Genomic DNA, 72089 nt, shown 5'->3' with positions numbered 1-72089 from the left:
CAATGGTGTGATCACTCACCTAGAGCCAGACATCCTGGAATGTGAAGTCAAGTGGGCCTTAGAAAGCATCACTATGAACAAAGCTAGTGGAGGTGATGGAATTCCAGTGGAGCTATTTCAAATCCTGAAAGATGATGCTGTCAAAGTGCTGCACTCAATATGCCAGCAAACTTGGAAAACTCAGCAGTGGCCACAAGACTGGAAAAGGTCAGTTTTCATTCCAATCCCAAAGAAACGCAATGCCAAAGAATGCTCAAACTACCACACAATTGCACTCATCTCACATGCTAGTAAAGGAATGCTCAAAATTCTCCAAGCCAGACTTCAGCAATACATGAACCATGACTCCCTGATGTTCAAGCTGGCTTTAGAAAAGGCAGAGGAACCAGAGATCAAATTGCCAACATCCGCTGGATTGTGGAAAAAGCAAGATAGTTCCAGAAAAACATCTATTTCTGCTTTATTGACTATGCCAAAGCCTTTGACTGTGTGGATCACAATAAACTGTGGAAAATTCTGAAAGAGATGGGAATACCAGACCACCTGACCTGACCTGCCTCTTGAGAAACCTGTATGCAGGTCAGGAAGCGACAGTTAGAACTGGACATGGAACAACAGACTGGTTCCAAACAGGAAAAGGAGTACGTCAAGGCTGTATATTGTCAGCCTGCTTATTTAACTTATATGCAGAGTACCTCATGAGAAACGCTGCGCTGGAGGAAGCACAAGCTGGAATCAAGATTGCCGGGAGAAATCTCAATAATCTCAGATATGCAGATGACACCACCCCTATGGCAGAAAGTGAAGAGGAACTAAAGAGCCTCTTGATGAAAGTGAAAGAACAGAGTGAAAAAGTTGGCTTAAAGCTCAACATTCAGAAAATGAAGATCATGGCATCTGGTCCCATCACTTCATGGTAAATAGATGGGGAAACCAGTGGAAACAGGGTCAGACTTTATTTTTCTAGGCTCCAAAATCACTGCAGATGGTGACTGCAGCCATGAAATTAAAAGACGCTTACTCTTTGGAAGGAAAGTTATGAACAACCTAGATAGCATATTCAAAAGCAGAGACACTACTTTGCCAACAAAGGTCCATCTAGTCAAGGCTATGGTTTTTCCTGTGGTCATGTATGGATGTGAGAGTTGGACGGTGAAGAAAGCTGAGCACCGAAGAATTGATGCTTTTGAACTGTGGTGTTGGAGAAGACTCTTGAGGGTCCCTTGGACTGCAAGGAGATCCAACCAGTCCATTCTAAAGGAGATCAGCCCTGGGATTTCTTTGGAAGGAATGATGCTAAAGCTGAAACTCCAGTACTTTGGCCACCTCATGCGAAGAGTTGACTCATTGGAAAAGACTCTGATGCTGGGAGGGATTGGGGTCAGAAGGACAAGGGGACGACAGAGGATGAGATGGCTGGATGGCATCACTGACTCGATGGACGTGAGTCTGAGTGAACTCTGGGAGTTGGTGATGGACAGGAAGGCCTGGCGTGCTGCGATTCATGCGGTTGCAAAGAGTCGGACATGACTGAGCGACTGAACTGAACTGAACTGAACTGAAGGTAAATTTGTTCAGAAGAGATAATGGACATGTTCAAACAGTTTCTGATATAAACAGATTTTTATATCAATTTCAGAAAGCATATTGCTATGAGATGCAAACTTATCTCATAGATAACTCAACTAGAGAACTAAGTAAGAAAGAAAAATTTGAGAGTTACAAAGGCAAGGAAGCAGTCAGAAAAAAAAAAAAGAGAGAAATAATTTTAAAATAAAGAGCACTAGTGCTAAAAGTTTTGTTTCACTGTGATGTAGATTAGACCATAATCTGTTTCTATTACACTACCACAAATAAAACACAGTAAACATAGAAGTAGTATTATTAGAAGAGGAGAAGAAATGTGTGTCTCTAGTCTTTCTAATCTTATTTGGGCTACCAAAATTGGGTGGGAGAGGTAAGTCAGGTAAGTTAAATGTTGATGGATGAGAATGAAATCACATAGCCTTCAGAGAAGTCATACAGAGCATCTGGAAGAAGCTACAAGGTCTTTCAGTTTCACAAAATATAAATAAGTCTTAGGCAGGATCTCATCACAAAATGAGGATTTATGGTAATAAATTAACCTGTCTCAGCTTCTCTTTTGTCACTAATGGAATCATGATCACCATGTCACTCAGAAACAGAAAGTCAATCATCCATGATTCTTCTCTCCCCTTTATCTCACATTCTGTCACATGGCACTCTTCATCTCATTTCCACCACCACTGGATTTGGTCACTGGGTACCTCACATCCCAGATCACTGCCAACAGCCTCCACCCGATCTTACTCTTCAGTCACCACATCTGTTCATTCATTAGTTAAACAAACGTTTATATTGATAGTGCCTAGAGCAGTAACTGCTAGGGGTTCCACAGTACACAAGTCAGCCGCCACGGTGCTTATGTTCTAATAAGAGATACCAGCAAATCAATTTTATGGTATTTTTGCCTTTAAAGACTCCTAAGAACAATCCCAGATCTTATCCTGTGTTATGGACTGAATTGTGTCCCCTCTGAAATTCCTACAGTGGAACCCTAACCCCCAGTATGACTGCATTTGGAGACACTGCCTTTAAGGAGGTAACTGGGGTTAAGTGAGGCTATAAGGGTGGGGTCTTGATCAGACAGGACTAAGGTCCTTATAAGAAGAAGAAGAAGGAATTCCCTGGCGCAACAGTGTTTAGGCCTCAACGTTTTCATGGCTGGGAGCCCCGGGTTTGATCTCTGGTTGGGGAACTAAGATCCTGCAAGCTCCGCAGTACGGCCAAAAAAGAAACAAACAAACAAAACAAAGAGGAAGAGAGAGCAGAGATACCTCTCTCCCCACACACACAGTCAAAAGGCCACACGAAGGCATAGCAAGAAGGCAGCTGTCTGCAGCCAAGGAGAGAGGCCTCCACAGAAACAGCCTTGAGGGCACTTTAATCTAGCACTTTCAGTCACAAGATCTATGAGAAAATAAATTTCTGTTGTTTAGGCCATCCAGCTTCTGGTCCTCTGTTACAAGGCAGCCCAAGCTGACTAAGTCATTACTCGCATTCTCACCAAACAGGCCCTGTTCTCTACCTACCAGGCCTCAGCGTCAGGGAAGTAAAATTCTCTACATGCACTCACAAAATAACTCATCAGGAGTAAGAGTCACAGCACAGACAGAACTTGCACCATACCCTGAGCAAAAACAAAACAACAAACAAACAAAAACTCACTGAGTCCAAGTGATGCGTCAAACTTAGGATTTATTAGATATAGCTTACTAACTGCCAAGTTTACCTTTCCAGTTACTGTATCAATTCTTTGGTCAGTTTTTGAGTATCTGAGGTGGCTGCTAAGTCACTTCAGACGGCAGCCCACCAGGCTCCCCCGTCCCTGGGATTTTCCAGGCAAGAACAGTATAATATCAATTCTTTGGTCAGTTTTTTAGTATCTGAGGCTACTAATTTACGTAAAGATTTTGGTCTTTGCCAGAACGGACACCTGTGTCTTTCCTTTCTGCTCAGCCACCAAAATAGCTACTCATTTTTACAAACATTAGGTCTTAAATGAGGTTTGAGGAATTTTTTTTTCTCTCATCCAGCAGAGGTGACTCACCACATTTTAAAGAAGTTTTTCCTTTTAGTAATAAAGTTTTCACAAGTTCAAAAATACCTCTGAAAACTTAACAGAAAACTTCGAAGCTACTGGTTGTGACATGAATCAGCATATCTTAAAGTTTAGTGGTGGCATTATTCAGCAAAATAGGCCTAAATGAAACAGAATACTTAAGTAAATATTATAACTCTTAGGAAGCATTTCAGGGAGGCATTTTAAATTTATACTAAACTTTATATATATATACATGAAAATGATTATCCTCTTGTGAGAAATTTTTCTCTTGGTCAATAGTAAGTTTTTTCCAATTTTTGAAAGATGAATAAAACCTTTTAGGAAGAAGGAAGGAAAGAATATTTCAGAAGACAGAAGTTGGGCTCTCTAGGCAGATTCCTGCTATAACCTTGCCATGGGTGAAGCCCAAATGTGTACCACACAAAATAGCTCCCACTGCTTCAGATTTGGGCTTCCCAGGTGGCACACAGGTAAAGAATCCACCTGCCAAAGCAGGAGACGCAGGTTTGACCCCTGGGTCAGGAAGATCCCCCTGGAGGAGGAAATGGCAACCCACTCCAGTATGCTTGCCTGGAGAATCCCATGGACAGAGAGGCCTGGCAGGCTACAGTCTATGGGGTCACAAAGAGTCAGACATGACTGAGCGCGCACAGATGCTTTGGGTTTACCTGGCACAGAGACAATTAAGACTCTTGTATGCTTCACAGTTTACGTCTCCCTTGTATCATTAGTCACCGTTCAGATTCAAATGTACCCGAAACTCAGTGACTTCTCTGGGTACAGAGGCATGATGTGCCGTTCTGGTTTGGGTTTTGAGGCTGTTTATATGACGTGCTACACACTCACCCTGAAGGTAAAGTTTCAAAAAAGCAAGCAAAACAAAACCTTTATCTTATTCTGATTTAAAGGATAGGATATATTCACATGGGCCTCCCTGGTGGTTCAGATGATAAAGAATCCACCTGCGGTGTGGGAAATCTGGGTCTGATCCCTGGGTTGGGAAGATCCCCTGGAGGAGGGCATGGCAACCCAGTCCAGTATTCTTGCCTGAAGAATCCCCATGGACAGAGGAGCCTGGCAGGTGACAGTCCGTGGGGTCACAAAGAGTCAGACATAACTGAGTGACTAAGCACATATATTCACAGGAAATATTCAAATAATTTAGAAGAGTATAAAGAAAAATGCTTTTTTAAAAACCTCCAAAAAAATCCTACTGCTGTACACTGCTGTACAGATTTGAGGGACTGTCTTTCCAGATGCTTCTCAATCCATGTATATACACACACATATTCTAAAATTGTAATGGTCTGATACCCATGTTATTCTGTAAGCTGATGTTTTCACTTAAGAGGTAGGCTTTTCATGTCAGTGAATAATTGATACACATAGATATGTCATATTCTTTAGTGGCTGCATAATATTCCTATCCTTATATATGTCACAATGCATTCAAACAATCGCTTCCTTTGGTTGCTTCCAATATTTTTAGATTGTAAACTACAATGTAATGACTGTGTGATTCCACTTTTGTGTATTGGTCTGATTATTTCTTGTGGACAATTTCTTAGCAATGGACTCTGCTGAATCAAAAAATCATTTGCCTTTTGAGATTTGGATTTTTAAAATGAGTATGTTGCCAAACTGCCTTCAGAAAACTGTGCACCTCTTTTCTCTCATCAACATTGTACGAGAATGTCTGTTCCCCCATAGCCCTGCAAACACTGACTTTTGCCCATCTTTTCCAACTTTGACACTATGGTAGATACATCAGTTCTACTGCTGTGTAACAAATTAGCAAAAACTTAGCAACTTAAAACCCGTGCACTAGCTCACATTTTTCAGATCCTCTAACGTCTCTTCAAGGCTGCAACCAAGGCATGAGCCAGGACTGAGGTCTCATCTGAAGGGTCACTTGAGGAAAGACTTGCTTACAAGCTCACTTCCGTGGTTGTTGGCAGGAGTCAGGTCCTTTCTGGTTGTTGGACTGAGGGCCACAGTTTGCAACTGGCTGCTGCCCTCAGTTCCTTGCCACTTGTGCTTCTTCAACATGGCAACCTGCTTCATCAGAGTCATGAAGGGAGAAGGGCAGCTTGCCAGATGGAAATCAGAATCTTTTGTAACTGAATCACAGAAATGACATTCTCTCAATGTTAAGGTAGCTTATTGGTTTTCAGAAGGAAATTACTTAAGGGGATGAGATTACACAAAGTCATAAATACCAGAAGGCAGAGATCACTGGGGACATCTTGAAAAATGCCAACCACAGTCCACCCTCTGGTCCCCAGTGACTCACATCACTTCTACATGCAAAACACATTCATCCTCTTTTAAGGCCCTCAGTATATCCATCCCATTAGAGCATCTGCTCAGATCCAGGATTTCAGCATCTAAATCAGGTCCAGGTACAGATGAAGCTCCTTAGGTGTAGTTTTGTTCATGATATCTCCTGCAGCACAGTCTCTTTCAATTTGAGGGAACTGTGAAACTAAACACAAGTTTTCTTCTCCTTAGACATCCACCATGCAATGGTACTACAGCAAAGGAAAATAGCTACAGACATTCCCATTCAAACTGGGGGGAAATTAGAGGTACCAAGCCATCAGTTGTCCACAGCAATCCTGAAACACAGCTCAGAAAATCTGGAAGTTCCTGGACTAGTTTTCAAGTCTAGAATAATTCTCCGTGAGTCTAACTCCACCCTCTGGACTCTTGATTATACGCTCTGGGTCTCCATTTCTTTCTCAAGAAAAGTAGTGCAGTTTGCAACTGAGTAATTTTCTCAGCCTGCCTCTTGCCAGTAAAGTTTTGGAAGTTCCATACCTTCTTCACTACTCTCTTTGTCCCTTTCAGTCCAAAATGGCAGTTTGTGGTATATTATGTTCTCAAAAACTTTTTGAGCCTTCTGCAAATGTCACATGAATAAGTGTGAAATAATTTCAATGAGTACTATGAAATTTCATGGGGCCATAAATATACACAACATGAGGAGTGACCTGGTCAATGCTGGGCACAGCACCTAGGAGAAAATGATGTTTCACTTGAGACAGGAAGAATAAGTGGAAATTAACTAGGAAAAGCAACAAATGAATTTCATACACGGTGCAAAGGGTTTGTAAAAGCAGAAAGCATCAGTGATTAAGAAATGAGTGTGAACAGAGCAAGGAAACTAAGGGGTATCCCCAGCTCTCATCTCTCCCCTGGAGTCCACATCCATGTGTACCTGCCTATTTGATAACTTATCTGGATAATTTGTACTCTCAAAATCAATGTGTATAAAACAAAGCTACTAATCTCGAGTTGTCAAACTTAGCTCTTTTCCAATATTCCCCATTTCAATGAATGGCACCAATTGGAAGTGAGAAACCTAAGAGTCATTGTTAAGAATTCCTTCTTCTTCAAATCCCTCCACAAAATCTTAAGGACTCCATCACTAGTTATAGAATAGTACTCACCACAATCCAAGCATCCCATGCTCTCTCATGTCCCAAAGCCTTCCCTTTTGCTGGTCCTCATGCTTGGAAACTCCTCTCCACTCTCTTCCTTCTCTTCGTAGCAACATCCCACTCATCCTCCTAGACTGAACCTAAATATATAGTATTTGAAAGTGTTCCACTGCTTCAAATGCAGAAATAACCTTTCCCTTGTTGGTGATATCACTTTGTAAATCCTCAGCAAACTGTTACAGACTGAGTTCTCCGTGAAGTAGACTTTTAGATGAACATATAAGGAAGCGCTCTTGGAACGAATACCAGGGGAAGGAAAAGAAGGAAATGGGACTGAGTAGGGCGAGAACTAGGCTGAGATACAGTACCAGCAATCCTCAGCCAAGCTCGAGGAGTACTGTGGGGCTGGAATGGTCTTTCAAAACTGACCCAGGGTGGGACAAGGCCAGGACTGTGCAGCCCCAGGCTGATGAGTCACTGGATGTAGGTTGTTCCTGAATGGGGACATGACCTTTGCTGAGGAAGTTTTCCTCAGTCATTTACCCAAAATCTGACACCTAAGAGATGGCCCCTGGTAATACTCCTGTTAGAGTAGGCAGGTGGCTAGGTAGGAGCAGAGAAATGAGGGCAGGGGCCAGCTGGCAAGAAACCTTGCTTAAATAAACTGTCACTTTACTTTCTTAACCTTTCTTCTTCATCTTTGACTTCTCAATGAAGAACCTCAAATTCACTGGCGACATTCCAAGAGTTGGGGGAAAATTCTTTCATTACCAAAGCAGGACCTGGGAGGTACATCACAGCATCCAGTACAATCTTCATGCTTAAATCAGTTTACTGTAGTGATACTCTCCTGCATTAAAGCCATTTAAGAAAGGGTCCATCGTCTTCACTAGGCTCTGAGATTTTTAAGGAGAAGGAAATGGCAACCCACTCCAGTATTCTTGCCTAGAGAATCCCAGGGATGAGGGAGCCTTGGTGGGCTGCCATCTATGGGGTCGCACAGAGTTGGACACAACTGAAGTGATTTAGCAGCAGCAGCAGCATGCATTCAAACCAAAGAGCTGGGATTCAATAAACGTCCAGTGAAGAAATGATTAACAGGGGCTTCCCTGGGGGCTCAGTGGTGAAGAGTCTCCCTGCCAATGGAGGAGACATGGGGTTCAATCCCTAGTACGGGAAGATCCCACACGCCATGGAGCAACTGAGCCCATGGGCCACAACTATTGAGGCTGTGCTCTAGAGCCTGGGAGCAGCAACTACTGAAGCCTGCAAGCCTAGAGCCTGTTCCCTGCAACAAGAGAAGCTACCACAAAGAGAAGCCTGCGCACGGCAACTGGAGAGTAGCCCTCCTTCCCCAAAACTAGGGAAATGCCTGAGCAGCAATGTAGACCTGGCACAGCCAAAAAAGAAAAGATTGAGTTAATGATCCAGGGAAACTGATTAACTAAAGCCACAGACATCTAACTGATGAAAGAGTGCCAGGTTCTTCCTTTGCACCAGTATTTTTCAATCAGTTTTTCATTATCACTCCTCTAACGGCCTTTTTGGATACTTTCCTATGAAGTTTTAATGTCACATATATATTGTGTATCTTTGCATGTAGTGTATTAGATCTGTACTTTGTACACTAAAAAACAATTTTTTAGCCCCCAACGTCAACACTGAGAAATCCCCTGTGGGAACAATATTGCTCCACTGAGAATGTATGATTTACACTAGTAAATATAACTTCAAAGAGGATCAGATTACTTAAGTCAGCTCATCTTACAATAAAGATGCCTCATTACAAAATGGCTGTGGCATTCTGAGCATGAAATCAGAGCAAAAGGGGTTAAAAGGCCTAAAGGGATACCCATAGACATGGTCCAGTATACCATTCCCCACCATAAGATATGGTAACCCCACAACCCTATAGCCACAGGAGCCGCCATTATTTTGCCTAGCTTCTGTGCAAACTATAGCTTTTGTCATTTTTGTCAGTTAAATTTAATTACAAAGTATCTCAGGTATACAAGAAGTAGAGATAAGGAGCACTCTTGTACCCATAACCTAATTTAAGAGATAAAAACACTATATATTCATGTGTAACCTACACGTGTGTATGTGTCCAACTCCTTGTGACCCCATGGGCTGTGGCCCACCAGGCTTGTCTATGGAATTTTCCAGACAAGAATACTGGAGTGGGTTGCCATTTCCTCCTCCAGGGGATCTTCTGGACCCAGGAATCAAACCTGAGTCTCTGGCATCTCCTGCATTGGCAAGTAGATTCTTTACCAACTGTGGGACCTGGGAAGCTTTACTGAAATGTGAAAGTTTGTCCCCATTCCAAAGTCACATGTTAGAGCCCTAACCCCAACATGACTGTTACTTGGAATAAGGTTTCTAGGGAAGCAATTAAGGTTAAATGAAGTCATAAGGGTGGGGCCCTAATCTGACAGGATTAGTATCTTTATAAAACATCAGAGTTCACTGGCTCTCTCTCCACCATGCAAGGACACAGCAAGGAAGTGGCCATCTGGAAGCCAGGAAGAAAACCGGTCCCCTGAGCTTGAGAAATCTTCATTGTCTAAGCTACCTAGTTTATGGAATTTTGTTTTGGCAGTCTGAGCAAACAAACACAAACACACTAATCCCAAGAATTAATCACTGGGTATACGGAAAAGAGAGGAGAAACCAAGGGGTCAAGAACAGTTAACACTAGGTTCTACTACAAATCCAGCCACTCTGATTCTGTGGTACAACCCTTAGCCCTCTGAAGCACCCTTCTTCCCTTCTGTGAAATGAGAGGCTTTAGGCAGTACTTCTTCAGGTCTCTTAAAACTTCCAAACTAAGCTCTTTCCAGTGATAAGACTCTGGAGATGTGCAGAAATGGCACCTTGCAGGGGAAAAGAAAAACAGGCCATCAGCCTTGGCCCTCGGGTGGCTGAAGAAGAAAATGTATTTGGTGTGTGCCACACCTTTGCATCCTTCATCGACACTTTTGCCCATGGCACCGATCTTTCAGGCAAGGAAACCATCTGCCGTGTAACTGGTTGGATTAAGGTGGAGACTGACTGAGATGAGCCCTCTCCATATGCTGCCAAGTTGGCTGCCTAGGATGTAGCCCAGAGATGCAAGGAGCTGGGCATCACTGCCCTCCACATCAAACTCTGGGCCACAGGAGGAAACAGGACCAGGACTCCTGGACCAGGAGCCCAGTCAGCGCTCAGAGCGCTTGCCCACTCAGGGATGAAGACTGGGCGGATTGAGAATATTACCCCCATCCCCTCCGACAGCACCCGCAGGAAGAGGGGTCTCCATGGCCACCATCTGTGAAAAGGACTCCTCAGATTGTTGTTTTGTTAATAAATTGCCTTGATGTAAAAACAAAACCAAAAAAAACTCTCAAACTAAAAGTGTTACGTGCTGTGGGCTATGGCTCAGGCAATGACAGTGCCAGGATTCTATCCTCACGAAGTTCTTATGGGTATTCACAAAGCTATTCAGTTACCAGCGTATTCATGACAGAATTGCATTTAATGGCAAAAAACAAAAACAGCAACAAAAAAACTTGTAAATAACCTATCTAACAATAAACTATGTTAAATAAACTATATAGTAGAGCCAGATCACAGAATAAGTATTTATTGTGCAAACCTGTTTAAAAAAATTAACATCAAGTATATACCTCTGAGAAACCTTAAAATTATAGATTGGTAAAAACTTTGTTAAAAATACTATCAGTGAACATGGAGGACGCCACTCCTGTATGCAGCTGTTCCTTCCACGTAGGTCACTTTTCAAAAAACTGTAAACTGTTTTATTGAGGTATATCTGACATAAACTACAATATCTAAAGTACACATTTGGTAAGTTGTGACATACATAAACCCATAAAACCCATATGCCCATAAAACCAGAATAATAAAGATAACATATCCATCACTCCCCAAAGTCTCCTGGTGCCCCTTTGTAATCACTCCCTCCCACCACCCCGTGCTCTCACTCGCCTTCCCAAATCACCACTGATTTGCTGTCACTGTAGATCAGTTTGTACTTTCTAGTTTTATATAAATGAAATCATACATTACATACTCTTTTGGGCCTGGCTTCTTCCACTCGGTATATTTATGTTGAGATTCACCTATGCCGCTTCATGTATTTATTTCTGAGCGGTATTCCATTGTATGGGTCATTTTGACTCCCAATTAGCAGTCCTTATTTCCAACCCAGTTGCTTCAAGAAAAGAGGTTTCAGCAATGACATCTAACATTTCTTTTAACTTCACCATTTTCAAGGAATTAGGATATTCCAGGCCAGGCTTGATGATATCCCTTTTAGACAACGCTTGCTTTGCTTTGAATCTTTCAAAGCACTGATTCATTTAAATTTTACCTAAATTTCATTCTGCAGCAAGTTAACAAACCTAACATTGTGGGGCTACTAGTATGTTCCTGGTGAGTTTTATCAGCTGGGTTCTATCAAGTGACATGAATGCTGATGTCATTAAATATGTCACTAAAATGTCACTTTGCGTTTGTCATTAAATGCAAAACAGTAATTAGTGTATGAATCCATTCTTGTTCTTAAAATACTTTAAAAGACACAAAGCTATATGTGAAAAATTATTATCTGTATTACCATATACAGTAAACATTTTCAGGTCAAAGGAGAGTCACACACACAAAAAAAGGTGATAGGATTTTACATAATCAGTATTTGCCAGACTGCCACAGAACTGGAATATCCAGCTACTATTATTGTATAATAGCTTAATTCATAAGCCCTCACGTGTTCGCCTAGAATGGGCTTCTTAGGAAAGATATCCCTCATGTCTCTGGAACCAAAGCATAAATGTAAAATTGTAAACCTACTTTCATAAATATAAATGGAATTTGGAACCTTTTAGAGATAAAGTAGTTCCAATTACATCTTCCAAGTTTTTGGCCTTGTAATTTACACTATCTTTAACTACAGTCTTTAATTACAAGTCTGTATAAAGCTTGGCTAGAGTAACAATTTATTATTTACCAAGCTCCTTTTCACTCATTAATCACAATATGCGTTACAACACAGTTGCAAAGTAGGTCAAAATACTCCTAAATACATTTTTGGCATTCGGTACTTATTAATATTACTCCCCTTTCTATTCTTTGAGAAAGCCTGTATTTAGTTCACTTTAAGACACTTGCTAAAAATGCTAATTATCATTTAACGATAACACATTAAGTTTTCTCATAGGGAAATATAATGTCAAAACCCTAAGGCAGCCGTGAATATCATCTTTGTATTTTTAAGATCTGAAAATTCACTTCTTCCTAATGTTACCCAGATATGGTCAACGCAGCATACAAAAAAGATTTTTGGAAATTCTCTGTGATCTTCCACAAAAGCTTAAAATAGAACGCAACGAAGGAACTACTTCATCTACATGTAAAACACAATCCAATATGCCTCACATTACTTCGTATTAAACTGCAATAGGAAAATAATACTGCCCACGTGCCTTCCAATTTTTGAGTTCTGGCAAATGACAGGAACGAAAGCCAGGAGCGAAGGAGCGAAAACCACGCGAAAGCGCCCTTGGTCAGGCAGGCAAACTGTAGACACACAACATGGGTAAGTTGAGACAAACTTAACTTGTGAACGAAACCTAGGCCCCGAAAGAAGAGTGCCCGGCTTCGGACTTAACTGAGCCCAACTCTGGAAGCGTCTAGCTGGATCCGTGATCCAGTGAGTAGAATCCGCTTCCACCCCAACACTACTCCCAGAAAAAGAACGGAGAAAAGCAGACAGCTACTAGGGCGACTTAGACCTACACCCCGTGACCTGGTTCCTCAGTCAGTTCAGTCGCTCACTCGTGTCCGACTCTTTGTAACCCCATGGACTGCAGCACGCCAGGCCTCCCTGTCCATCACCAACTCCCGGAGTTTACTCAAACTCATGTCTTGAGTCGGTGATGCCATCCAACCATCTCATCCTCCGTCGTCCCCTTCTCCTCCCGCCTTCAATCTTTCCCAGCATCGGGGTCTTTTCTTATCAGTCAGTTCTTCGCATCAGGGGGCCGAATTATTGGAGTTTCAGCTTCAACATCATTCCTTCCAATGAACACCCAGGACTGGTCTCCTTTAGGATGGACTGACTGGTTAGATCACCTTGCAGTCCACGGGACTCTCAAGAGTCTTCTCCAACACCACAGTTCAAAAGCATCAATTCTCCGGCGCTCAGCTTTCCTCAGAGTCCAACTTGCACATCCTAGCTCTTTACCCTCTTGCACGCCCCGCTCCCCCGCCTCCCCGGCCCGCCGCGGCCCCCAGGCTTCCTCAAGAGCCCCTCCCCTAAACCCATTCAAAGCGCCACGTCTCCTAGCTCCTGGCCACCAGCCATTCCGCAGAGGCTTCCTCCAGTGAACCCCTCCCAACCTCCGGCCCAGAGTCACCGGTCCCCAGTGCTCGGCGCGCCTCCGGCAGACGCCGAGAAACGTCCCCGCCGACCGCCTCAGCTGCGCACTCCCTCCAACGGCTTCCGCCCCGCCCCGCCTCGCCCGCGCCCACGTGACACCTACGCCCCGCCCACTGGAGTCCACGTGACCCGCGACCCGCCCCGCCCCCCGTCGCCTCCCGCTGCGTGGATCGCGGCCGGAGCCGCCATTGTTCCGCCGAGGGAGGACGGCGGGCGCTCGGCACTGGCGCGGAGACGCCGCTTAGCGGCCGCCACTGGAGACACTCCCTCCCGCCGTCCCCCTCCTTTCTGGCGGCGGCGGAGTGAGGCTCTGACGAGGGGGGAACCGGGGAAGCACCCCGCCGTCCTCCTGGCAGCGGCCGCGGCCGATCCCCGGCTCCGGCGCGAGGGGCGGCCGCAATGCGCTCGGCCTGAGGCGGTCGGGCCCCGGCGCGTCCTCGCTTCCCTCGACTGTTCCACGGCGTCTCCGCGGCCCGGCGTCATCCCGTGAGTCCCCCCGCTCCCCCTGACGGGGAGGGAAGATGGCTACACGGAGCTGGCTGGACGAGCTGGCCCAGCAGGCCGAGGACGGCTCGGCCCGGCTGCAGGAAATGCTCTCGGTCGGCCTGGGCTTTCTGCGCACCGAGCTGGGCCTCGACCTGGGGCTGGAGCCGAAGCGCTACCCGGGCTGGGTGATCCTGGTGGGCACGGGCGCGCTCGGGCTGCTGCTGCTCTTCCTGCTCGGCTACGGCTGGGCCGCGGCTTGCGCCGGCGCCCGCAAGAAGCGGAGGAGCCCGCCCCGCAAGCGGGAGGAGGCGGCGGCGGCCGCGCCGGCCCCGGGCGCTGACGACCAAGGCGTGCTGAAGAATCTCAGGAGCGAGGAGCAAAGGAAGAAGAACCGGAAGAAATTGCCGGAGAAGCCCAAGGTGAGTGGGGGAGGAGCGGCGGGGTGGTCGGGGGTTGGGGGGCCAAACCCCAGCCGCCCCCGCCGGGAATCCGGCAAAGGGGACCGAGGGAGCATAGTCGAGAGCCGGGATGCAGCCTCCCAAGGCGGAGGCGGCGATCGGTGGACACGTTTCTTGGGGAATGGTGGAAATTCAGGAAGTATAGGACCCGGTGGGGCAGATCGGTTTGGAGGAAGGAAGTTAGACTGTCTTGGGGGTACGTTTAAATAAAAGCCGCCCGGAGGTCGAGACAGTTTGGGGACCCTTGACCGCCCGGATGACATGCCAAGCCGCCGCACCCGCCCCCCCCACCACCACCCCGAGGCCTACTTGGGTTAGGCTGCCTGTGTGTGCGGAGGCCGACGGGACCTTAGGGTGGCGTTGGGAAGTTGTGGCAAGACTGCGCCTGGAAGCCAAGAGCCTGCGTGCTTCAGGTCCCGCCGAGGTGGGAGGCGGTGGAGGAGATAACGGTGACCTAAAAACTCTGGGGCTTACTCGAGGATTAAAGGTACCCAGGTCTGGACACGCTTCCGTTTTAGTTAGGGCTCTAGAAGGGAAATGGTTGCCCACTCTGCTTCTGGCGCATGTGGCCGCTGGAGGCCGGAACAGGAGCCCGGCAAGAGGGAATCTGCCTTCTAACGTACTTTGGGGTACAGGGCACTCTGAGAGGGCGCCAAGGCAACTTCAGCGGAGCGGTGTGGGAGGTTTTGAAATAGGATAAAAAAGATGACAGAGCAGAATGGTGCCGGGCTGAGAAGAGGGATCAGGCGCCCATTTACCGGACCACGTGTGGAAAAGCAGAGAGCATCACGACCGTCTTATCGTGCCTTCGCCTTTTATTTCTGCAGCCTTGATTGCCATGTCCCCCATGGTTCTCCCATTAGAACTTTCATGGTTTTATTTTACTTCTTTAAAAATAGCGTATAGTTGACCAGAGTATGGAGGGTGTGCAAAATTGGAAACAACTCCTAACCTATTTTTGCAGCCACTGGTTTTAGCGCCTCACCTTTTCAGCACAATAAGGTTTTATGTGAAATGCCGTCTGGTTTTTTGCTGGACAGTGAGCGGTATGCATGTGAAAGTTAGTCGTGGAAACTAATACAGGAGACAGATTCAAAAATAATTCTAATATTTTGTGGACTGACAGGTGCTGTAGAGGTGTGAACAGTGTAAATGAGGTTTAGAGAGTGGGAGGGATTTGGAGGAATTTAGCAAAGTTATGGAGGAAGTCAGATTTGAATTCAAGCTAAAGTCATGAGAGTATGGTTGGTAACAATACAAAAGATGACACTGTATTAGAGCTGTGACAAGTCACAATTACTGCATTATTAGGTCTAGATTAGACCTGCTGGTTAAGAGGATGCAAGATATGTATAAGAACTAGAAACGGATACAACTTTGTTAGTATGACTACTGCCTTAGGTTAGGAGAAGAGAAAATAGAAGTGATTTGGAAGCTATGTAATTATATTTAAATTTGTAAAGAGTATCAATGTTTACCAGAAAGTAATGTTATGGTGGAAGCCTGGCTCCAAAATAGGAAAGAAGGTGATCTTGAAAAAAATCACATTCATTCATAAGCCTAGGACCGGTGTGGATGAAACAGGTTGTGAAAATTTCAAAGCCCTGTTTGCGCCTCTCGAATTTCAGACAGACTTGGGTCAACAGACGGGTGCTAATAAGAGCCCATTCGAAGTGCATCACAAGATGACCCATCCGAAGAAGAAACACAGACAGGCTCCTGTGGAACTTGTGCTGTGAAAAATACTCATCAAACTTAGTATTTGTGCTAGGGGGAATGAATAAATAAATCCATTATTAGCTTTGGAGAACAGAGAATGGGAAGGCTGACAGGGTGGCTCAGTGTTAATTGCGAAAGCAAATATGTTTGCCTACCTAACAGTAAAGATGTGTTGGAGAAGTTTATCAACATTTACAAAACTGTGGCTTTCAAAAGTTTTGACCACAACGAAAAGAAAACATTTTACAATACCCCCCCACACACTATTCTGTTGTTCTTTAATGATATTTGTGACTTACTAAATTAGTTTCACATTTGATTTGAGGGGTGACCTATAGAAAAATGCTGCTTTATAGGGTTAAGAAATCCAAGCTTCCATTTAGTTAGTTATTAGTTGGTTAGTATTCATATGCTTCAGCACTTTGCTAAGTTTCTGTTTGGGGAAAAGCAGGATACTGCTTGCAAATTGAAGGCAGTAAAAAAGGAAAACCATATTCTTGTGTCTTACAGTGAAAGGGATACAAAAGCAAAAGCTCAGTTTTCCCCAGGGAACTTCTTATTCCAGTTGTGGAAAAAAATCAGAAACTTAACAGTGCAACCTTAGTGAGGGCCCAGGTAGCCAGGAAAAACCTTTCATGGAATTTGACTTGAAATGGGGAGGAACTGGATATTGGGAAAGGCTGAAGAAATAGCAAAGGCTTGAGGGTAGAAGACTTTTAACTCTGTTGGCCTGGCAGGAATTGGAACTCTAAACTTGAGTGAGGCATTTAACCTTGCTTCCATTAGCTTGTCATGTTTATAAATTGAAGATCTTACTTGAGGTAAAACACTGCAGCATTCCTCAGACTATTCACCCTGACTACTTGCAGTAGTTATTTGAATGCTTGTTAAATCATGTAGATTCCTGAGTCCAACTACAGATACAAATTCAGAGTCTGTGGAGCTAGGTCCAGGGAATCTGCTTTTTTAACAAGCGCCCTTGCCTATTTGAAAATCGAGTGTAGTAGTGCCATAAGATTCAAAGTGTAAGAGAGATTTCTAGGTGCAGACATGTTAATCTTATAATCCATCTTTTATTACTACATCATTCTGATAAACATTTTGGATATGCTTAATTCTGATTCAAGTGGATTCAGGGATGTCAACTACAGTTATTTTGAAAGGACATTCTGAATTTATTTTTGTCCTTTTTAAGTTTTCTCTTAAATCATTCCAGATTTCACAACTCAAATTTTCAGTTTGTTCCAGTTGCCTGTTTTTATGTATAGAGTAGATGTCATTTAGCTTTTTAAAATCTTTTCATAAGCTTTTTTTTTTTAATTCTTGTATTGGTTTGCTTTTTATCCCCTAATACCTTGCCATAGGTTTTTGTGTTCATTCCCCTGTTAAAAGTGAAGGGGGTGACACTTTTCACTGGGCTTACCACTGTTTTCTTACATGTGTTTTTCTTGACACCTCATTCATCATGAGTATTAAGTAGACACTCAGTAAATATTTTTTTCTTGACTTAACCTGTACAGTGATTTAGATGGATGTAAACAGCAACCCACTCCAGTATTCTTGCCTGGGAAATACCATGGACAGAGGAGCCTGGTGGGCTACAGTCCATGGGGTCCCAAAGAGTTGGACACAACTTAGCAACTAAGCAACATCTCAAATAGCTGGTCTTTAGCAGTTATTGCTTTGTGTTTCAACTGGAAGCAGGTAACCAAGATCATCATCAAAGAAAATTCATTTTTCATAAAGATTTTCCATAGTACAATTGTTAATATCTATAAGCTCAATAAATAGTGTTTTGTCTTGTTTGCTACTGTATAACCGTGCAGTGGTTGGCACTTGACAAGTAGTTATTGAATGTATAATACAGTAAAATGTCCCACCAAAGTATTGTATGCAGCTTGCTTCTGTGTTTTATGCCTAGAAGACATCCATGTGAGCCACCTTTTTATTTTTACAGTGAAAAATGGCTGTGTTTGCCTCATATGGCATAAATTTTGTAAGGGCCATCTGTCTGCAGCTAGTAGCTTATTCTGACAGTAAGCTGTGTCTTTTGTAGTAGTTACTTCTTTTCCAGTTTCACTGCCACTGCCCTACTTTCAGGCTGTATTACCTTTTGCTTAGGTGATCCTAACAGCATCCTAACTGGTTCTCCTGCTTCCAGTCCCTTTGTTGCCAATCCTTTCTACCCACTCATGCCAGTTAAATCTTTTAAAGTGTTAGTCACTCAGTGATGTCTGACTCTTGGCGATCCTGTGGACTGTAGCCCACCAGACTCCTCAGACTCCTCCATGGAATTCTACAGGCAAGAATACTGGAGTGGGTAGCCATTCCCTTCTCCAGGGATTCTTTCCAACCCAGGGATCGAACCTGCATCACTTATGTCTCTCGAACTTGCAGGTGAATTCTTCACCACTAGCACCACCTAGGAAGCCCAACTCTAATCATGTGACTTTCGAGTTCACATCCTTTCAGTAATTCCCCAACACCTGTTGAATAAAATTCAGTGGCATGGCTCTCAAGCCTTTTCATGATCTAATCCCATCTTAGATTTTATCTCTTACCATTACCCATATGTGGAGAAGGAAATGGCAACCCACTGCAGTATTCCTGCCTGAAAAATTTCATGGACAGAGGAACCTGGCGGGCTGCAGTCCATGGGGTCATAAAGAGTCAGCCACAACTGAGCACATTACCCATAAGACATTACCATTAGCTAGATGTCAGTGTCTCTCTATTCATACTACCTTTTTCTATTCATATGATTTCTTCTAAAAGGCCCCCTTTTTCTGTATCTCTGCTAATTTCTACCTATCCTTAAATGGCCCAGCTACATTGCTCCCTCTGCTGTAAAGCTTTTCTCTAGCTCCCCAGTTAGAGTTAGTTTCTCTTTTATATATTTATTTTTTATGAGAGCTAAAACAGAGCATCGCCTGGGAATATGCTTGTAGAATGACTCAGATTTTTTTTGTAACTCTATGCATGTCCAAGAATGACAAGTATTGATTTGGGGGTTAGAAGTAACTTTTAGCTAGTAGGCAAATTTGTGGATATGGAATCTCCAAATAATGGCAATCAACTGTTTGTTTATATCTATAACTGAACTAATGGGTTTCCCTAGTGTGACTCACTGGTAAAGAATCCGACTACCCATGCAGGAGATGAAGGTTTAATCCCTGGGTCGGGAAGATCCCCTGGAGAAGGAAATGGCAACCTGCTCCAGTGTTCTTGCCTGGAAAACCCCATGGCCAGAGGAGCCTGGTGGGCTACAAACCATGGAGTCGCAAAGGAGCTGGACGTGACTGACTTGACTAAAACAACAATGACTGGACTGTTTGGCCTACCTCCAGAACCTCATGTCTAGATGTATACTTGATTTCTTCAGTAGGAAACCTGATGTTTATCTCAAAAACTTTTTAACATCTTCAGAACAGCACTCATAATACCCTGCCTTCTCCCAGTTGTCCCCATTACTGTAAATGGTAAATGACTCTGCCTTTCCTTCAGTTATTCAGGCCAAATATCTTAAGAATCATTCTTGATTCTTCCCTTTTCCTTATATCTTCATCTTGTTCACCTCATATCTGGTCCTTCAGCAAGTACCATCATTTTTATCTCCAAAATATATATTTAGTCCAGCTACTCTCATTCTGTTTCCACCGTAACTCACTCGCACAGCACTAGCTTCTGCCGGCTGCCTCCAGTCATTTCTCAACACCCTAGTAAAGAGGCTTTTTAAAAGCAAATCGCCATCTTGTCTAAAACTAACATTTTAGTAGTTTTTGCAATTAAAATCTAAACTTTTTTCCTGTACGGCTCAGCAGCTGCTTTTCTTTCTAAGCAAACTTGAGTCAGCTTCCTCTCATTTGCTACCTTCACAGTAATCCTTTGCACTTCCTCATGCTCTTTCAGAACCCAGTGCTGCAAACTTGACCCACTGTTCTAATCAGCCTTTAGATCTAACTTTGAAACTCACTCTCCTAGAAAATACTTTCCTAATCACCCTATTTGAAATAGGCATCCCCTTCTATTTTCTGTCTCAGTCTTTCGTGTTTCCTTTGTTATAGTTTGTAAATTGTTTATTAACTTCTCCATTTACTTTTGCTCCAGGTTTTCTTTTCTCTTATAAGCCATGCTATCAGATGGCAAACAGTGACTGGCATATTAGAGCCTTTGGTAACTGTTTGTTAAATTAAATGCTGAATGATCTAAAATGATATCTTACTGTTTAGCTGGATGGTCTAATCTGTTATTGAGCTAAATAAATTTGTCTTTTAAGATACTCTCAATAGGATTATGTCTTTTATTCATAGGTAGTGGTTTTGCCCTATTATCTCAGGTATTACTAAAGTTACGTGACATCTATAGGATTTTCTTTTTCCCTTTAAGTTGCTAATGTTTTAAGCCTTGAATACTCATTTAATTTAAAAATTCTGAGTGATAGTAAAACAAATATCCCTGATTTTACCAAAAAAAAAAAGAATCTTGAGATTCAGAGAGATTGACTTATTCAAGGTCATAGAGCAAAGGCATTTCAAAGGCAAAACAATATTCTGATTTCTAGCTTAAGAGCTCACTGTTATTATCATTATACCGCTCTGGTTTTGATAGCATGTTCCAGGATATTACACTGCATTCAGAGAACAAATCTAATTTTCTCAGTGAGTTACAACTTTATTGCTTTTAAATTTTACTTTTAAAAGTCAGAAGTTTTTGCTGAAAATTATAATGACCTTTACAGCAGCTCCAGAGTTTTGCCTTCATTTGTTTGGTCATATGACAGGACTTTTTCATCCTGTCATTTTCTTCTGCCAGAGGTGCTGCAGAGAAGACCTTTAATAGTTGTGACAGAAAAGACCTTTAACAGTTGTGTTCATCTCAGATACCAAGAGCAGCAGTAAACCCTCTGAGTACTTGTTTTTGTTGCACTTCAGCATTATTGGGTAATGTACTACATTTCAAGGTTGTGAAAGCCTTGAAAGCATTTTAAAATTAGTATTATTCAAACAAAATGAAGAGATGTGAGGAGTTGGTGTTGCTTGACAAGTTTTTTTTTTTGTTTGGGTGGAGGGGAGTTGGTAGTTAATTTGTGTTTGTTTGCTTTGGTTTTTTTGGCCATACCATGCAGCTTTTGGGATCTTCGTTCCCCAACCAGGGATTGAACCTGGGCCCTTGGCAGTGAAAGCATGGAGTCCTAACCCCTGGCTTGCCAGAGATTTCCTGACTAGTTTTTTGCTCTATTTTCTCTCCAACTGTGCTAGTAGTTTGGAGAGAAACTACTCTCAGATCATCTCAGAAACTACTTTCTCAGATCCATCTGAGAAAGAACTACATGGATATGTGTCCACTGTATCACCTGTAATCCTTATCTCAGTACCCATCTGATATAAAACCTTAAAAACCAATGCTGTATTTAGTGTTTCAAAAATTATCTCTAGCATAACTTGCCCATATGATTGGTATTACGTATCATTTATAAAAGTAGCTTTGAGCATCCTTGATGTTCTAGGGTCAACAAAAAGATGTTTTAGAATTCCTGAAGAGGGTTTAGTTTTGGCTAGCTGTTCAGAAGGCGCAGGATCTTTGTGTGCTCCCGTATTCACCTCTGCAACCCCATGGACTGTAGCCCGCCAGCCGCCGCTGTCCATGGGATTCTCCAAGCAAGAATACTGGAGTGGGTTGCCATTCTCTTCCAGGGGATCTTCCTGACCCAGGGACAGAACCACATCTCTTGCATTTCCTGCATTGGTAGGCACATTCTTCTGCAACACCTGGGAAGCCTGTGCAAGAATCTTTATCCTAAAGGAAATATCTCAAGATATATAGCAAGATTTTTACAAATTTGATTTTTAGGCCATATTTATAAGATTATTCTTCTAGCTTTTAAGAGTTTAAAATTGAGGTTGAATTTAAAAGCAAGTTGATAAATTACTGTGAGTGAAGCTGTGTACTGTAATGTTTAGCTTATGTAATTGATAGTGCACAGCATTTGACAGAAAGAAGCACACAGTTTGTGTTTTTAAATAAATGACAAGAAATTGTTCTACCTTGAATATGTAGCAGCACTCTTCCTAACTAAAACTAAGAAACTGACCAAGTCTTGTCCACTAAATGAGATAATGCATGTGATTGGCACAGGGCAAATGTTGTTGTTGTTTACTCGCTCAGTCATGTCCAACTCTTTGCGACCACATGGACTGCAGCAGGCCAGGCTTCCCTGTCCATCACCATCTCCCGGAATTTGATCAAACCCATGTCCATCGAGTTGGCGATGCCATCCAGCCATCTCATCCTCTGTCATCCCCTTCTCCTCCTGCCCTCAGTCTTTCCCAGCATCAGGGTCTTTTCCAGGGAGTCAGTTCTTCACTTCAGGTGGCCAAAGAATTGGAGCTAAAATTTAGCTTCAGCGTCAGTCCTTCCAATGAATATTCAGGATTTATTTCCTTTAGAATTGATTGGTTTGATCTCCTTGCAGTCCAGGGGACTCTCCAGAGTCTTCTCCAACACCACAGTTCAAAAGTATCAATTCTTCTACTCTTGGCCTTCTTTATGGTCCAACTCTCACATCCATACATGACAACTGGAAAAACCATAGCTTTAACTATACAGACCTTTGTCGGCAAAGTAATATCTCTGCTTTTTAATATGCTGTCTATGTTTGTCATAGCTTTTCTTCCAAGGAGCAGACGTCTTTAAATTTCATGGCTGCAGTCACCATCTGCAGTGATTTTGGAGCCCCCAAAAATAAAGTCTGTTGCTGTTTCCATTGTTTCCCCATCTATTTGCCATGAAGTGACAAGACATGGCAAATACTTGGAAGTTTCTAGGTCTGTCAGCTAAAGTTGTTATCTGTTGAGTTTCCATGATGTCTTGCCTTTTTTTTTTTAAATCATGGACATACTTGTGCTTCCCAGTATGCAAAGTATAATTTCTTGCTAAGCAAATTGAGACTGCAGTGAAGTAGTAACCTGTCCAGGGTGGTAGACATTGGGGATTCAACCGTGATCTCAGCTTTTCTTCAAAACACACACTGTTCTCCTTTTAGAGGTGGGGGATGGGAGGTGGGGAGCCAGGGCAGAGTATACCTTTTGTCTGGCTTTTTTTCTGAGCTATACCTGTCTTCCTTTGCTGGGGTCTAAGCTTTGTGAGGACAGGGATTGTGCCTCACTTGTCTCGTTTCAAGGCTTTAACAGCCCTGCTTATTACTCTGCTGGGTTCATTTAATGGATATTGAGTGAATGAACTCGAGTGAATATTGTGTAATCTTTTTTAGAATACAGACTATAAGCAGCTTTTTAAGAAAAAAGATAGTACAACATGTCTCTCAAGCAAGCCTGGACTATTTCTAGCCTGTGAGAGGCTATATTTACTCATCATTTGTATTCTGTTAACTTCCCAAAAGAATTTGTGTCTGCAGCATTGGGCCCATTGGATACATGTACAGTTTTTTAAGGCTCTTGACCACCAGAACTTAACATTCATTTTGAGCTTGCTAATATGAAAAATGACTTGAATGCTGGAACACAGGATGAGGATATGGGCCTTCGTAGCTTTGGAGAGGAAAGGATATTGAAGGAAAGAAACTGTTTCTTGAACATGTAAAGTTTCGCATGTTCTCTCAGTTACTTTAGCAAGAAACCTATACAAGACAAATTACATATTTTCTGCATATTTACAGATGACGAAGTTGAGGATTAAGTCAAGGAAAATGTTTAAAATCACAGTGATTAAATATAGAAGTTGGACCTTAATCCCAGGTTGTCCACTCCAAACCCCATAGACTTTTCATATTTCACTTTTTTTGGTAGTTAGTAGACTACCCTTTTAGTTTTGAAAGTTAAGTTTCCAAGTAATTTGAAGTCATGGGTTTTACATTTTGTGACTAAAAATAAAAATTTACATAATTAAGTGAAAATGAGTTCAGTTCAGTTCAGTCTCTCAGTCGTGTCCGACTCTTTGCGACCCCATGAATCGCAGCACGCCAGGCCTCCCTGTCCATCACCAACTCCCGGAGTTCACTCAGACTCACGTCCATCGAGTCAGTGATGCCATCTAGTCATCTCATCCTCTGTCGTCCCCTTCTCCTCCTGCCCCCAGTCCCTCCCACCATCAGAGTCTTCTCCAGTGAGTCAACTCTTCACATGAGGTAGCCAAAGTACTGGAGTTTCAGCTTTAGCATCAGTCCTTCCAAAGAACACCCAGGGCTGATCTCCTTCAGAATGGACTGGTTGGATCTCCTTGCAGTCCAAGGGACTCTCAAGAGTCTTCTCCAACACCACAGTTCAAAAGCTTCAATTCTTCAGCACTCAGCTTTCTTCACAGTCCAACTCTCACATCCATACATGACCACAGGAAAAACCATAGCCTTGACTAGACGGACCTTTGTTGGCAAAGTAATGTCTCTGCTTTTGAATATGCTATCTAGGTTGGCCATAACTTTCCTTCGAAGGAGTAATAGGAGTGTCAAATGTTAAACCTTATATATGCTTATTGTAGCATTAGATTCTTTTTAAAAAATATTTATGTGTTTATTCAGCTGCATCAGGTTTTTGCTGGGCCACATGGGGTCTTTTGTTGCTGAGCATGGACTGTAGTTGTGGCGCACAGGCGCTCTAGTAAGGACTCGGTTGTTTAGCGGCCTATTGGAGCTTAGTTTCCTGACCAGCGATTGGAACCAAGTCCCCTGCATTACAAGACAGATTCTTAACCATTGGACCACCAGGGAAGTCCCAGCTATGGGTTCTTTTGATATTTAGAATCAGTTTAACAAATACGTAAAGGTCATTCAAATGGAGTAGAAGTCTATTATTAAGCATACCTTCTTATTCTGAACTTTATCACTCCCAGAGGGCAGATTTCTTTCATATGTCCGTGTCCCTGAGGCCCCTAGCCCAATGCCTTGTACTAAAAAGTACTTAGTGTGTAAAGAATTGTATGAAATTAATAAATTGGAAACTAATGTGAAGGACTTTATTTCCTTGAAATAATTGTTATTAAATAAGATCCTTCTCCCCTGCTGTGTGGCCCCCTCCTGCCTTTTATTTTCCTGATTGTCAGCTGGGTGTTTTCATTCTGCATTATCACCCTCCCAAGACACACACACACACACACACACCCCCGCCGCGTTCTAAGAAAGATCTGGGCTGGGATTTGAGGAAATGTATTAATATTAAGGCTGACATGGCATTGTCTACAAGTTTATCCACATAAGAAATTTTATTTTCTGTTACTGGTTGATTTTCACCAAATTTGAAGGATATTTTTGAGTGGTCTAATTTAAAGTATAGGTTGGATGCTATATATAAAATTAACTTGGATTGGCCCTAGAGGGAAACACCTCAAAATTTTCCAGAGAATTTTAAACTTGGGGCACAGAGAGAAGCTCATGTAATTCTAATCTGTAGAAGCGACATTGCATATATTAAGGCTCCATGACTAGAGAAACTACTTTCATGTAAAACTGAGCGTGGAAGTATTATTTGATTTGAAGTGTTAGTTTGTGATTAGTTCTTTTCATGTGAGCAAATCTACATAATACATTTTTATTTATTGTTGTTGTTTAGTCACTAAAGTCATGTCCATCTCTTTTGTGACCCCCATGGACTGTAGCCCACCAGGCTCCTCTGTCAATGGAATTTCCCGGGCAAGAAGACTAGAGTGGATTGCCATTTCCTTCTCCAAGGAATCTTCCTGACCCAGGATCAAACCTGTCTTCTGCATTGGCAGGTGGATTCTTTATCACTGAGCCACTAGGGAAGCCTTCATGCTTCTATTTAGGGATTTACTAATTTAAATGTGGTTAATGCTTTTCTGGATTACTGGGAAGGTGTGGTCAGACATTCTGGAGAGCTAAGTCAAGTGGGCATTAAGCACTGCTGTTAATAAAGCTAGTGGATGTGACAGAATTCCAGTAGAACCCTAAAGGATGATGCCTCAAGGTGTTGCCTTCAGTATGTCAGCAAATCTGGAAGACCCAGCAGTGGCCACAGGACCAGAAGAGGTCAATCCTCATCCCAACTCGAAAGAAGAGTAGTACTAAAGAATGTGCTAGCCATCAGACAGTTACACTCATCTCCCGTACTAGTAAGGTCATGCTTAAAATCTTGCATACTAGGCTCAGCATTATGCCATCCAAGAACTTCCAGATGTCCAAGCTGGGTTTAGAAAAGGAAGACGAACCAGAGATCCAATTGCCAACATTCGCTGGATCATAGAGAAAACAAGGGAATTCCAGAAAAACATTGACTACGCCAAAGCCTTTGTCTGTGTGGATCATAATAAACTGTGAAAAGCTCTTAAAGAGATGGGAATACCAGACCATCTTACTTGTCTCCTGAGAAACATGTACGTGGGCCAAGAAGCAACGGTTAGAACCCTGCATGGAACAACTGACTGGTTCAAGATTGAGAAGGAGTGCCACCCGGCTGTCTGCTGTCACCCTGTTAGTTTAACCTATACGCTGAGCACATCATGAGAAATGCTGGCCTGTATGAGTTACAAGCTGGAATCAAGACGGGCGGGAGAAACAACCACCACCTCAGATATGCAGGTGATACCACTCTAATGGCAGAAAGCAAAGAGGAACTAAAGAGCCTCTTGATGAGGTTGAATGAGGTGAGTGCAAGAGCTGGCTTAAAACTCATTATTAAGAAAAACTAAGATCATGGCATCTGACCCCATTACTTCATGGCAAACAGAAGGGGAAAAGTGGAAGTAGTGACAGATTTCCTCTCTTGGGCTCTAAAGTCATTGTGGATGGTGACTGCAGCCATGAAATCAGAAGATGTTTGCTTCTTGGCAGGAAAGCTATGGCAAACCTAGACAGTGTGTTGAAAAGCAGAGACATTACTGTGCTGACAAAGGTCAATATAGTCAAGGCTGTAGTCTTCTCAGTGGTCATGTACAGTTGTGATAGCTGGACTGTAAAGAAGGCAGAGCGCAAAAAGAATTGATGTCCTGTGGTGCTGGTAGAGACTCCTGAGCATCCCTTGGACAGCAGGAAGATCAAACCAGTCAATCCTAAGGGAAATCAACCCTGAATACTCATTGGAAGGACTGATGCTGAATTTGAAATTCCAGTATTTTGGTCATCTGATGTAAATAGCTAATTCATTGGAAAAGTCCCTGATGCTAGCAAAGATTGAAGGCAGAAGGAGAAGAGGGCGTTAGAGAATGAGATGGCTGGATGGCATCACCGATACACTGAACATAAATTTGGGCTATCTTTGGGAGATGGTGAGGGACAGAGAGGCCTGGCGTGCTGCAGTCCATGAGGTCGCAGAGTCAAACACGACTGGGCAGCTGAACAACAACAATGCTTTTCCAGGACAAGGCCTTCTTGACCAGTGGTAGCAGAATACGAGACCAGATTAGTGCTATTGGTGGTGGGTAAGAGAGGCACAACCACAATAGTGTACCCTTTCTTCCTGCTGTTGACTTTTTCTTCAGGATAGGAGGCTTTTTATCAGTATTTCATGATACCAGGCATTTGCAGGGAGTTGTTGATGACTTTTGGAGTCCCAATAATTATGAAGCCTATATAAAGCCCAAGAGACAGTGGAAAATTGGAAAATCTGCATAGACCAGAAGGAACAGCTGCAGTTCTAGCCACTACACAAGTCGATGTTGCAGAGAAGGAAGGAGAATCAGCAGGGGTTGGAGCGTGGGACCACCTTTGGCTTGCTGACCATTGGAAGCCTATAAAATGGACACTGAGCGTTCCTGACCACTGACTGAGGACTTCTGACTGTTTAAAAGGAGAGATGGTTTCATCTGTGATTTGGGTGGCTCTGAACATGTTTGCAGTTGTCTCAAAGGAATTTCCTTTAACTGTTTGGTGGTTTTTTAATAGTTTTTAACCACTTAATTTCACCTTTTTACAGTTAGTATATAAATTGTTGTTATTGCTTAGTCCCTAAGTCGTGTCCAGCTCTTTTTGTGACCCCATGGACTTGTTGCCTGCCTGGCTCCTCTGTCCATGGGATTTCCCAGGCAAGAATACTGGAGTGGGTTGCTATTTCCTTCTTCAGGGGATCTTCCCAACCCAGGAATTGAACCTGTCTCCTCCATTGGCAGGTGGGTTCTTTACTACTGAATCACCAAGGAGGCCCAGTATATAAAATGACTCAATTTAGTCATTTACATGAGTAAAATGGAAGTATTATAAGTGACTATGATAGTTTCCTGAAAGGATTAGTTAAATGAAGCTTCACGTATATGAGGCTTGTGAGCTGCCAAGTAAAAAGATGGGGAACTGTGTGGACTTGAAGCTGTGAGACTGTTCAGGTGGAGTAAAGCTTACATAGAAAGGTGAGGATGACCCCAGAAAACCTGAAAAAATAAGTTTGGCTAGAGAGAGGACGGTCTGAAATAAATGGCACGTGAGAATTGACAGGTAAGGTGGTGATACTGGAAAGTATTGATAGAATTAAATAAAAGTTTTGTATTCCTGATGTGGATATGGCTGTAAGTCCAAGTCCCTTTCTAGGGTTTCTGACCATTCTCTATGCACAGTCTCCTCCACCCCACCTCATCCCTGCCCCCCAGTATACATAAACAAATGAGAAGGGATAGCATTAAAGGAGCAGAGCAGCACAGAAGAAAGAAAACCAAACCAAGAGTAAGGACACCTCGTTTCAGCATTAGCCGTCTGCCTTTAACAAGTTACTCAAAACTCAGCAGATTAAATTGGGATTAACTAGGAATTTAATGAAGTAAAAGACAGCTTTTTTGATTTTTCTGCTGTAAATCTTGTCTCTTTTTTCCAACTGCATATCCCTGATAATTTAGCACAAATGTAGGTAATGTCACAGTAGAAACCTTTGCACGTTCATATTGTTTTCTTGACTATAGCTCTGCTATAATAAGTAGTTGATGAAAGTTTGTTCTGCAAGAACTGAGAATGAAGCAATTGAAACTAGTATATTGATTATTAACTTATTGTGTTGAATATGAGAAGAATGGGCAAGTGAAAAGAAGTAAGATCCAGAAAGAAGAGATTAGAATACAGATTCCTGGTCCTTTTCTTCAGGGTCCTGAATCTAAGTACATTTCTGGCGATGGGGCTCAGAAATACTTAAAAAAAAAAAAACAACAACTAGTGATTCTGATTAAAAGTTAGGATTGGTGTTCACAGACTTCATTCTACTCATGAAAATCTCTCAGTGCTATCATTTTGTTTTAGAGATGTTGGGAAAGCTGAGATAGCCTTTTTAAACTGTGGCATTGGGTTAGCAAAGCTTCTAAATCCTAGAATAGTATAGCCATTCGATTGTAGGATTACAGGGGACATTAGAGATTATCTAATACAAAGACCAATGAACTATGGTCCTTGGACCAAATATGGCCCTCCACCTATGTTTATAAAATTCTTTGGAACACAGGTACACTCATTTGTTTATGTATCATCTCTGGCTGTTTTTGTGCTAGCAGAGTTTTGTGTTGTAACAGAGACTACACGGCTCATAAAGCCTAAAATATTTTCTGTTTGGCCCTTTACCAAAAACGTTCGTGGACTTTTGAATAGATCAGACCTATCATTTTTACAGATGTAGAAATAATACTCAAAGATAATGAAATACTCCGAGTACACAGCCAGTTGGTGGTCAGAGTGCAAGTACCATTTAGTTCTTGCTTCCATTCCATTATTTTTTGTTGGAGGTACTGATGCCTAGGTGAAATCAGAATATAAGTTTGTGGTACAAATTTCGCTTATAAGTTCATTCTTTTTTACACTACAAGTTCCTAGAAATGGTAGTCTGACACGTCTTAGATGACACAGCTGTATAAAAGTCTTTTTAGTTTTGGTTGGGGTAGAATTTGATCACTGATTCTATTTCCTGAGTATAGATCTTTAGTTTGATCTGCTGGGCAGTTTGGTAACAGCATCCATTTTTGTTGCTATGCAGCCAAATGGACGGACCATTGAAGTGACTGAGGAAGAAGTTGTCCGAACTCCTCGAAGTGTAACAGCAAAGCAGCCGGTAGAGACAGACAAGAAAAACGAAAAGGTAAGATTGGGAGCCTATGACATTATATGCAGGGCTCTTAATAAAGAGAGTGACATACAAAATGTTACATATACACCCCCCCCATTTAAGGAAGACTAAAAATGTGAGCGTATCGTAGTGGATGGATAGGTAGTGAAGGTTTAAGTAAGTTGTGTGTTTTTAAGGAAGGATGTATCACTATGTGTTTCTAAACGTTGCTGTGGCATTATTAAGCATTCTGCCAAAGACAACTTATTCATGACTTGAACATCTTTTATATGAATAAGGTTCCAGATATGTTACATATTTCTTACAGGAAAACAAAATTGTGTTACCTTTGCTAACAGTGCACATCTGACCTAAAAAGCTTGACAAAATTGTCCTATTGTAGTGTTAAAGTAGATTTCTTTTGTGATAGCAGCATAATCATCTGTTTACTAGATACAATTTGACTTTGTTTAACAAAGGAAAATGTTCTATACTCAGGTCATTATTAAAAGATTTGGGTGTGCACTGTTAAATTTTCAAATAAGACAGTGTATACCCCATAAATGATACATCCCTGGGATTTTATTCATTTTCTAGTTGCCAGTGTTAGAACTCACCCATTTTTATTTGACTTAATTTAGCTTGTAAGTAGGCAAAATGTACAAGAAACTTAACAATGGTACCTCCTGCTGTGGGCAAGAGACTTCTTATTTAATTCCTTTTGGTATATTAAAAACTGCATACATCACCAGTGGCATAACAACAAAAGAGATGAACTTGTGTGCCAGCTTTTGCAGATTTCTTATAATATGAGGACTACCATATTAGAAGCTGCTGTCTCCTCTAGGCACTCTCTTATTATTACCAAACTTCTTGAAAATTAAAAAAAAAAAAACTGCACACACATGCATACCCTTTTCTTTTCTTTTTTTTTTTCCAAACCCTGTGCATACATAACTACTTTTCAGGGGAAAGCAAACAAAAAAGCAGGCACAGGTAAGTAAGTAGTTTCTAGAAACCAAGGTACTGCAGCTCCTGCCCCATAGAATCGTGGTGTGAAGTGGTTGATACAGTTTCTTAACGCTTGTAATTTCAAAGTAACACTGAAGAACTGGCGAGATCAATTCTGCCCCTGTAATCCAGTGAAATTGGTCTAGGGCCAAGATAACTGCAGGTAGGGTAGCTTAAAATGAAGGATGGTTGTGGGAAAGAATTAAATATATGCCTGACTTATCCTTTGGCAGTAAAATAAATAGAAAATTACTTGTATTAACAAATAAGCATACAGTTTAGGAATTGTGAATTTACACTGTGAATAGTTTATATGTTTAATATAGCTTTATAGATTTATACTTCTTGCATGTAATGTTTCCTTATTCCTGGGCTTTCTCTCTACTAGTGAGCATTTTATACCTAACTCCTGCTTCTACTCCCTGAATTTTCCTGAAAAATCTGTAGTTGGAATAATTTATCAGCTACCATTTGTCTCTGATTAATCACATATAGATTGTATGTATCAGGATGTAAAACCACAGGATGATTAAAGTCATTCTGAAATATCTTATGTTAGAAAATAATTGTAATAGTTGACATTTGTTAAGTATCTATAATGTGGCCGGCACTGTGCAAGATGAGGTAAATGTATTTACTCATATAGTAGGAACAACTTATTGAGTGCTCACTGAGTGTACTTTTAAGGCTTTCTAGAATATATATACATGTTACTTTAGTTATCCTTATAAGAACACTAAGGAGGTGGTATTATACCTATCTTAAAAATAAGAAACCTGAGGTTTAAGTTACCTAAGCTATTACAAGTATAGTCAGACCCATCTTGACTCCAAAGTCTATGCTTTTTACTGCTTTGTATTATTTCTAATCCTTTCAAAAACTCCTCCAGGCAAATAGTATTAGCCCCATTTACAGATAAGGGCTCTGAAGTATAGAGGAATTTTGTGACTTTTCTAATTTCATGTATATTAATAGTTTCTGAACTAGGAATTGAACCCAGCTCATTCTGATGCCAAAGCCCGTGCACTTTGTGATCACTTGGCAGAACCACCTCCTTTTAGCCACTGTTGCCTTCTCAGTTCAAGGCTTCTGCCTTTGGTTAGTTGCCTATTTGATTTGACTTTTTCCTTAATAGTAAACGCTACAACCCATGGCTGGTGTTTCTTTTTTCCATTTTGCATCTAAAATTTATCCTTTTTAACTTGGTTCAGTCCAGCTCTTTTCAGTTAATTTTTTGTGCTGTGTGCTTTTATGTGTTTTAAATATGTGGGGTTTTTTTCAGACTTGTCTTTTTTTATAAATAAACATTTTAGATCTATTATGTACCTTAATATATATTATTATATATTTGTTTTTGTCTCAGACCCACACCTTAGGCAACTTGAGAAATACAGTTTGCACATAAAGCACTTGGACTCTGTGCAGTGATACTGAATGCCTTGTCTCGTCACTTGTTTGTTGTTGTTACCTAGTCACTGAGTCGTGCTGTGAACCCCTGGGCTGTAGCCTGCTAGGCTCGCTGTCCATGGGACTTCCCAGCCAAGAATACTGGAGCGGGTTGACATTTTCTTCTCCAGGGGATTTTCCTGACCCAGGGTTCAAACCTGCATCTCCTGCATTGGCAGGTGTATTCTTTACCACTAAGCCACCAGGGAAGCCCATCACTTGAGTAAGCCTTATAGATAAAGCTTTGTCTAGAAAGCAGATAAGATGAGCTACAGATCTTGAGGGCATAAAGCAAGTTAAGCCACCAGGTTTTCATTTGGGTCAGTGCTTGACCCAAAAGTGCTTGAAGGCCAGTGCTTCATTGATGCTAGTCTCTAATAGCATATACATTGGTCCATTAGCCGGGCTGAATGTATTGTGCTACTAGATGCTGAAAGGGAGTAAAGAAAAATAGAAGATGTACTTACCCTCAGAGAGATTACAGCCTTGTTCAGGAAAGGCAAACATAAGAGAAGGTATCAGGTAAGGCCTTGAGTGCCAGGTATTCAGAGAAGGATTATCCTGTTTGGGTAGCCAGAAAAGATTGACTTAATTGGACTGTTGTGGATGGGGATGGTATTTCAGTAAGTAGAAGTGGGGGCCACTTTTGGCAGAGGAGAGAAACAAGTGAACACAGTCATTGTTCATTGAAACAAAAGAATATATTTAGACATACTCAAGGGAAAGGCCAATCAAGTTTGACAGGTCAGGGTGGGGTGGGGTGTGATAAAAACTTAGATATGTTCAGCAATATTTATAATGAACGAATCAGCATTGCATCCATGATTGTAAAGGTCTGAATTAAGATAGAAGTATAAAGGTGGTTAGTAAGAAAAATAACAAACACAAAAATGTATAACATTTAGTCACCATCAGGTTGTTGAGGACGAAGTCAGTGATTGTCCTACTGAAATATTCATTAGAAGTATTAACAGCTTCTTACACTTTGTGATGTACACAGTGTACAAAGTATTTCCACATCTCTTAATCCTAAGGTACAGCTCTGGGGAGGAGGGTATGATCTTTTTTTTTAATACAGCTAATTGAAAAGAGTTTAATGAATTTCCCAGGATCACATAGTAGTAAGGAATGGTCTGTCAATTTCTCTGAAATAGCAGTTCTCAAAGTGTGGCCCATGGACCCCTGGGCAGAGGTTCCAAGGACCTTTTTTGGGTCCCAGAAGACAAAACTGTTTTCCTAATAATTGAAACATTGTCTTTTTTACTCTAATTCTTGCATTAATGGTCCAAAAGCAACAGTGAGCAAAACTATTGACTCTGTAGTACAAACAAAGTCAGTGACACCAAACTAATAGTAGTTGAATTCTTTACAGTAGTCTACTTACAGTGTAAAAAAACCTTGTTCCACTAGAAAAGTATCCTTGATGAATCTATAAAAATGATAATTAATTTTATTAGATCTTGACCTCTGAATACATGCCTTTTAATTATTGTGTATGATGAAATGGGAAGTATGCATAAAGTATGCTGTGTACTGAAAAACAGTGGTTGTCTTGAGGAAAAACACCAGTGCAGCCGAGTTGCAGGCTGGACTAGCCACTTAGTTCTTGTTACTCCATTTTCACCTGAGAGAACAAGTAGTAAGCAGGCCATGGTTATTTAGACTCCGGTATTTGTAGAATTTCCTCAAAAATAGTCAGGACACTTCAAGGAAAACAACTGATAGTATTGTTGAAAAATGCTTTGTTTCCAAGTAAACATTAGAAATTTGGAAAATGTCTACCGCCATGAGCTTAAAAACGTCCCAGTACTTAATGAATTTATGATGAGATCAGTGGTGATGTTAACAATTTTTTTTTAAGATATTGCATATAATGGAATGCTTTTTAACCTTTTGAGAGATGTATATGCTCTGCTTAGCATAACTCAGCAAATCAGTATTTTCCAAATGCTCAATGATTGCAGGTTCTAAAATTAGACAAGTATAAAAGATTCATTTAAGGTGCAAGATCAGTGGATTTTAATGTAGTATAGAAAGCTCGTTGACGAAGTTTCGACTTCAACATTGCAACAGTTTTTAAGAAACTACGTTTAACAAGTTTTGGTGTAATATTTTTTCCTTCTTCTATCTAAAGTCCTTTGTGACTTCTCATTGTTCTTGTTCTACAATCTTGAATATAATCAAAGGCACTCAAGTCTTTTCCTACTTCTCTAAGCTCCAGGCACATTGGTTTTCATTCTTTTTTGTTAAATGGCTTTATTCTGAGATATAATTTAGCTCTTTCATGTGTACAATTTTAGTGTGTTTACAGAGTTGTACAGCTGTGACCACAATCTAATCTTTAAGCAGTTTCCTCTTCCCAAGAAGAAAACATGTGCCTGTTTAGCAGTTGCTCCCTGTTTTCCCTGTCCTCCCCTTGCAACTACTAATCTTTGGTGTACTATCAAGAATACCACAATTACACAACATTGTAAAGCAGTTTATACTTAATTGCTTTACAACTATATTTTTTTAATGCAAAAAAAATAGCACTATTATGTAGAAAACTACTGAAAAACTACTCTTCCAGTTACGTATCTGCATGTACATAGCTATATTTTTTATATGCTTCAATCAAACAACGTATCAAAGTAAATTAACGCAAAAACATATATGCAAATCCAGGGTTTTGTTTTTTTTTAATGGAGCCAGATGCCAAAGATATTTGCACAATGTAAAACATGACATTCTTCTCACTAAAATGTTTGTTTCAGAAAATAAGTTTGTTTATATAGGTACAATTATACAATATATAGTTTATTGTACTTTGAAATAAGTTAATTCGTATCTAAACAAATTTTAAATTTATAATGGTAGATATCAGTGGACACAACCCACACAAACAAAGGCTCTTCAATATTCTCAACACATTTTAAGAGTATAAAAGATTATCCTATGACCAAGATGTGTGAGGAGTAATTAATGTTTAGAAACCAAAGACAAAATTATTCTGAGGCAGCATAGATTTTATACAAGCATAAACTGTAGCAGCTCTTAGCAAAATAGAGAAAAACATGCATGCCCAGGGAATTTACATACATTTGTTTTATCTTCCATAATGTATCTTAGAAACTGTAGTTTCAAACCAGGGATTGTCAAACCAAGACCAACTGGTCATATGAGGCTCTCTGCCTATTGTTGAAAGTTTTATTGGAACACAGACAGACTTACTCATTTATATATTGTCTGTGGCTGCTTTTGCAGTACAGCAGCAAAGTTGAGTGAGTGCAAAAGAGGTCTTGTAGTTTACAAAGCCTGTCTGGTCTCTTTTTTTCTTTTTTCCCCCTGAACCCTTGTTTTAAACTCTTAATATAGTCTTTTGGGTTCATTAAAATGTCTTGTTATCTGGACTGCTTTAATATCATCTGATTCTCTAAGTCTTGGACTCTTTGACCTTCCAGGCTCCCTTGTACCACAGTCTATAGCTTTGTGATTTGGGTTCCACCCAAGGAATTAATTTTCAAGGCCTTCTTTAAGGTTAACCAAGAGAACCCTCATTTCTGCCTTTAGACTTTTCAGTCTGAATGCCTAACAAACAGTGGAACTGAGACTAGAACCAGGACTACCGCCTTAGCACATTGTTTTTCCATGATGCTGTAGTTCTGTCTGGCAGGAAGTGGTAGGGGGTTCAAAAGTGAAACTGAACTTGTTTTTTAAAGTGCTTAGATTGAAGCAAGAATGGATCACCCTATTGTGCAGGATGAATCACAATTTGGAATCAAGATTGCCAGGAGAAATAGCAGTAACGTCAGATATGCAGATGACACCACCGTTATGGCAAAAAGTGAAGAGGAACTAAAGAGCCTCTTAATAAAGGTGAAACCGGAGAGTGAAAAAGCTGGCTTAAAACTCAACATTCAGAAAACGAAGATCATGGCATCCGGTCCCATCACTTCATGGCAAATAGATGGGGAAACAATGGAAACAGTGTCAGATTTTATTTTCTTGGGCTCCAGGATCACTGCAGACAGTTACTGCAGCCATGAAATTAAAAGACACTTGCTCCTGGGAAGAAAACCAATGACAAACCAAGACAACATATTAAAAAGCAGAGACATTACGTTGCCAACAAAGGTCTGTATAATCAAAGCTGTGGTTTTTCCAGTAGTCATGTGCGGATGTGAGAGCTGCACAATAAAAAGGCTGGTTGCCAGAGAATTGATGCTTTCAGACTCTGGTGCTGGAGAAGACTCCTGAGAGTCTCTTGGACTGCAGGAAGATCAAACCAGTCAATCCTAAAGGAAATCAGTCCTGAATATTCACTGGAAGGACTGATGCTGAAGCTGAAGCTCCAAAACTTTGGCCACCTGATGCAAAGAGTCAAGTCATTGGAAACGACTCTGATGCTGGGGAAGACGGAAGTGTCGGGAGGAGAAAGGGGTGACAGAGGACTAGATGGGTGGATGGCATCACTTACTCAATGGACATGAGTTTGAGCAAACTCTGGGATATGGTGAAGGACAGGGAAGTCTGGTGTGCTGCAGTCCATAGCGTCGCAAAGAGTTGGACAACTGAAAGACTGAACAACAACAAAAAATTGGAAATGGGAGAGCCCAATCTGGGAACGAGTTAAGGGCTCCATAAAAGAAGTTCTTAAGAAAGGTTTCATAAATTTTTAAGATTATAAGTTGATAACCATGCGGCTTATGCAATGTACCGTAACTTATGAGCTAACACCAAATATATTTAAATAATTTAATGGCTTGGTTGGTGAATCAAGTATACAAATAGCTCAGATTTTATTTGAGGGAGCAGTGAAAGTTGGGTAAATAGGGCTATTTGTAATTCAGTCTTTAGGCCCTTTCATTAATAAACCGAACATTAATGGAACACTTCTGTGTGCAAAATACAGCATTGTAGGCTCTAGCAATATAATGGTTAGTAAAACAGGATTAAAAGGGAGTCACTGTTCTCATGAAGTTTAGTGGGGAAAACAACTAGAAACAAGCAAGTATAAATGCTGTGAAAGAAAATAACCAGGATGAGAAGAGTTAAAGTGCAAGTTGTGTGCACTTCCTGACACCTGCAACTCTACTCTTCCATTCAGAAAAATGTATCAGGATAGTAGTGAGTGGGGTGATCCTGAGTCTCGTTTAAATTACACCCACTCCTCAAAATGGGGGAAATCAGTTGCAGGCCTCTTTACTTTTAAAAAGGTTTGTGACATTTTTTCATACATAATCTCATCTTGATTTTGTGTCATCAAGTTACTAAGTTAAATTAAGAACTGCTAGTTTAGATGGAGTAGAGAAATGGAATTCATATGCCTTTGGGACTTTCATTTTATCCTTTACTATTTAACCAGGCACAGCTCACCTGTGTGTTTGAGACAGGTGAGGAAAGTAGTGCCAAAATGTTGAGCAGTATAAAATTAGGGACGTGCCATATTTGTTTAGGTAGAAAGTAGATGAAGTTGATCCTGAAGCAATCGTTTTCATACTTTTCAGGTGGCATTTGCTAAAACTTTCAAAATAAATTTCACTAACAACTTTTAATTTTGTCAACTACATTTCTTTCTTTCTTTCTTTTTTTTTTTTTTTACTTTATTTTTGGCCTCGCCTTGTGGCATGCAGATCTTAGTTCCCTGACCAAGGATTAAATGTGCACCCCCTGCCGTGGAAGCATGGCGTCTTAACCACTGGACCACCAGGGAAGGCCTATCAAGTACTTTTTTTCTTCCTGATTTTTTAAAATTAATTTTTATTGGAGTATAGTTGCTTTACAGTGTTGTTAGTTTCTGCTGTGTAGCAGAGTGAATCAGTTGTATGTATACCTGCAGCCACTCTTTTTTAATGTCCTTCCCATTTAGGTCACCACAAATAGTTGAGTAGCGCTCCCTGTGCTGAACAGTAGGTTCTTGTTAGTTAATAGTAGTGCAGTGTAGTGCAATGTCAATCCCAGTTTCCCAGTTTGTCCCACTCCCCCCACCTTGGTAACCGTGTTTGTTTTCTACGTCTGTGACTGTTTCTGTTCTGCCAATAAGTTCATCTCTGCCATTTTTCTAGATTCCACATGTAAATGATATTGTACAAGTACAGTTTTAAAACCAGTCACCATTGACAGTGGTTTGAAAAGAAATTTTGATATAATGGAAGCAGAACAAAAATCTCAGAAAAAAGTTTTTGCCATGAGTTAATGAAAAACCTCATGTACCAGCCATTAGTCGGCAGACCAAAACACTGCAGTATCCGTTTCTAGCCTTTAGAAAATGCTCAGAATTCCTTTTTTGTGTGCTGTATTTACTATATCACCCCTAACGTTGCCAGCAGAGACTTTAGATAATTATAGAGTTGTAAATATTAAGTCAGTTTCACCAAATTTTAAGGACCAGTTACTTTCCAACTTAGAGAATAAATTGAATTAAGGGTTACGTTCAGAACCTGGCTACTTCCCTTGTGTGTTAATAGCTAGTTGCAAAATAAAATATCATTTCACTTAAAATTTGTTCAGTATTCTTATGATAGTTTTGATGCAATACAAATATTAGATTATTCTCCCTAAGTTAATCTTTTTAGCATTAACTGGGCACTGTTCTGCCTTTCTTTATACTTTGCAGTTCTTTAAAATAGCAATATCTGTTAAGAGAGCAGTTAGCCATTTAAGTAGATATGCTTTTGCTGTCAGGGTGTACCTTTTGCCCCTCTGATAAACAATAGCATTTATTTGGGTATTGTCTAATATTAGGAATGCTATGTTAAGACTGAAAGATGAGCTTAGTAATGGAAGTATTTCTGTGTGTTTTATTTGATTCCCAGCTCATATTTAAGTTCTGTGAATTTAAGAGCAGATTATGTCATCTTAGAACTACTGTAGCATGTGCTTTTAAAGACTGTGCTCTCCAAAAGTATCCACTGGGATGAAGGAAGAAAATTTTAGGCTTTCTATTTATACTGCTTTTTTTTTCTTAATTAAGCTTTACTACATGTTTTATATATGGCTAGTCATTCGCACCTTTATTAGGGATGTTAAAAGTTATTAATTAATTAGGGGACAGGAAAGTGTCAGGCATAAAGCAGATGAGGTGGAACTTGAGCCGAGTTAAGAAAAAATAGTGAACATCATTTTAGGATTTGGCCATCAGTGGGGGAGGAGGATACATGGAAAAGGGTACAAAGAAAGTCACCCTAAAGCACCCAGGCTACTGTGCTTTATTTTGAGAGAAAATTCATGGTCAGCAGAGTTTGGGCAAAGAGAGGAGTATTAGAGATGACAGTCCTTTTGGAACCAAATCATTACATGTATGTAAATAAAAGAGTATAAAGTTGAGATTAATTTGTGGAAGGCCTTATATGTCATATAAGGAAGGTAGACTTTATAGATGATACAAAATGGTACGAATTTTGTAATGGGAATATAAATTAATTGGACTGGTATAAATAATATTGGGAAGTGAGCAATGGCAGGGAAGCCCTTGAAGATAAGAATTTCTCCTTATGTCTCATTTACATGTCTGTTTTTCATATTAGTTTATTATAGTACAGTTTCCACTAGTAGAAAGTGTTTTTTTGTTTTTTTAGTAGAAAGTTTTATTTAGCTATATATATTGAGCTCCTGAAACAATGTCTGACACATGGTAGGTATTTAATAAATCTTGATTTGCGTGAATACCATTCAAGAGAAGCTACTTTAATAATTCACCAATGGTGAAGCTTACAACAATGTTGGGGGAGGGGGAACTATGGGTAACAGGCAGAACTTATGTTCTCAGTTTTCCTTCAACTGTTAGCTGTAGTGGAGCTGATCAGAAGTAAAAGATTCACCTTACTAGGATGGCTGAGTCAATTAGTGTGTGAACCTGTGACTCTATAAAGCATTTTATATGTTACTCAGTACTAACAAAGGTCTGTCTAGTCAAGGCTATGGTTTTTCCAGTGTCATGTATAGATATGAGAGTTGGACTGTGAAGAAAGCTGAGCACCAAAGAATTGATGCTTTTGAACTGTGTTGTTGGAGAAGACTCTTGAGAGTCCCTTGGACTGCAAGGAGATCCAACCAGTCCATTCTGAAGGAGATCAGTCCTGGGTGTTCTTTGGAAGGACTGATGCTAAAGCTGAAACTCCAGTACTTTGGCCACCTCATGCAAAGAGCTGACTCATTGGAAAAGTCTCTGATGCTGGGAGGGATTGGGGGCAGGAGGAGAAGGGGACGACAGAGGATGAGATGGCTGGATGGCATCACTGACTCAATGGACGTGGGTTTGGGTGAACTCCGGGAGTTGGTGATGGACAGGGAGGCCTGGCGTGCTGCGATTCATGGGGTCGCAAAGAGTCAGACACGACTGGGCGACTGAACTGAACTGAAGTCTCATCTGAGGGAGAGGTTACTTTTTAAAATGAGGTTAGTTTTAAAGGTAATAGTGAAATTGAACAAGATGGAAGCCTAAGTCAAGATAATTTTCCTTGCTTTTCTGCAGACCTTGTTTTAATAACAAATCATAGTATATTTCAATGTGAATACAATTTCTGTTCTTTTCGTATAACTTCCCTCTCTTAGGGCTTCCCTGGTGGCTCAGCTGGTAAAGAACCCACCTGCAAGCAGGAGACCTGGGTTCGATCCCTGGGCTGGGAAGGTCAGAGTTCATGCGCAGTGCTTTGTAGTTAGCAGTCTGCTTTCACATCCTGTTTAATACTTAAAAGAACCTTATGTGAAGTGAGTAGATTTTGTCCCATATGACCATTGAGGAAGGGGGTTTAGTGATTCAGCCTCAAATCACATAACCAATACTTGATTGAATTTATATTTGGCATTAAATGTAGAGAGGCAGAAAGGAAAGATTTGTCAGGGCAGGCTCTGGAGTCAGAACTGGATTTTAGTCTCAGTTTCAAAACTTAATAACCCTATATCTTAGGCAGTTTATGTAATCTCTTTATGGCCTCAGTTTCTTTTTCCATAGGTTGGGGTACTTACCTAGTTTTCGTAGGTATACACTGTCTAATATGGTAGCCATTTGCCACATATGGCTATTTAACATTCTTTATTTTCATACTATCTTATTAATTTTGTTGTCAATTACTAAGTCACGTCTGACTCTTTTGTGACCCGATGGACTTTAGCCTGCCAGGCTCCTCTGTCCATGAGATTTCCCCAGGCGAGAATGCTGGCCTGGGTGCCATTCCTTCTCCAGGGGATCTTCCCAACCCGGGGATCTAACCTGCATCTCTCACATTGGCAGGTGGAGTCTGTTCTGCTAAACCACCAGGGAAGCCCATCTTAATAGTTTTTAACATTGATTACATTTTGAAATGATAGTGTTTTGGATAGTGTGTTGGGTGAAATATAAAAATTAGTGTTACATATTTTAACTTCTTAATATATGCTAAAATTTTTAAATCATGTTTGTGGTTTGTATTATACTTCTGTTGGACAGTACTCTGCTAGACCAAGAGGTAGCAAACTCTGGACCACACACCCCACCCCCACCCCCCACCCCCCTGCCAACAAGTTCGGCCAGATATGCCTGCTTTTATAAATAGAACTTACTAGAACACAGCCACACCCATTTCATTCTGTTTGGTATGTGACTGCTTTTCATGCTACAGCAGCAGGATTATTTGGTTGCTACATATATAACCATACGGCCTGCAAGGCCTAAAATACTTACGGTGTGATCCTTTATAGAAAATGTTTGCTGGAAGTTCCCTGTCAGTCCAGTGATTAAGACTCTGCACTTTGCTGCTGAGGGCACGGGTTCAATTCCTGGCTGGAGAACTAAGATCCCATAAGCGACACAGCCAGAGCAAGAAGAAAACCGTTGCTGACCTTTGCTCTAGGTTGTAATTGATAGGTGCTTCATGTGTTTTATCTTTGCTTAAGAGTGGATGTGAGAGACAGAAAGTAGGTCAGTGGTGGGTCAGTGCACCAGAGAGGAGAAGATAGTGGGGAGTGAGTGTTAATGGACTCCAGGTTTCTTTTTGGGGACAGTGAAAATGTTCTGGAGTTAGATAGCAGTGATAGTTGTACAACTTCGAAGATACCAGAAACCACTGAGTTGTGCACTTGAAAAGATGGAATCTCAAATTTTTTTCTTTAAGTGGATATGAGCCTGGTTTGGTAGATGTAATAAAGCAGAACATTAAAACATGGTCATGATGATGGGAACATGTAAAGAAACATGCAAATCAACTGTGGAGAGTATAAGAAAAAATTGTAATCATTTTTTATATATTCTGATGTCACTTGAAGTTATTTGTCAATAGTTTCTTAATAAGAAAAGCAGTTAGCTGTCATTTATAGCTTACTCAAACTATCATTACTGCTTACCCAGTTCTTTTCCATTGTAAACTTGATAGTGTACAATAGTACATACATAGCCAATCGCAGTAAACAAGTATAAATTAACAAGTATAAACAAAATCTGTATTTTATGAATAGTACTTCTCTTCTGGAAACATTTATCATGGCTTTGTGAAATTTTTAGCAGGCTTTTGAAAGGAGAAAATATTAGCAGAAGGGAATTGGAAGGCCATTCTAAAAATGTCCATATCTTGTATGCGTGTAGGTGTTTTTTCTTGAATGAATTACTGTACGTGTACCATATTCAAATCTTAGATATTTTCACACTGCTTTGGAACTGACAAAATATTAGCTGCTTTGTGCAATTGACTCATTAATTTGTTATACGTAGAATATGCCAGCAATCTGTTTTTAATCAGTACATCATTTTCTTTCTGACCACTCGCAGTAGCCTTTTGTTTTATTGTGCTGAAAACACCATGGTATAGTACCTTATTTATGATTTAGGGTAGGATAACATGATGTCTAAAAGCACAAACTTTGGAGCCAGATAGACCTATTTCCTAATCTGTTAACTTCATGTGACCCAGAACAGCCTATTTAATATTGAACATCTCTAAATCTTTGTTTTGTCATCTCTAAAATGGGAATAATACTGTCTCCAGTGATTTTTTTTTTTAAGGAATAAAGAATTAAGTGTAAAGTACTTCGCATATAGTAATGACTGAATAAATGATAACCTCATACTATTATTGCCGTTTAATATGTTAAGTTTTTTAATCAAACATTAAGTTTTTTTGGTTGTCAGCATCATACATTTCATTATGTATTTTACTAACTTCTACCTTTTTGAAAACATAATGAAATATTAAGTAACATTCTATTTTATTTTCAGTCAAAGAAAAATAAGAAGAAATCAAAGTCAGATGCTAAAGCAGTGCAAAACAGTTCACGCCATGATGGAAAGGAAGTTGATGAAGGTACTTGAGCAAGTGAAAGGACTGTAGGAAAAAAAAAATTTTTTTTAACCAAGGTGCATTATATAAAAGCTGCGTTTGTTTTGCTTAATCTTGTATCTAGCTCTTCTGTTGAATAACTAGATTTTAATGTACGTATTAGGAGACACTTTTTCCCCTAAATTATTTAAGGATCTAATAGTTCTATCCTTAAAGGGAGCTGCCTTGAAATTTAAGGTCTAGCTCAATATCTTGAGCAATTTAAAAATCATTCATTTTGTCTTTGTTTCCTAGAAGTGTGGCTTGGTTTTTTTTCCCATTGTTCTTAAAAATACCATCCCTAGAAGACGCTGTACAAAATTTTTAAGTAAGCCATTTATTGTCCTCACCTAATAAACCCATAGCATATATAACACTCCCCTACTAGTTCTACCCAGCAAAATAAAAAAAGATACAAGATAATTTATATCAATTTTTTTCTAAACCATAGATGATAGATCTGATCAAAATTATCAGAATAAATAATGGCAATTAGCTGCCTGAAACAGCACAATTAGAATAAATTCATAGGATAAATGAATATAATCAGCACTCTTGGTTTTTAATTTAACATCTAAATTTATCATGATCTTTCAGGTGCCCCACCCTATTTTCCCCAAAAAAACTACAACCTTTTTGTCTTCCCCCTACTGAATAACATTTTTTTTTCTGGGGCTATGTCAGGAGCCTGGGAAACTAAAATTAGTCACAGAGAGAAACGACAGCAGCGTAAACGTGATAAGGTGCAGTCTGATTCTGGTTCATTGGATTCAACTATCCCTGGGATAGAAAATACCATCACAGTTACCACCGAGCAAGTTACAACTGCATCATTTCCTGTTGGTTCCAAGAAGAATAAAGGTATATTAGTGGAACATAAGAGTGATACATCAAATCCAATTCCTTTTAATCAGATGTACAAAATATCATTATATCAAAATCTGGCTATTTTGAACTGCTTACCTCATTGTGCTGATATACCCTTCTTCGTGAGAGCATTGTGGACCACGTATTGATTTACCTGATACCAGCAGTTACATACTGGCTAATGAATGACCTATTAAACTAAAGTTGCCTTTCTGCCTTGAGTCACATGAGAAAGTGACTGCTGCTTTTTTCTCACGTGTGTTGCCTTGACCCAGCTCTCTTAACGTCTCCATTTTTTATAGTGGACATTCATTTAATGAAATGACTTGTCACCATTCTGCATGTTGGGTGCTTTCATTCCAGGATGAAACAAGCATGTTCTGGATAGTGTGGGTTCTATCTGAATTTCTTATCACGCCAACTCTTTGAGAAAGCTGTAGGTGTTTGATAAAGCTAGACTGGAACTGCAAACATTATTGAGCTAATGCTTTTCCCAAGTTTTCAAATGTTCACACTATCCGATACTGATGGCCTCTTGGTAATTCTTCCATTGCTGTCATTTTGACCCTGGAGACATCAGTTTGCAGTGATGCTGTTCATCTTGCTTCAAAGCACTAGTTTTCCTGCCTTTACCTTTTCATTAATCGCCAGCACTTCCCCCTTATCTTCAGACCTGTGTCTTGGCCTTGATAGCTTTTACTTTTTTGCTGCCTGGATTGGTGGAATTTATTGCTGTGGCACAGCATTGATCCCTGCTTGCCCGTTCTCACTGTCACCTGATAGCCCTGCTATGGTGTTTGTGTTGCTGGCCCTTTTTCACTGTTTGCTGCATGCCTGCCTTGCTAGCACAGTCCTGTGTCATGCTGATTTTTTGATACGTTATGACCATCATGCTTTTTAGTGTCAGAGAAATATCAGTAGTGTCTTTGTTATAATGTGTGGTCTCACCTCTTGCCATATTTCCTAAATCCTGGTCCAGATATTGGCAAAATTGTTCTTAAGTTTATGTGTTTGCTTCCAGGATTGTTGAAAAGGCAGCTAGCTGGTATTGTTGAGAGGTGGCAAAGTTGAATCCAATTACAGAGCCCAGTTCTCCAATTCCTCCTTTAAAGAATCTTGATAACCATTGTAGAACAGGAGACGCTATATCTACTTGGGCAATTTGCCAGGTCCTTTATTGGCATTCTAGTTGACTAAGAATATGGTAACTAGAGAACTCAATTCCTAAGAATATGTGAAATATGTTGTTAGTAAAACTCTTTTCCAGTATAAGACTTTCTTTAGTACTTCAAGGAACAATTTTTATTATAAATAATTAGTAAAAAAATTAATTTGTATGTTACTCCTAATTTTAATGTGCATAATAGCCTATTTAGTATTAAATAAATTTTATTTTTATTTCAACCAGGTGATTCTCATCTAAATGTTCAAGTTAGCAACTTTAAGTCTGGAAAAGGAGATTCTACACTTCAGGGTGAGAGAAATTACATGTAACTTAAATTGAAGGCCCATCAAAGTATTAATAGAAACATAGATATATGTCTCTTTCCTCACATGAATGACACCGAAAGGAAAAAAAACATCTTAGAAATGATTTTAATTACTAAAGCAATGTAATCATAGTTCAGAGATTTTGGAAAATAGATAAACAGAAAAATCACTCCCACTTCTAACAGTACATTAGTATATTCTCATTGTTCATCCCTCTCCCTTGTATGAAAAAACATTCTTTTAATAATAGTTTATATGCAATTTTGGTTCTTGCTTGTATTGTTTAAGCCAACAGAGAAAAAGATTTCTTTTTTCCCATGGACTTGGGTTTTATATAGGCATATATTGGATAAAAGACTTTTATTCTGTTTATTAAATAAGAAACCCTAATACCTTTAATCTTCTAAACTGCTTCCTGAACAATATCAAAGCTTTCATAATAAATGGACTGTAGTCTAAAATTATACAGTACTTCACAAATAGAAAATATATTTTATTGATTGATTTATGATAAAGATTGAATTAAGTAGAGAGTGGTATCTTGTTACCTAAAAACTGAAGTGTTTGTAGTAGAACAAAAATTCAGAAATGCAACTTCTTATTTCAGACTTGTTCTGAATACTTTCAGCTTCCTTCATTCTCAATCCTGGCTACACATTATAGCCATCTAGGAACCTTAGAAAGGCACACATGTATATAAAAAGAAACATGTACTTATATACACACACCTATGTATATTTGTGTGTATGTGCTTTACACGTATGTATGGATACCTGCATGTAAATGTGTACACACAAACATACTGATGCCTGGGCTCTACCCCTAGTAATTTAGATTTTGATTGATTTGGGCTGAGGTTCTAATGTCTTCAGGTCAGTCGCTCAGTAGTATCCGACTTTTTGTGACCCCATGGACTGCAGCATGCCAGGCTTCCCTGTCCATCACCAACTCCCAGAGCTTACTGAAATTCGAACTCCAGTGTCTACATCTAAGAAATTTTTCACTTGATTTTAATGTGTCGCCAGGTATTAGAATCACTGCCTTAGACATAATATATATGGATAAACATTTAAGGAAAGAGCGTGTAGCTAAGGAGAAGCCTTTGTGTTTTTAGTGGGTGAGTATTCTGAGTATACCAGAATATTCGTTTTCCTGTTTGCTCTGTTGCACTTTTGAGCAGGTCAGTCTGCTTTTGAAAACATTATTACTGAGTGAATATATATATATATAAGTTCAAACCTACTTGTATTTTTTAAAAGTCAACGATGGTGGTCATGTCACTTTTCAGATCCTTTATTTTATCTTTAAAGCTTGATCTGTTTAGAGGACAGTAGGGGGAAAATGAGTGATAAATGTAAGCCAAGCAATTATGGAAATTTGAAAATATCCCAGTTTTAACAAGGAGTCATGTATCCATGTTTTCTCTTCTTTAAGTTTCTCCAGGATTGAATGAAAACCTCACTATAAATGGAGGAGGCTGGAATGAAAAGTCTATGAAACTCTCCTCACAGATCAGTGCAGGTGAGGAGAAGTGGAACTCTGTTTCACCTGCTTCTGCAGGCAAGAGGAAAACCGAGCCATCTGCCTGGGGTCAAGACACTGGAGACGCTAATGCAAATGGAAAAGACTGGGGAAGGAGTTGGAATGACCGATCAATATTTTCTGGCATTGGTAAGAGCTGTTAGAAAATTTTAAGCTACTTTAAAATGCTTATCTGGTACATTTAAAATTTTCCAAGAATGAAAAACAGATCCATTGGTAGTAAAATTAGTCAAGCTATACAGAAAGAAAATGATTAACTCAGATCCTTCACATGGAGCAAACTGGGAACTAAATAAGTGAATAATAGCATTTATTATTTACTCTTAATGCTTTCATGTGCTTTTATCACATTTGATTATCAGTGTGGCTAACTAGTATAATTGTGTATTTTTGGTTTTATAATAAGTGTAATGTGTGAGCAGACTTCTTGATTAATTTCAACAGTACTACTATTGAGTTTAAATAAAAGTAATAAATGGAGGTACAGTTTCTAGCATCAGTTTTATATACTGTTTTACAGTCTACAGAATGACTGTTCGTAATTAATTTTTCCCCTGGATTCTAAAGATAAAGACTATTAGAGCCTTATTTCTATTAAGAGCCTTCAAGTTAAAAGCAACTTAATTTCAGGTTGCGTGTGTGATAGAAAAGGGATGCATATTTAATGTGGAAAACTGCAAAAAAGAGAAGGAAAAACCTACTCTTAATCGTATCACCCAGTGACAGCCTTTCCTTATGGTCTTTTTTCTTTTTCCTGTGTACAGTCTCAGTATTTTCTTTTTTTTTCCCCCATAATCCAGATCATGTGTGCATTTTTGTTTTCCTCCTCCCTCACTTAATATTGTACTTCAAACATTTTCTTTACTTTCCGTATTTCATTTAATGATCCTATAATATATTGTGTAAGCATAGCATAGACTATCACTGTTCCCACATTATCAGAGAAATAACTTTTCTTTTTTTAAAAGAAATATAAATGATGTACTGAGTGTATTTGCTGGGGGTTACTTCTTTAGGATAGATTCTTGAAAGTGATATTATTGGATTAAAGGAAATATGAATATTTGCAATGCTCTATGACATGTTGTCAAAAGTATTTTCTAGGAAAGTTCTAATTTATACTGTCAGCATCAGTATGAGGGTCATTTATCATATGTATATTACCAAGGTTGACTATTCTCTTTTTTTAATCTTTTCTAATTTAATAAGAAAAAAATACATAAATTATTTTGATTAGCTTTTTTAAACCACTAATGGGGTTGAATATTTTTCACAACTTTCTTGATCATTTCTATTTCTTTCATAAATTGTTTATTCATGTTCTTTGCCCATTTGTGTAATGGCCTCTTGTTTTTTGTGCTTTAATTTGTAATTCCTTGTGCATTAAACATATCTTTTCTGTTATGCTCGTTGCAGGTTTATTTTAGTTTGAGGGATTGATACTTACAGAATTTTTAGTGTTTAAGTAGAAAAAACTGTTTCTTCCTATATTATATGCTTTTCCCATCACTTAGAAGCTTAGAAAAACTCATGTTGAACAACATCCCCAGGAAACAGACCTCAGATCATTTGCTAATATTGTTCTTAAGCTGTTCTGTCTTCCCCTGCAATGTCCAAAAATTGTGTAGAAATATCAAAATTTGTTTTGTAAAAGACAGTCCCTAAATTCCTAGCCTCATTTCAGCAGTGATAAAAGAGTAACTTTCTATGGTATAAAGCATCCTTTCACACTGAATAAAAGAAATGGTCAGGTTTAATCAAGTAATCTTAAGAACCATGACCTTTTGAGATATTTGTAATTTACTTGTAAAAGCTATGTAGTGTTATCATAATTAGGACATAAATTAGATGGTAGTACTTGCTTAATGTTGCTGTAGATAAAATTAAGCATCAGATTAGAGTTCCTGCCTAGATGGATTAGGACCTTTATTGAAATTGAAAGGAACTGTATTAAATGAGAGTTGCAGTTAGTTTCTGAGAAGAGGCATATGTGACTGCCCTCATAGATGTATATGTTCCTTAAAATACTCATATGTAAGTAGGAAATTGCTTTAAAAATGTTGAGAAGATACCATGGTATAGTGGAATGAGCATGTTCCTAGTATTTGGTACGAATCCCTATTTTTCCACATACTAGCTTTTATGGCGATTAGGCTAGTTATTGAACATTTGTGAACCTCATGTTTAAGTAGTTTAAAGGATTGGCTAGAATGAGTGTCAGGTACCCAGTCTCAGTGCCTGTCCAAGCTTGTAGCAGCTTCATTGTGGCGCACGATCAGCTGCGTTGCCATGGTAGAGAACACATGGACTTGGAAAGTTGGCTCTGGCTCCAGCTGGCTCAGGTGTTTTCTGTCAGCAAGTCACTTAACTGCTCTGAAACTTTGCCTAGCAGCCTTGCCCTAAGGATTAGAGGTATTTGGTGTCAAGAGCCCAGTACATAACAGACATTCAATAAACAGTTGCTATTGCTATACTAGGTGGTTCTGGTTTCTCCGGGTATCTTTGAATATTATTATCATAGTTTTAAATCTGTACGTGTCTTTCAAGTTTCATTGCAAATTGAAGGTTCCAAGTGACGTTCTTTATTTTAACAGCTGCTTGGTCTAGTGTGGATAGGGGAATGAATACCTCTGAACAGAATTCTGCTTCTTTTGCATCTCTCACACTTAACTCTGCTGTTTCTGGTATGTGAAAACAGTCTTTCATTTAGTTAACAAAAAATTTTCTGTTTAATTTTAGCACTTGTTCTTTGAAAAAAATAATCAGAGTCAAGTACTGCTAGCCACATAAATTATAGATAAACAATATAAAGTAGCAAAGGCCTTGAAATGGAAAGCGAAAGACCTAAACTCTTAACCTGCTGGTGCTTAGATCCTTTTGTTGTGTAGATAGGAAGATTCTGTGGCCTGACATAACTGAAAGCATGTTGGCACACGTGCAGACGAATGCAGATATTAATAGAAGACCTTCCTTCAAAGTCGTGACACTTCTGTACTAGTTTATTCCTTTATTACTAACCAAACTACCATCAATCCAGCATTACTTACATAGATATGCCATTTATCAATAATAATTCATGGACCCAGTGTGCTGATCATGTAGTTCCACAGCGTCTGGAGTCACTAGTCTAGAAGAGAGGTCAGCAAACTTTTTCTGTAAAGGGCCCAATAACAAATATTTTAGGCCATGTGGGCCGTTCTGCCTTTGTAGCAGGGAAGCAGCCAGAGGCAATACATAAACCAGATGAGTGTATCGGGGTGAAATTTTGTTCTCTTGACTTTCTTCAACCATTTAAAAATATAAAAACTGTTCTTGGCTCCTGGGCCCATACCAAAAGGGGGGTGGCTAGATTTGGTTTATGAGCTGTGATTTGCCAACCCCTGGTCTTACAGGCTACATTGTAGTTCCAGAGGTACAAGTTAATATCTTCCTTCACTTGGTGACTTTGTACAACACAGATGCTGTTCTCTTCATATATTCAGAGAAAGCTGCTAAAGAAATAGCAACAGTGTTACTATAGTCTTTCTAAGCAACTAATGTGCTAATTATATATTAGTTTTATAGGGTTGTTCTACTTGTTAAGGTTTATTTTTAAAACATGTAACCATTTTGAGTCTATGTCAGGCATGTTAGTGGTAAGCTAATAAGCTAATCTACAACCAGCTGAAAATCTGTGAGGACTTCTTTGAGAGGAAGTGATTATGGCTAAGTCTCTTACACAAACATACTCTTCCTAACCCTTTATATCAGTGGCTCTGAATCCAAAGTGAGTATCAGAGTCACCTAAGAAGGATTCCAAAACACATGCAAATTCTGATGCCGAAGGTCCAGGGTATATAAATCCCTGATGGAGAAGCACTGCTTTACATTTCCATGCTAAAACGAGCTTATGGCAGTAGAGCCAAACATCTTTGAATGTGTATGCCCTGAAAACTGTATGCAGAATTTTGTGTAAGTCCTGGACAGTAGTCTGACCACAGCTTTCATCACACTGCTTATGGGCTGTGTGACCCCCACTCACCACACCTATTCCCCACCTCCCAGAGAAATGAAGACGAAAAATTTAGGAGATAATTTTCTCTTCTCTTTAAGTGCACTTGAACTTAACTTGGTCTCTAAACCGCCGGCACAACTCTCTAAATTCTCTTTGGCTTCTTTCTGCCTCACTTCTCTAAATATCATCTATTTCTTTTGTCTTTTTCCTTAGAAAGTTCTAGCAAACTCAGACATTTTCTAGTTCTCTCCTTTAGGGTTCTAAGGATATAGGGATATTCTGAAACATCTAGGATTTTTTTTTTAATGCTTTATTACTTTTCATTAAAACAAAACTTTTTTGACTTGAAATTTGGAGCTATCCAATTTGAAGTATATATTATAAAAAATAAAATCTAATGGATCGGTACTAAGGAAAAAATAGATTTCTGATCAGTGAATGCAATCTAGTGATTATCATGCTTAATCTAAAATTACCCTCAGTTCTACTTTATCTTAACTCTTTTTCTAATGTCTGAATTTTTCCTTTTAGGAGAAATGAAAAATAATTAAATCTTCGTGTGCAAAGTATAGAACTATTGTTATGAAACATCATTAGAAATTTCCATTTTTAATTTTATTGCATTCGTTTTCATTTAAGGGTCTACTGCTGAGCCAGTTTCTCAGTCTACCACTTCTGATTATCAGTGGGATGTTAGCCGTAATCAACCCTATATCGATGATGAATGGTCTGGGTTAAGTATGTCCTTTTATCAGTTTGCTTTTGTTTTTGTTTTCAGAATTTTCTTTCTAGCACCCTGAATTCATGTTTATGTTTTAATTTTAATTGTAATTTTTCACCTTTTAGGTCATAGCAATATAACTTAATACCAAGTGTATACTACTTACAAACCAATTATTAAATACCTGTAGAATTTAAAAAAAAGAAAACTAAATTCAGTTTTCATGATTGAGGCAATATTTAAACATGAAGTTTTCTTATAGTTGCACTGTAGTTTTTATAGTTTTTTAAATTGTTTGTTTTAAATAAATATTCTATTTATTTCCCTAGTTTTAATATACTAGAGTGAATACAATATATAAGAATGGCTTTGAACTTGTGAGGTATGCAGGTTTTTATGTTGGTAGAAAACCATTTTCTTAGTCTAATTTCCAATAGAAGCATAAGAAAGTTAAAGGCAAGAGTCACAAAAAAGAGGAAGGGGAAAAGAATATGATTTTTATGTTCAGAAAGCTCATACCATCTTCATATTAAAAAAGTATTTTTCCCCCCCACAACTTCACATCTCAGAATTGAAAACCCTCTGAAGACAGGAACTCACTCTGCCTTTCTTTCTCTCAGTGCTTAGTGCATTGCGTTTTACAGGTGTTCAGTAGCAGTGCTGATAACAACGGCAAACACAGTGTCTGACTGCCAGACACTGATCTAAGTGGTTTAAGTCTTAGGTATATTATTAGTTTGTTTAGTATAGTTCTATTGTAGGTATTACTTTTTCCCCCACACTTTCCAAATGAAGAAACTGAGACAAAGAAAAGTTCCCTAATTTTCCCCAGCCACACAGTTAGGTTGGAGGAGCAGGTATCAAACTAGTAGTCCGGCTCCAGAGTTTATGCTCTTAACCACTACATGTACAGCCTTGATGATGATAGTAATCATGAAGGTAAGTTTGAAACAGAGTCTGAACATTAGTCTTAGACTGGTCTCTGTTAGATTAGTTGAAGCATATTCTTAGAGGTTGAGGGAGATGAGGTTGGAAAGGTAAATTGCGAAAAGCCCTGAGTGTTAGTTGCTCAGTCGTCTCTAACCCGACTCTTTGTGACCCCCGTGAACTGTGGCCTGCCGGCTTTTTCTGTCCATAGAATTCTCCAGGCAAGAATACTGGAGTGGGCTCCTGTTTGCTCCTCCGGGGCATCTTCCCCACCCAGGGATCAAACGCAGGTCTCCTGCATTGTAGGCAGATTCTTGACCGTCTGCTGACTAAACATTAGGGAGGTAAGGGTAAGAACTAGGATCTGCCCTTAACCTCACGCAGTGGGAATGTGGAGCCTTAACCACTGGACCACCATGGCAGTCCCAGCATCTTAACTTCATATGCAAGTGCTTCGGTGAATCCAGTGCCTTTCTGCCAGATAATGATGTCTATGCCTCAAACCAGAGGGTCAGTATATTACTCAAATCACACTGTTAAATAATACGTATACTGTGTGGGATCAGTAATCTCAAATACTTCATGAATTCTATACATTTAGGAGGAATGACTAAATTTATAGAATTTAGTCATGACTAGTATTCTGACTAGAATACTAGTTTAGAAGGTAGATCCTAGTTCTAATCCTGACTTTAAAAAGTAGTAACTCATATGTCTTCAATTTTGTCACTTATATTGGAGTCTAGATTAACTGACCTGTAAAATAGAGCAAATAGTCTCTCATATCTATTTCCATAGAGTGTTATGAGGTTTTAATGAGATATTGAATGAACGTGAAAGTTCAAGTGTCAGATAAATAAAGGATTATAAGGATGGAAAGCAATTTTTAGAGGGAAAAAAAGCCTTACTTGTACTTTGGGAAGAATGAACAGCTATGTGCAAAATAGACTTGAGGAATGATTATAGGACTGATGGGTAGTGATTGTAAGAAAATAGCACTGAGGTGTCGTAGGCAGCTGTGGGTTAAAGCTGAGGAAAACTGAGGAAGCAGGGCTCCAGGCTTCACTGCTTGGACACAGTAGCTCTACTTTTGTATCCTTGTGTAAAAAACACAATTGGCTAATAAATAAGATACTGAAATAAACATATCCATGGGACTCTATTCTTCAAGTAATAAGTGTTAAGAACAGTTTCTTTGTTCGTTATGCTGTGTTGGCAGTCTTTGAAGTCCTCAGTTCCTCTTTAACCACATTTTCTCTGTGAATTTTATATTTTGTGTTACGTTCTTTAATGTACTAATTTTGGTACTCAGTGAATTTAGTCATTCCTCCTAAATGTATAGAATTCATGAAGTATTTGAGATTACTGATCCCACACAGTATATGAATTATTTAACAGTGTGATTTGAGTAATATACTGACCCTCTGGTTTGAGGCATAGACATCATTATCTGGCAGAATGGCACTGGATTCACCGAAGCACTTGCATATGAAGTTAAGATGCTGGGACTGCCATGGTGGTCCAGTGGTTAAGACTCCACATTCCCACTGCGTGAGGCACAGGTTCTATCCCTGGTCAGGGAACTAAGTTCCTGCCTTGCAGCCGAAATAATTTAAAAAATAAAATTAAGATGCTAAAGTACGGAAAGTAACATTTTTTAAAGGCGGCTGTTAGTCACTTATCTTGACCATAAAGGAACAATATCATAACCCCTATAAAAAGTCAGATTTTGAATAGAATTTTGTTTTTGTTGACACATCAGAGTGAAAGAATTAACAGCCCTATGGTGAAGAGGTTAAGAGCGTGAGCTTTGAGGACAGACTACCTGAGTTTGAATCTTAGCTACCTTGTTTTTCTGTGTTTCAGTTTCATCATCTGTAAATAATATTTCTTCCCTCACAAACTTAAAGCTGTTAGAACACTACCTGATAGATGGTAGATATTCAGAAAGTGTTGTGGTACTATTGATTGTCTTTTAGGAGCATAGTCGACTCAGTGAGGTTAATTTGTATTGTCTAATACAAACACTGGAGAATGTCTTTCTAACGTAATTGTTTTGTTTTATTAGAGTTAATGCTGAAATATGTTTTGACCAGAAACAACTGACAGCCATCTTATTACTGAAATAGAAAGGAGAACAGCTGTGAGATGCTTAAACCTAAAACATTGTTTCACAAGCAGACTAAATGCAGAGCTATCCCTACCATTTTGAAAAGACAGCTAATACAGTTCTTTGGAAACACTTTAGCAAAACTAATGGAAGAATTTTAAGAAATGAGAAATAATTAGAAAGAACTATGCTGTGAATGAAACTATACTACACAATTTCAAGGAAACTGTCTAAGAAGTTTTTACATTAGGCCCGTGAACTGTTAAGAATTATCCGTTGAGAAGTCACCTGGTGACAGTTTTTAGGCTTAGGTGATTGACCTGTTGTCTTAAAGTAGTTTTATTTGGGGAATTCCCTGGTTAGGATTCTGTGCTTTTACTGTCTAGAGCCCGGGTTCAATCCCTGATCCGGGAACTAAAATCCTACAAATGGGGCAGGGGCAGGAAGCAGTTTTATTTGATCTCCAGTTAATTTTAAAAGGTGGTCCAGTAGTTTTCCACTGCAGGGGGGTACAGGTTCAGTACTTGGTTGGGGAACTAAGATCCCACATGCCACACAACATAGCTGCAAAAAATAGATAAGTATACCAACCTGAAATGAATAAACATGAAAAAAATCACCATAAAGCTTTAATAAAGCCAGTAGAAATTTATGCTTCTGTTACTATTCTGGTAGAAGTTGAAGTGTGGGCTCCAGTTATTCCTCAAGCTTTATGGTTGTCTAAACCTTTAAAGAATAATAATTTTACCAAGTACTTTATTAGATTTTTATCCCTCACCACCCCTGCACCACTGCCATATTTATTAAGAGTTTATGTTCTCATTTAGTTGCTAAGTTGTGTCTGACTCTTGCAACCCCATGGACCCTCCAGGCACCTCTGTCCATGGGATTTCCCAAGCAAGAATACTGGAGTGGATTGCCATCTCCTTCTCCAGGGGGTCTTCCTGACCCAAATATTGAACCCGTCTCCTACGTTGGCAGGCAGATTCTTTATCACTGAGCCACCAAGGAAGCCCCATTTGCTTAAACTTTTTTTTTTCTTGACAAAGGGTTTTTTCCTGATAAGAGGCTTTAAGAGACTTGGTATATGAACACCAGTTTTCCAAATCTAGGTTTCTTATTTGTGAGGGTTAAGCAAAATCATTGACAACTTTGACATTCAAATCTCCTAAAAATATTGTTAATAAATGCTTGGTGTAAGGTGAGCAGTTGGTTCCGACATCTGCTAGATCCATTTTTACTTATAAAAATGGCTTCTACATTATGACATAACCAAGTGTATCTTACTCATTACGACATAACCAAGTGTATCTTACTGGGAGATTTATAGGATTGTGAGAAATAAATTAATTGTATATGCCTGATAACTTTTAAACTGGCTTTCTATTGTTAAAGTCATTGATAATGTATAAAAGCAGTGGATACCATTTATTAAGCACTTACTGCATTGTCCTGAACTGCTTTCCACGTATCTTATATAATCCTTGCAGCAATCCTATGAAGTTAGTACATAGCCCGTTAAGATTAAGAAATTTGATCCAAATTACATAGTTATTAAGTAGTAGAGCAATATTCAGATATAGGTCTGTTTGACTCTAAGACACGTTAGAGTCTTAACCTCTATGCTGTTACTATGTATACTGGCTCTGGAGACCTGGTTGTAGTAGTAAATATAGAAACGTAGAAAGGAACTTCCTTTTTTGTAATACATTTCACACTAGTAATCACTTGTCCATGCTTCTCCTGTACTGGACCATAAATTCTTATGTTTTCAGTCTCTCCCCATCCTCCACTGGTTTAGTCCCTCTTCTCCCTTTCTGCGCTGCTCGTAACAGAACCTGTCACTCTACTTAACTGTCTGTTGTACTTCATCCCTGAGTAGACTGACTGTGAGCTCCATGTGTAAAGGCCTTTTGTCATACTCATTTTTGTATCTCTGTTACCTGTCTAGCTCAAGTTCTAGTACTTGAAATTCTAGTAAATGAAATTCCTATAACTCCATTGTTAAGATGTATCTATTATTAATGTATTCCTTAATCTCTTCCTCATAGAAATTTGGGATCATGATGCGTGGTTTTGTCTGCCTTTTTTTTCCTATGAGCATTTTCCCAGATCATTACATATTTTTCTGAAACATAGACTTTTTAAAAGTCTTCATGAAGATGTATCATAGTACCTCCCCTCTAAACAAAAATAATAGAATTCATGTGGAAAAATAAGAATAGTGAAGAAAATAAGAGAAATGCAGGCAGATTTGTTTTTCTAGATGTTAAAATGCATACAGAGTTACATTTTGTATGCCACTATCCCAGGAATAGATGAATGGAACAGAAATACCAGAAACAGACTGAAATATATAAGAATTTAATATTTGGGGAAAGTAGCATTTGGCATTAATTGGGCAAAAGTCAGGGTTATATTTTTTGGTTTTGGGGTTTTTTTCCCCAGCAAAGAACAATGTTAGGATGACTTGCTAACCATTTAGAAATAAAGCCTAACTTCTGTTATCTTGACAGTAAGTAGTCATGGGTGTATACATGGATGTATATGAAAGTCTAGGTTAAAATTTTTTTCTTAAAAAAAAAAAAAAATTGTTCTTGAGAATAGGGTGATAGAAGCCCTAAAAATGACTCACATATTTGGAAAGATGTAAGTAGCATTGAATAATCCGAAAAAAACTGTAAGGTACAGGTTAAGTATTTTTTAAAAGAGGAGAAAAGGAAGAGGTTAAATATTCTGCATGATTTGGTGAACTTGAAGAAGAACCTAATCTTGAAATAGTTCATAAGGAGGGGAAGAGCGTGATTTTGGCACTTCTGTTAAAGACTCATTTTGTACCCTGGAGGGGAGAATCAGGAAACAAAAAAAAAATGACCAAGTCCTTTTTATAGTTAGACGTACACAATGAAAAGAAAGCAAATTCAGGAGACAAAGTTCCTTTGATAATAAAGGAAGAATGGAATAAATGGTTAATTAATACATTTTCTGGAGTTTCTTAGTCATTCCATCTAGTCATATAATGTGCCCAGCAGAAGTTGGGGAAAGGTTTTTACCATTGTGTTACTGGGGTTTTTCCTGACTCTTAAAATGTGATTGGGAGGAAGAAGAGTAATAGTATAAAATTACAGCTTAGTTCAACATAAAGAATTTGGGGTTTTGCATTTGGTTTTTGGCAGAAATGACAGATACCTGATTCACACTGTTAAATTTTAGATGGTCTGTCTTCTGCTGATCCCAGTTCTGATTGGAATGCGCCAGCAGAAGAGTGGGGGAACTGGGTAGATGAAGAAAGAGCCTCACTTCTGAAGTCCCAGGAACCAATTCCTGATGATCAAAAAGTGAGTAAAAGAATCGGCAGATATGTTTATTTCTCTGTGCATCCAACTGTATTGGAATTATTAACGTATCCAGGGGTAGAATTGGCTTCAGAGAGGCGTTCTAATCATACTAGCTTCAATCATCTTAGGGTCGCATGCCTTCTCTCTGTTACTGTTTCTTCTTTCCACAGATTATTGAGGATTCTATGTGGAAAACATTATTATATACTGATAAGAAAACAAATGCACAATTCCTGTCCTCTTACCAGAATTATTATATCAGCCTACCAACTCTTGGTGTGTTTAGATAAAAGCAGATTGGTTCTCAGTAAAAAAATTAAGGAAAACTTCATAGCAAGATAAGACTGAGAACATTATGAGAAAGGGACCAAGGAAAGTAACATGTTTGATGGGGAGGAATAATAAACACGCGTGGAATGGACTGGTGGTAGGATCAGTGGTTTCTGTGTCAGGCTTCCCCTCCGAGGCTTCGTTCCTTAAGGAAAGGGACTGTGAAGTTCTGTTCTTGTAGCTCTAGCAACATGTTTGGCATTTAGTAAACAGACGAAACGAATGATGAGCATTGCTACGGTTTTATAGAATTCTGTAAGTAATGAGAACCTAGGACAGCCTTCAAACCAGGGATAACCTGGTCATTGCTCGGGTTAGAAAAACTAGGCTGGATATTGCGGAAAATTGAGAAGACTGATTTTGGAGCCTATTTTGTACTATTTTGATTACATAAATCAGGGCAGGAGACAAACTAAGTTGATAGCTTTGAAAAAGAATAGAAGTGGTATTTACAAGAGACACTAAGCTACTGATTGAACTTTTCTGCTGGTTAGTTTTTCTATTAAAGAAAAAAAGTCAGAGAAGATAATAGGGCCATTATTATTCAACAAAGATTAATTGCATCTGCCATGGGTCAGATATTGTGCTAGTAGAGAAACAAAATATAATTACTGCCTTCAAGGAGCCTATACTCCAGGTAGGGAGGAGAGGAAGGAGACCAGCACTCTGGAAGATAAAGGTAATGTTATAATGTATTAGGTATTGTGAAAGCACTTTGGAGTTTTAGCAAAGGCATCCCAGATGTAAGAGCATAATGTATAGCAAAGAGGGGTCAGAAATGAGACTGGGAGAAAAGCAGAGGGAAGATTCTATAAGACCTTGAATATTATGCAAAAAACCTTGGATTTTGTCCTATAAATAATGGGAGAATCTTAAAGTGGTTTGTTTTGTTTTTGTGGGATTTGTTTGTTTGTTTGTTTTTGTAGGGTGGTTGTTTTTTTTTGTTTGTTTTCTTGGGTTTTTTTGCTACTTTGGTAATCCCTGTAGATAAAGGAATAGAGGCATATGAGAATAAAGGCAGGAATACCAGTTTAAATGTTGTTTTAGTAGACCTGTACAGTAGTGGTGAGAATGGTATACAGAGTAGGGGAGAGGTTTGAAAACTAAATTGAAACAAAATCAACAGAACATGGGGTTAGAATTGATTGGAGAATCATCAAAAATGACTTCCAGAATGCTTAGGTAACTGGGATGGTGAAAGTGGTGTACCCAACAGAGAAAACAAAAGCTAGTTAACTGAGGGGAAAGGTGGCTGGTTCAGTTTGAGATGTGTTAGATGCGGGGTGTTATGTCGATTTGCCTAAGAAAAGTGGCACCTGGGCTTAGCTGTTCAGTGCCATGTGGGATCTTCCCAGACCAAGAATCAAACCCATGTCCCCTGCATTATAAGCTGGATTCTTAACCAGTGGACCACCAGGGAAGCCCAGAATGCCAATTTTTTCATGAGTTAAAAGATGTTAATTTCAGCCTTTTTCCCATGAACAAAAACAGTGTTCTACCATGAGGAACCACATTTCTCTTATGGATGGATTATAAATTGGCTGAAAAGCAGACTGACCAGAGTAGAGTCCTTGTGGCCTGAATATCCTTCAGAGGATGCATCTTTTCACATGATATTTTCATCATTATGAGCCTGTGGTAAAAACTTCTGTGGAATTTTCTCCACAGCTAGTAACCGACTTGGACTGAATGTCTCTTAACCAAGATTCTAATTTGCTATTTTTGTCATGCACAGTATTATTTTTAATGACATTCCTTCTCACATTGGTTTTTTTTTTTTTAAATTAAGCCTTTTGAGGTAATTTTAGAGTCACATATGCTTACAAGAAATAATACAGAGAAAAAACACCTGTACCCTTTACCCAGGGGTCCCCAATGATTACATCTTGCAGAACTCTAGGACAGTATCACAACCAGGACCTTGACACTGACACAGTCAAGATTCAGAACATTTCTAGGGCTTCCCTGGTGGCTCAGTGGTGAGGAATCCACCTGCCAATGCAGGAGACAGGGGTTGCATCCCTGGTCTGGGAGGATCCCACATGCTGCGAAACAAAAGAGAGCCGAAATCTACAGCTACTGAAGCCCCCAGACCACAGCTTGAGAGTAGCCCCCGCCCCCCGCCACAGCTAGGGAAGAGCCCGCACAGCAGTGAAGACCCGGCATAGCCCCCAAAATGAGTGCCAGATGCAGAACATCCTAGTCTCTTTGTGAAATACCTGTTTATATCTTTTGCACGTTTTGCAACTGGATTGTTTGTTTACTGTTGAATTTTGAGTGTTCTTTATATAATCTGGATACAAGTCCTTTGTTGGATATATGATTTACAGATACTTTCTCTTCCTCTGTACCTTGTTGTTGTCTTAACAGGGTCAAATTCAGTTTTAATCCAGATAGCTCTGTGTTTAAATAAAATGAATGACCTATGAAATGAACTTTTAAAAACCAAGGTTTGCACAGCTCTAATTGATCATGTAGTGAGTAATGAAAGATGTAAGAGAAAGGGGTTTATCTTAAACAAATAGAAGAGTGAAGAAGAGTTTGGTTATTTTTTGTGTGATTTAAGATCAGTTTTATTATTACTAATATGTAGAATTTGGGAGAAAAAGACTAAACTTAATAAATTATTTCCTAAATTCTGAATAAAGAAAACTTCATTGATTCATTTCAGTACTTTTGCTTTTAACATCAGGTTTCAGATGATGATAAAGAAAAGGGAGAGGGAGCTCTTCCAACTGGAAAATCTAAAAAGAAAAAAAAGAAAAAGAAGAAGCAAGGTGAAGATAACGCTCTTGCACAGGTAAAGTATCAAAACAACAGACATCCTTCCTTAAGCACCTACTGCTGACTTGTGAAAGGATCATTTGCAGATGCTAAGAAAATGTAGAGATATAAAGACAGGATGTAAGACATCAGATTTACTTAGTGTTTGAAAAGTCATAGAATGTTTTAAAGACTTTATATATCATACTGTAATAAAAAGATTATTGCTCTAAAGAAAATCATATCAAAGATGTAAACCAAAAGCAATTGACTAAAATTCTAAATTAGCGCACTTGGGTTTATGTTATGGTGAAGTGAACAGAGGTTACGGCATTTCACACAGCAGAAATTCTTTGGGCAGTGGAGTTTAGCCCATCAGAATTTCAGTACAGTTACGAAAACCATGTGCGTGACAAGGGGCATCTCACACGTGAGTCCGAGTTCTCTGGCTGCTGTACTTGGTATCCTTGCCTGGTACTTTTGGCTTTTAACAGAAACTTTCTTTGGTCTTTTCCTATCTGGGAAGGTATTTCTAGATTTTAATATAGATGAAAACAAAGGTTAATTTCAGGTGTACTCGATTACTAGAAATATGCATGACTTTGTTTTTGAAAGCAGTATCACTATTACATTGCAGCTTATGAAAATCTTGTTTCTCATCTATAACTTTGTGGCTGATTGTTTTCATTCCTTTAAATGTAGGAGATAGCCAAAATATTTAGAGAACAGGCTACCTAGTGATTTTCCCATTTAATTAAATTGTGAAAGTTCCTTTGGTGGTGGTCTTTCTTTTTTATTATTGCACTGGGTCTTGGTTGCATTGCACAGACTGATGGGGCAGTTGGGGGCTGCTCTTGGTCGTGGTGCCAGCTTCTCGCTGTGGTGGCCTCCTGTAGAGCATGCGCTCTGGACGCACAGGCTCAGTAGCTGTGCGGCACATGGGCTTAGTTGCTCCCAGGAATGTGGAGACTCCCCGGACCAGGGATTTGAACCCGCGTCCCCTTTATTGGCAGGTGGATTCTCACCCACTGTACCACCAGGGAAGTCCTGTGTTTCTAAATACAGTGAATAAGTATGTAATCACTTAAATATATTTAAGTGTATTTAACTCACTTATATACAGTGAATAAGAGAGTCAGTCAGTCTGTATTCATATCTCTGTTCTGCATTTACTAGTTGTTTTTTGTTTGTTGTATTTTGCACAAGTTACTTAACTGCATAGGTTGCTTTTGAGAATTAAATGAGATCTGTGAAGTTCTGTAAAGTACATAGCACATGGTAGCCTACGCATAAGTGATTACATTTTGGGTTTTTTTTTCTTTCTTACCATTTACAATGATGTCATATTTAATATATTCTTTTATTTTTTTTAATATATTCTTATTCATAACTTCTTTCACATACCTAAGCATGTAATGTATTCTTAAAAGTCTATAAAGGCCTAAGAATGAAAATGTTTAAACTTGGAAAGGACCTTAGAATTTATCTACACAAATTTTATTTTACAGTTGAGAAAACCAGTTTGAGGAAATCAAAAATTTGTCCTTGATATTTTATGACATGCCTATCCATGTCCTTTCTACTGTGAAAGCTTAATTTATCTAGAAAATGCACTTAGGTATATATATTTCATGCCTTGCTGCCGCTCCTGCTAAGTCACTTGTCGTGTCCAACTCTGTGCAACCCCATAGACGGCAACCCACCAGGCTCCCCCGTCCCTGGGATTCTCCAGACAAGAACACTGGAGTAGGTTGTCATTTCCTTCTCCAGTGCATGAAAGTGAAGTCACTCAGTCGTATCCAACTCTTCGAGACCCCATGGACTGCAGCCCACCAGGCTCCTCCGTCCGTGGGATTTTCCAATACCATTTCATTTAATGACTTCTTCATGCCTTGAAGAAGTCATTAAGTGAAATGCTATTTCTAAAGTCTTAAAATATCAACTAATTCACCATGTAATTTTTCTAAAAGGAAAAAGTGCTAGTTTTTTGTTCGGTTTAGTAAATTAAATGATTCCCACTTGAGGCTGTGAGTGTGTTGCTTTTTAGTTAACAAAAGATTTAAATCCCTGAAGAAAACAGGAATGATGAACATACCAGAGATTTTTAAAATCTTTGAATAATAATTTTTTTATGCTCTTTTAAGCTACTTGGGCAGTTTCTGAAATAAAATTATCTTCTTGGGAAATATCTTCTGGAGATTGATACGATAAACCAAGTATATTTTAATTCATAGAAATGATTTATATCATCTAATGCACTGCTTTTCTCTGTAGGACACAGAAGAATTAGAAAAAGAGATTAGAGAAGAGCTTCCAGTGAATACCTCTAAAGGCCGTCCAAAACAGGAAAAAGCTTTTTCTTTGAAGACCATAAGCACTAGTGATCCAGCTGATGCACTAATCAAAAATAGCCAGGTAACTTTTTGATATCCAAGAAATAAAATTTTGATGACTGGAGCATTGTATTAATACAAATATTTTCTTGAAACACTGTGCTAAACATTTTTAATACACCAAATTGCCCTCATAGCAACCCGAAAAGAAAAGGTACAACCCGTTATATGAATGAGGTTAGAGAAGTTGAATAAGTTGGCCCAAGTCCTACAACTGTCAGAAGCAAAACTAGAGAAAGCCACTAGACGGTTTCTTTTTCTTATTAAATACATAGGCATGCAAGGGACAGATACATGGCTTACAGAAAACGTGAGGAGTTGCGCTTTCCCTAAAGCAAGCACATACTGTATTATGACTGAGGTCTAGTCTCTAAAATGTAGCTTTTTTTAATGTAGTGACAGTATCTTAAAATGTGTGCCATCTGTGGAAAATTTTGATATGTCAGAAGGGACCATTTTATAAAAGGCCTAGACCAGTGACACAAAGCCCATAGCGCTTTAAAGTCTGATTTCTAATTTGGTAAGTTGTATCATTTAGAAATATATGAAATATTAACAACTATGAAATTGTGCATGGTTCTCATTCAAAATGTGTATTGAGAATCTCCCACACTATTTAAAGTTCTGGAGATACAGCAGAGAACAAAGCAGAAAAAAATATCCCTGCCTTTATGGCACTTACATATTTAATGAAACAGCTTTAATATTAAGACCGCAGAGGGTCATGTGACATTTTGCTAAGTCATTTTCAGAAGTCACCTTGTAAAGGGTATTTGAGTCCTTCTGTGATTTAATATAGAGAAGTGAGAGGATGGGGAGGGTAGGAAGAGATTTAAAATGAGTACTAAAACTTTGGAATAAATACAGGGAACATTAATAAAACTGAACCAAGCAACGTAAATGCAGCTTCAGATACCTGAAATAGAAAGGAGTCCTGGTAGTTGCCTAGGCACGCACGTCTTCCTCTTTGTTTCCTTTCTTGTTTTGCTTTTTTGAATTCATGGAGCCTGGAAGAACAAGGGGCAAGAGAAGTATGACTTACCCTTGTTGCTGTATTCAAAATCATCATCACAGGTAGAGCTGAAGGGTGAGATGATCTCTGACTCATCTGTTCCAGCCTCACTCCACATACCAGAGTTTCTGTCCTTTACCTGTCCTGAGCCTCATTCTGGCAAATCAGTTAGTTGACCGCTCTGCTCCCAGGTTGGAGAGGAGAAGCAAGACTCAAGTTCGGCCCTAAGCATTTATAATTTCACTACCAGACTCAATAAAACTCTGAAGATTTGAACCTGAGTTTTCCTAGTTGCTTTAATAGATTAGGACTAGTAGCTATAGTCTGCTTTATCTGAGGCCATCTTTTTCCTTGGGGAGAAAACTGAAGCTGTTGCTGCTGCTGCTACTTGAGATATCCCTACCTCATGAGAAGGAGAAAAGGAGATGTCACTATTGGTAGCTCAGAAAGTTGATATTTTTAACTTTACAAAAAAAGCTTTTGAGGAGGTGAGAGTTTGTGGGAAAATGGATGGAACCATTCAAGCACATGAAAAAATCCTGTTACTTGTAATGAAAAAGACAAATGTAAAAGTTAATGAAAACTGAATTATTCACTCCTCTTTGAGATTCAGTAGACATCCTGTAATTTTACACATTTAATCATTTTTATCTCAGTCTGTATTTGTGGATATTGTAGTTAAAGATTTATTTGGTTATATGTCACTAGAGGGCAGGCATGAGTTGTAGTGCTTCTGCTGGTAAATGATTTATTCATTATCTTTGTATTTCAGCTGAGCAGCCTCTTGTTATTACTATGACATTTGATATTTTTTTGTGAAAACCTAAGATAATTTTATTTCAAAATAGCCTATCAAGACTCTTCCACCTGCTATTTCTACCGAGCCATCTGTTATTTTATCAAAAAATGATTCTGACAAAAGCTCTTCCCAAGTGCCACCGATGCTACAAGAAACAGATAAATCCAAGTCAAATACTAAGCAAAATAGCGTGCCTCCTTCACAGAGTAAGTAATCCTCATTTTGGTTCTTTTGGTGTTCTCTGTACTGTTTATAGGTGTCACTGTCTTGGAAGTCTAAAGGATTACTGAGTTCAGTTGACTCTCTGTGACCCCAGGAAAGGATTACTGGAGCAGCCCTTTCCTCCTTTGCAAAGCCTAGATGCCTTGGAACCTTGCAGAGCTCAGTTGTGAGGACCAGGGAGCTAAAGTCACTTCAGGCCAGAGTAGGTGGCTAAGGACATACACAAGGGAGCCCCTGGGATCTGCCCCTACTCTCCGGGTCCCTCCCTTTTTCTGTGCACAAGTCCTTAAAACCATGCCCCCTCCCCCGCCTTTTTCTCCCTTCAGCTACCTTTAGTGTCCATTTTACCCACTTTCACTCTTACTACTTAGATTGAGTCTTGTAAGTGATGGTTTTTTAGGTCAAAATGATGAACTATCATCTGTGTGCTTAAACCACACAAAACATTGGAATTGAGGAAAAGGAGAGAGGAGGGCAGCCGGAGAATAACCTAAAAACCTGTCACTAGAACTTGAAAATGTGAACGTAAAATTTGAGGCATTATCAGTGGATTTCAAAGCATGTTTTTATTGACATTTCTTTTATATTTTTGAAACAGAACAGTATTTACTATCCTCCTGATGTCTCTTTCTCTCTCCTTTTCTCTCTCTCTCTTTTTTTTTCCTTTTAGCCAAGTCTGAAACTAGTTGGGAATCTCCCAAACAAATAAAAAAGAAGAAAAAAGCCAGACGGGAAACGTGAATTTTTTTTCTTCCTGAATTGGACATGTGTTTGCAAACACTGTCTTGAAGATTATGCTGTTTATGCAATAATTTGTGAACATGTACAGAGTTTTATATAAATTTAAACCAGTTTTTAAAACAAAACTGTGAACACAACCACCATAAAAATGGAATCAAAGGAAAGTTAATTTATGAAATTAAGAGGTCAGCAGAACATGCTACAGTGCTGGAAGACACTTGGGGAAGGTCCCTCTAACAAGAACGATCTTAAGATTATCATCCTGGTTTTACAGCAGTGCCCTGTTTACAACAGATTGTGCCCTATCTCATCTGCAGCTAAGGAATAAAGGATTCTGATTAGAGAGAAGGCTGCCTGCAAACTAGTAGGCAGCTTCTTGGATCTTATGCACGGAACTTAAACCATTTGAATCTGTTTTACGCTTAAATCAAAGTGCTTTGATCAAATGCATAATCTGCCATATCTTTACATATTTGTTGGTAGCAATTTGTATTAAAGAAATCACAAGTGCAAATAAAAAGTCATTTATTATTTAACTAAACTGTTATGGTTTAGTTTACAATTTTTAAAATGTTCTTAAAACATTGAAAACGCAGTTGACACTTGTATGGCTTATGAAGTTATTTTTTGATAGTCTTACTTTACTTGAATTGTTCAAAGTACAGTATATTTTAAGTTAAGAAAGGTAAACTCTATGTATTTGTTTTATACTTTTAAGATTCAGACTCTCAATGCTCTTGTGTATGATTTGAAAACTTTCAGGCAAAATCCAACTTATATTTTTTTCCCTAGCAATTACTTTTTTCCAGCATCAATTCTTCTTCGTTACTAATCCTTTTTTGACTTTACAAGTGAAATCTTTCACAAACTAGTTATACAGACAGAACTTTGAGTACATGATGGAGAATGAAAAACTAGAGTCAGACAGCTTTAATTGACATTGTCAAGACCTCCAGTTATCAGGAATACATTTTTTTACTGCCTTAACCTGTAGTGCGTAGAATATGCATCAATTTCTTGAAGGGGATTCGTGTTTTTATAAGAATTTTCATGTAATTATTGCAATCGTGATCAAATAAGGAACGTTTCCTGCTTGAAACTGTATTGATTTAAATGATGTGTGAGACAGTTTCACCATTTTCAGGCACTGTGTAATTCTATTGTAATAAACTGGCAGGTATCTTTGTAATTATAAATAGTGCATGCTCAGCCATGTACACTGTAAATAGCCTTTACCAAACGTGTTTGACAAGGACCATAATTAACATCACTTAGTGAATTGTGATAAAGAAAAAAAGCCATGACTTATTTGATGTGATTGGCTTAATTGTTTTTCTGTGGCGCCAGAATGAAACTGTTTTAACAGCTGTAACCAATGGTACTGATCTATCCATCCAGTTCTGTCTCTTCTATTTGATTGTGGTTTGATAGTATTGCATTGTCACACCGGAAAGCTAAAGAAACAAAATGGTTTCAGTTTTGCTGAAGACTGGCCTTATTAATGGACAGCTTTCCTAACAAGCGATTATTAACTTTTATCAGGTGTTAACATCTGTTTCAGGAACACGGCAGTATGTTTACATGTCAGAAGTTTTGTTTAATTCTGATATTTCTAAATTGATTTGTTTAAATAAATTCAACAAATGGATAGCATTGTTTTTATTTGCTTCAGTATCGGGGTAAATAAGCTAAAGTGCCAGGAGTGAGTTTCTTGAAATGACTGTATTAGCTTTATATAGCTGCTTCCTAAAGAGATCCAAGGATTCCTGCGTTGCAGCACTTTGTAAAGGTATCAGCAAAGGCGAATTCAATAGGAAGTCTGTGTAATTTTAGAATGTGCCAAAAGATCTATGCTCAAAAAATTAAATTGAACTCTCTCAACTCTACCTCACCATTTCTTTACCTTAGAATTGTGTTGGCTGTGTCAAATGTCGGACTTTTTATTTCTCCATCTTAGTATCTCTCATTGAACCACCAACGCCGTGTGTTACAAACACCTTCTTTTGAGGGGAGATGGGTGCAGAGACGGAGAAGTGCCCTTCTAAATTGGGGTGGATCCGAGATGGAAATAAATACCCATCCCTTCTCTGTGGCTCAAGAACTAGAGCATGGCTTTTATATTCCAAGAGATGGCAGCTATGAGTGTTAAAATTACTATCAGTTCATTCTGTTGCACAGTTAAAATATCATTCATTGTTCATCACTCTCCACTTGTTCCATAAATGTTTATGACATGAAAGCAGTTTCTGGCATCTGAACCAGAGGAATTGTTTTCCAGCATCAACGCAAAAGACATTAAAATACAGGGAAGAGGGGAAGAGAGGAGAATTGTTGTTCTTCGGAGGCTTGGCCACTAGTAGGGAGATAAGTGACCCCTTTAAAACTTCAGGCCTGAAGGGGATCCTTATTCTGACTAATAGACAAAGCCTCCTAGAGAAACTGTTTAAATAAAACTTGCATTCATCCTGACCTGTCTCCCCATACTTAGTGGAAATCTTTCTTGTCCTGGAGCAGGGAGTAATGGGTTAGGACTTCCCCAGACTGGAATCCTATCTCTCTGTACCCTACATTGAGCAAAACAACAGTTGAGAGAGTCCAAAAAACAAGTATTGAAATAAAATGTCATCAATGTAATTGACCGTGTTTCCTTTGTGCATGCATTTTATTGGATGGGGAGTGGGAATAAGTCATCTGAATCTATTGGTATTATTTCAGAGACTAATCCAGTTTGTACTTGGGTTAAAGATATTGAAGGGCAATATTTAATTACAGAGTTTAGTTTTTCTTAAAAACAATCCTCTTAATAAATAGTGTGAAATGTCTTTCAAATTTTAGAATTTAGGCTTAAGATGTCTAATAGATGTCTTAAGACTTTCCTATAAACTCATTGCACAAACTGGAATTACCTTCCAACAGACTTAGGGAATGCAAATATGTTATTTGTAAAATGCATTGAGTATTGTAAATAAAACAAGCCATTTTTGTTTTGTTTAAATTGCTTGTTACAGTTCTCTTATGGGAGGGGACTGCGCATCCTAAGCTAGTCTTAAAGGCAGTGACTTCTTGATGTTAATGTTTCTAAACTCGAGGTTCTATATGTTTCAAATGTTCTTGATGCTCTGAAACCATAGGTGCACTTGGAGGTTTTAACCACTGGAAAAGGCAGAAGTGTTCAGAGTGAAGCATCTCTTGAGCTCTCCTGTTTGTGACACACCCTTGTCTGTGGGAAACAGCTTCCATCATCTTAGCAGTAGATGTAACTCACCAGGCGCAGTGTATGACTCGTGTCAACCCTTTTAAGGAAATTAGACTCAAATTGGCATCATTATTTTTAAAGTTTATTTCTCTTCCATGTCCGTCTGAGAAAGCAGTGCAGAGCTGCTTTGACCCTCGGCGGGCCCAGGCGCCCAGGGTCCATCCTCCTGTGTTCCTCTTCGGCGCTCTCAGCATGCAGCATCCGTGTCACGACTGCAGACAGCTGCACCAGTTAGAAACCCCCTCTCAGCATTTCTGCCCCCTTCCTTTAAGAGCTCTTCTTAGCAAGTTATTCACACCACACAGACTTATCCACGCAGTCACTTCATCCTCCTAGCTTCAAAGGGGCATGGGAAATACTAAGTCTCTATCCTGGGCTGTCACGGGCCAAATTAACATTCAGGTTTCATGACTGAGGAAGCAGCAGAGAGCGGGCTATCAGGAACAGCTCGCCATCTTCTGGCACAAGGTTGACATATATTGTGTATATTATGCAGCCAAGCATCACTTTCAAGGTCAGGTTAGCTTTTCCCATTGAGCAGAAATTTAAAATTCTTGGATGCTAACTTATATGTAATAGATTCTGAAAGAAATTTCTGCCACTCGATGCTTTAAATTCTAGAGGCTTAAAGAAACTTACTAGCCTGCTATCACACGCTCACTGCAAGTATAGATTAGAACAATTTGCAGGGAAGTTAACCCTGGTGTATAATCTTCTAAAAATTAAAAGGCATTATTACTATTCAGAATACTTTAATAAAAGATTGCTAATCCTAGCATCAAGACAGGTATATGAGGTGCTTGTAAAATGTTTGCTACCTACCTAATAATAATTAACAATACTGAGGTTCATGAACAGGCTAATCTGAAGAAAACTTTAAGCAGATTCAAGGTCATCCCCATGATAATGGCATTCTTATTTGTATGTGTGCTTTCCTTTTTTATTTATTGTATCAAAGCCTTCAAAATGAATATATGTAACATGTACATAAATTATAAAGCATAATAAAATGAACACCTCTGAAACCACCATTCTGCTTAAGAAATAGAACGTTACCAGTAGAGGGTGTTGGGGGTGAGCTCGATCTTTGGTGACAGGATCAAGCGGCAGGGGTGGGGGGTGTTGGAGGGGGACTGCGAAGGCATGGATGAAAAGAGCTGCTCTCAGATACCCAGGGTTGGCACAGGTCCTTTTCGGTACCAGATCTGACTAGGGGTCCCAGGTAACACACGTCACCAGGTCTCGGAAGGCTGTCTTGACAGCCTCACTGGTGCTGCTTCCTAAAGTTGTCCCACCGACATCTGGTGGGAAATTGTTGGGATGAATATGCGTTAGGTACCCAGTGAATCACCGTGCGCGAAGAGTGCCCTCGGAGTTGTGCGATGCACACTTCCCGTGGCAGCCTTTCCACAAGGAAGGATAGCGAGGCTCTGTGCTAGAAGGTGCTCCCCCAGGCTCGGAATAGCCGTGTGCGTCCTGCTTAAGGCAAGGGCATCTTGCGAGGTGTGCCAGGGCTACTGACTTTCTGACAGACACCAGAGATCAACCTGAGCTCTGAGCTCCTTGAGACACTAGAATTATGAATCATTTCTAAACTGTCTTCCATGATTTTAAAATATATTGCTGGGAATAGTTGGAGCTATTCCCACTTGTCATCAAAACTGAAGTGACCATGATAATGAACAATGGCAG

General features: G+C 39.3%; 1 protein-coding gene across 3 annotated transcripts; it reads left to right on the top strand.

Moving 5' to 3' along the window:
- Positions 1–13959: 13959 nt before the first annotated feature.
- Positions 13960–67731, top strand: MTDH (metadherin). Of its 3 annotated transcripts, none has more exons than XM_052651952.1 (12): positions 13960–14436; positions 30099–30200; positions 43792–43876; positions 44576–44752; positions 46167–46232; positions 47684–47770; positions 52425–52523; positions 58757–58881; positions 61904–62011; positions 64249–64389; positions 66228–66384; positions 67071–67731. In XM_052651952.1, the coding sequence occupies exons 1-12, from the start codon at positions 14053–14055 to the stop codon at positions 67139–67141; spliced, it is 1602 nt and encodes a 533-aa protein (XP_052507912.1). In that variant the 5' UTR covers positions 13960–14052; the 3' UTR covers positions 67142–67731. The 3 variants fall into 3 exon arrangements, with proteins under 3 accessions (XP_052507912.1, XP_052507910.1, XP_052507911.1); XM_052651950.1 differs by having other exon boundaries at positions 47684–47920; XM_052651951.1 differs by lacking the exon at positions 52425–52523 and having other exon boundaries at positions 47684–47920.
- The last annotated feature ends 4358 nt before the right edge of the window (positions 67732–72089 follow it).

The sequence above is a fragment of the Budorcas taxicolor genome, chromosome 14 (genome assembly GCF_023091745.1).
Source record: "Budorcas taxicolor isolate Tak-1 chromosome 14, Takin1.1, whole genome shotgun sequence".
In the NCBI taxonomy this organism is placed as follows: Eukaryota; Metazoa; Chordata; class Mammalia; order Artiodactyla; family Bovidae; genus Budorcas; species Budorcas taxicolor.
Note: the sequence above shows the minus strand (reverse complement) of the source record. Positions and strands in the feature narration are given on the sequence as shown.

Bases quoted from the DNA above. Each gene is read 5' to 3' on its own strand.
- MTDH (XM_052651950.1), top strand. From the start codon at position 14,053: ATGGCTACACGGAGCTGGCTGGACGAGCTGGCCCAGCAGGCCGAGGAC. The intron at 52,524-58,756 runs GTATGTCCTTTT...GTTAAATTTTAG, and splicing joins TGATGAATGGTCTGGGTTAA to ATGGTCTGTCTTCTGCTGAT. The intron at 64,390-66,227 runs GTAACTTTTTGA...ATTTCAAAATAG, and splicing joins CACTAATCAAAAATAGCCAG to CCTATCAAGACTCTTCCACC.